The sequence below is a fragment of the Tenrec ecaudatus genome, chromosome 12 (genome assembly GCF_050624435.1).
Source record: "Tenrec ecaudatus isolate mTenEca1 chromosome 12, mTenEca1.hap1, whole genome shotgun sequence".
Classification (NCBI taxonomy): Eukaryota; Metazoa; Chordata; class Mammalia; order Afrosoricida; family Tenrecidae; genus Tenrec; species Tenrec ecaudatus.
In genome coordinates, this window is record NC_134541.1 from 37,290,653 (window position 1) to 37,361,931 (window position 71,279).

The 71,279-nt window shown below is 45.9% G+C and overlaps 2 protein-coding genes across 2 annotated transcripts; one reads left to right on the forward strand and one right to left on the reverse strand.

Annotated features, from left to right (window-relative positions):
• Positions 1–5,374: 5,374 nt before the first annotated feature.
• On the forward strand, positions 5,375–29,236 carry CRLS1 (cardiolipin synthase 1). The gene is made up of 7 exons (XM_075563982.1): positions 5,375–5,845; positions 10,132–10,269; positions 15,864–15,993; positions 19,930–20,015; positions 23,343–23,411; positions 25,682–25,773; positions 28,220–29,236. Exons 1-7 carry the CDS (start codon positions 5,540–5,542, stop codon positions 28,305–28,307), a joined length of 909 nt encoding a protein of 302 aa, XP_075420097.1. The 5' UTR covers positions 5,375–5,539; the 3' UTR covers positions 28,308–29,236.
• A 4,647-nt stretch (positions 29,237–33,883) lies between these two features.
• On the reverse strand, positions 33,884–45,721 carry LRRN4 (leucine rich repeat neuronal 4). The gene is made up of 4 exons (XM_075527826.1): positions 45,014–45,721; positions 41,921–42,125; positions 37,225–37,362; positions 33,884–35,783 (listed from the first exon to the last, which is right to left on the reverse strand). Exons 1-4 carry the CDS (start codon positions 45,684–45,686, stop codon positions 34,553–34,555), a joined length of 2,247 nt encoding a protein of 748 aa, XP_075383941.1. The 5' UTR covers positions 45,687–45,721; the 3' UTR covers positions 33,884–34,552.
• Between the last annotated feature and the right edge of the window lie 25,558 nt (positions 45,722–71,279).

The following is a 71,279-nucleotide window of genomic DNA, read 5'->3' on the forward strand; positions in this document are numbered from 1 at the left end:
CATCATCTAACTAATTCCACCAGCTTTCAATTTGTTCTTTACATGACAAGCCAGAGCACCCGGCCTTGTATCCCCTTACTCTGGGCATCAGTGCATCCGAGTTCATGCACTGCACAACCTGGTTTAACTGGACAAAATGAGTAATGCTTTGCCAGCTGGGTTTCATGGAGGCCTAGTTTGTAAAACTGTGAACAGCAAAATCCCTTTGTTTTTTCTTGAGGAATGCGAGATAGACACTGGAAATTAATAGCTGGAGAAAGCCACTGTAAGCCATTGCATTCAAAAGCAAGCACTGTTCAACAGTGCTAATGTGTTTTAAGACCTTTATAAGCAAAGTTCGTATATTTTCCCTCCATTTGTAGTTACTGTTAGCTGCCCTAGAGTTGGTCCCTGACTAAATGTGAACCAATGTATTACGGCAAAAATGCCCAGTCTGAAAGGCGATAGATACCCAGGCATGTCTTTTTACTCCTCGTCTATAAACTGCTGAATCCCACGCAGCAGCATAGCAACATGCATGTTTCCAATGACATGGGCAATGCTCACACATCAGGTGCATTGGTCAGAAATTGAAGTCAGGTTTCCCACAAGGCAAAAATTTCACCAACAGCCACCACGGCTTGTCCTTTCTCTCTAATTCTAACAATTTCATTGACAAACATGCCATACAATTAAATGGTTTAAGTAGATTAAAAAGACTTGTACAATCACCACAGTGTTTGAGAACTTTCTTTTTTCTAATCTTGTGCTCATTTTTGTGAATCCCCCATTTTCTTCTTTCATGTGAACTTGGCTGAAACCTCAGAGGACTGCTTTTTATTAACGCTGAGTCATAAAGAGGCTTGATGGCAGAAGGGTTTTTGTTTTCTGTTTGTTTGAAGACAAGCCTTTAAGACCCCAGACGTTATTCTTTCAGGTAGCTGGGCGCCATCTGCTTTCTTCATCACACTTTGCTATCACACCCATGTCTCCAGTGATCCCTTCTTCAGGGCAAGCATAGAGTAAGTAGGGTGCTACCTCACAAGAACCAATTGTTCTTAGATTATACCTTCCTTAATTTTATAGGAACCTTATTGGTAGTGTTTAGTGGTCAAGGGCTCAGCTACTGAGTCGCCTGTGTGAACTCACCTGCAGCTGCAAGAGATAGAGACAGTGATAGTCTTCTTCCATACAGATTACAGCCCTGGAAACCCTGCGGGGATTGTGTGTCCTGTAGGATGGCTAGGAGTTGGAATTAACTCCACAGCAACTGGTTGGGTTTGTTTGTATTCCTACTCGTAGGTGCTGTTGAGTTGATTTTGACTCAACTGATTACATGTAACAAAGAACTGGCCTCCACAACTGAATGGGTCTTAGGAGCAGTTGTGTAATTGAGGGGGAAATTAAAGAATCAGACAAGTCATGTAAGGGCTCACCTCTGGTTCCCTGGAGACAGGACCGAGGAGAGAGGGAGAGAAGGCAAATGCATTCTCTCACAGGCTTATGTAATCTCGGCCAGGCAGCCACATCATATCCATACCACAGGAAGGGAATGCTGTAGAGGTAAACAAGTGCCAGGAAGGTAGTTGAGAAACAAGAAGGGTGGGCTCTAGAGTTAAATGATGGCTTCACCTTTATCATCTCTGAGCTGGCCTGACCTTAGGTGTCCCTGAGCGCTTCTCCAGCGGAGCAATCTATGGTCCTTATCAGAAGAAGCAGGCTGTACTTGAGTGGTCTGCGCATTCTGGATGGCAGACAACCTTCAAGCCTTTACTAGCAACCAGGTGCTTGCAAGCCAGCAGCATCTTAAAAGTGGCATTATTGCAGCGGACATTGTGGGGAATGACTTTAATTAAGAGCATGCGACTGGGATTTATCTCCAACTCATGAATGTGAAGGCCTCCCTCCACCAGAGTCTGCCTCCAGACTCCTTAAAGAGGAGCATAGACTCTTCACGGTTCTCAGTTTCCCACAATTGGGTTTTCTCGGTTGTCATCTTTACCTGAGCATGATGCCAAGTCATTCTTCACCAATCTTTCCGTTATTAAAGCTGTTTAAAATCAACTAACGTTCTCAGGATTTGGCGGTGAGGAATAAATTATCTTGTACTCATATTGGAAAGTTCCTCTCAGGGAAATTACTAAAGATCACAATATTAATTCAATTTTTCCCCTGCTGTTGGATGAGATGGTTTATTATCTTTCAAAAACTCAGTTACGCATTCTATATTGTAACAATTGAGAGGATTTTGTTTTGTTTTTTGGTCACGGTTGCCTAAGTTTCCTATAGGAACAAACCATATAAAATTTCCTGACTGAAAAGTTAGTTCATAAATTCTAGTAACATACAATGCCTTTTTCAAGAAGGAATGAAGAAAACATTGGCACCAAAAGTTGTCATAAAGCCAGCTAATTTAGATCTTTGTATAACTTAAAGAGTCAATCAGCGAAGCTGGGCAGAGCTCCTCTCTACAAGTCCAAGGGTGTTGATGAGCCTTGGCCCTGCCACTGAGGCAACACGTTTGAATCCAAATCCGGCCATTTCATTCTTTTCTACTGAAGTCCTTGGTTGTGCCGTTTCTACAGTGGCTCACACCTGTGTCTCCACTCGGGTTACTGGTTATTCAAAACACTTTTTGTCCTTGTTTAATGCCAATAGTTACAGTTACAGTCCCCTCTTACAACTCTCCTTGAATCCCGGAGAAAAAGGTGTGCTTTCCTGGTTGCTCTAACTTCCATTCCTTAGTTTTTACATAAGACTCATTTGAGAGGCAACTGTCTACGTAAGCCTCATCATTTTTCAGGTCTATGAAATAGAGGTTCAAGTTTATTTTGTCCCAGACAGAACAACTTAATACAAGTAACACGAATCCTATTTTTGCAAAATACTCCTATTTTGCAAAAATACCCCAAAATTCCATTATCTTTTACGTCCATTTTTCCATGAACTTACTGACTTTCACTCCTTGTATGTTTCTCAGAAACCCAAACTCACAGCCATGGAGTCAATGCTGACTCGGAGACCTGGGATAGGTCTCAGAGACTGTAACTGTTTACAGGAGTGGCTGGTGGAGTGGCTGGTGATTTCAAACTGCCGACCAGGGGGTTCACAGCCCAACTCCTAACCACCACCACCAGGACTCCTCTCTCTAGACTCTCAATTTATCCAAACAAAGTATTAATAATTTATTTGAGATGGGGTTTCTTTTCGAAAAACTGACGCTTCTAAAAGCACTGACAATTGAGAAACATGATGACTGTTTTGTAAAGTTAAACTTTTATTTTAGCAAATTGGTAAGCTATGTTGTTACTGACAGTAGCCAAACTATGAGCACTTTGCAATTCACTGAACTTGACTCGGGGACTCTCTAGCTTTAAAATGGCAAGACGATACTACCCTCTAGGTAGGGGTAGAATTTTTATTTACAAATTCCTCCTCAAGGGTTAAGGCCTAAAAAATTAGGAGCTACAGGCATACTTCCATTGCCATTGCACAACAAAGATTAGCCATTGCTCTTAACATTTCTTCATTCAAAATTCTAGTCTCCCACTGCCAGCTGTCTAATTATTCAAGATCAATGATTTACAGCCCTTTCTCTTTTCATGTTTCTTTGCTCTGTGTGGAATCTGAATAGAAAACTATTTAGATGAAGTATAGAAGTTGGGATAAGGTGCCTGACCAGGATATTTTTCCTTAAAAAAAAAAAACAAAAAACATTTTGCTGGGAGCTTTCACTGTTCAATCACTCAAGTAGTGTACAATTGCTACCACATCCGTTTCAAAACATTCTCTTTCTTCTTCAACTTGATATCAGCTTCCCTTTATCCCCTCCCTCCCTCACCATACCCCCCCTTTCTTTTTTGCCCTGTCTTACACAGTCCTATCCATCCATGCACATACAATTCTGTCATTCTCCCCTTGAGAGGGGTTACACAGTCTTCAATGCTCTCAGCTCCCATCCCCGTCTTCCCTTCTCTTCCTGTACCCTCAGGGAACCAATAAGCAATTGTGAAGAAAGCCAATGGTGCCAACTATTAAACAATACAGGAGTGCATTATGGCAAAACCCCAATAATATATATTCAGGGGGTTGGTAGGGTGTGGGAGTGGGGATAAAATGGAGCTGATATCAAGGAGTTCAAGAAAGAAAATATTGAAAATGACGATGGTGACAATTGTACATCTATCCTTGATCTAATGCAATGGTTCCCAACTTTCCTAATGCTGTAGCTATTTTGATGGCTACTTCACAACTGTAATTTTGCTACTGTTATGAATCGGGCAACCCCCGTGGTGAAAGGGTCATTTGACCTCACAGGTTGAAAACCGCTGATTTAATGGAGCTATGGATTATAATTAAATATGTAAGAGCTCCTAATAAAATGTTTAAAAAAATATAGCCTCTGGGGTCTTAAAGGCTTGCAGTTAGACAAGCAGCCATCTATCAGGGAAGCAACCAAGTCCATGTGGGAGAAGCGCACCAGCCTGTGTGATAATGAGGTGTCGACAGAAAGAGATATCAGTAGTTCAAAAAGACGCAACCAAATCAATGGGTGTGGATGCAGTGGAAACCCAAAATCTACCTGTCAGAAAATTGGACAGTGCCTCACAGAAGGGCCACACGGAGTGACAAATCCAGGGAGCTGAATAGCACTGATGAACCACATAACTATCTCCTACTTCTTTACTCCCCTTACCAGTATGACTTTAATTATTTTATTCATTATGCATGTTAGATATTTTGCTTTTTAAAAATAACAATTTTGGTAAAATGAGTGATGAGGTAAAATGTTGTATGGCTGGTGATTTTCAAACTCCAGACCTTGCAGGTAACGATTAACCCATTACGCCAGCAGAGCTTCCTGGGGAGAGTAAAGGTGATAGTAAAACTCATTTTAGAATTAGTGGGAGAATTAAGTGTGAAGCACTTAGCCACCCTGGTTACAGTAACTACTCGGGTCAGGCAAATGAATGACTGCATTATCGAACTTTGCTAATACTCATTTTCGACCTTTGCAGCCCAGTTAATGATCACTGCAGAGAGCTAGCTTTTTTTATTTCCTCTGTACCCGATACTTTGCTAATAGGATTTACGTCGTCCAGGAAGGCTCTGGGGGCTCCGCATACCCCTCAGAGGAGGCCTTTGTACCCGGGATCTCGGGGTTTCTGACCGGGCCCGAGGTGGCTCCGGCCTTCTCGCAAGGCCAGAAGCCGCGCGGCTGGCGGAGAGAAATCAGCCCCAGCCGCCAGCCGCCAAGTCCCGGCCTCTGGTCTCTCGAGTGTGGCCGCCTTCCTGCCAGTACACCAGCGCACCTCCCCTGGCTACCCCAGTGCCGGAAAGCCCGGCCACGGCGGTGTCGCAAAAGCGTCGCAAAGCGTCCGTCCTTGGCGGCTCCGGGCCACCTGTATAAGCGGAGCGTGCCGGGGTTTGAAAACTAGTATGGAGGCAGGGGTTGCCCGGGTTCCGTGGGCTCGCCGGGACTTGATGGAGAGGCGGCTGGCGGGTGCCCCGGACTGCTGAGCTCTCGCCTCCAGAGCCCCCGCGGCGCGGCCGCCGGGCCATGCTGCCCTCGCGCGTGGTGCGCGGCTCGTGGGGGGCCCTGCGCGGCGCCGCCTGGGCGCGGGGGGCGCGGCCGGGCGAGGGGCGCTCCCGCCGGGCTCCGCTCCCGCTGGCGCCCTGCTGCCTGCGCTTCCTGGCGGAGCGCCGGTGGCTGCGGCCGGCCGCGCTCGGCCTGCGGGTGTCCGGGGCGCGCCCGCGGGCCCACTGCTCGGGCGCGGGGAAGGCGGCCCCCGGATCTGCAGCCGGAGGGAGCGCTGCCGCCCAGGCCCCGGCCGGCCGCTGGGGCCCGGCGAGCGCCGCCAGCCTGGTACGTACGGAGGAGGAGGAGGCGCCCGGGCCGGGGTCTTGCCAATCGTGGGCGCCGGCCGGCTGAGGACTCGGGAGCCACTTCTCTGGAGCGTACTTACGGCACGATCCGAATGGTCGGGATGAATGTCAGGGGCACGGGACCCAGGCCCGCCATCGGTTTGGTCCCGTTAGCTTCGGCGGCAGTCCGGCTCCCCTTTTATCCACGCCCACTGGAAAAACGGCCGCCGCTTCTTGTCTGTCCGTCAAAAGCTTGGAGTTTTCGGAAGCGAATCCCCAGTGTTGAGGGCAAGACTGGGAGCATCTTCAGAAAGATATGTAATCCTTTCGGTTTGGTTCACTCTCAGTTTTAGTAACCGTACTGCAATGTAGCGTAGTTACATCATTTAAATTGTCGCTTATAGACCTGTTAGGCTCTTACTGTGGAGAAATGTGAAAACTCGGTTCTTGAGGTAAGGAACCCACTGGATTGGTTCTTTTCCCCTCCAATTGCCTCCCTGTTACCTGTGACTACTGCCCAAGCAGAAGACCCGGAGCATGAGTGTGAGAGCTCTTGATGTCATGTTAGCAAGACTCATGCAATTATTACATCTTCAATTGTTATGTCTTCAGTGGGCCCCTGTCCTGCCTTCATCAGATGTACAGCATGGGTTGAGGGGGCCACATCCTGGCTGGGGTCCTAGCTCCCTTTGAATGCTGGATGTTTTGAAGTTACCATATCCTGACGGAAGCCCTTGCCGGAACACCAGTAGTTGGTCGAGTATGCCACAGGTTATCTGGTTGGGTAATCGGAGATTAGCTCTCTTAATTTTACTTTTGAAACGGTTGCAGATTTTATGCTTAGAAACCAACGGGGTGGTTTTAATTGGAAGCTCTTAGGTCGAGCTCAGAAGAACCCCTTTCACTGGTCCGGGAGCATTCTGTCTCTCTTAAATCATCCCAAAGGTCTCTTTGCAACTTTGTTTTGAATTTTACTCCAAGAGTAGCTCTGATAGTAACGAATTGTCCCCAAGGGCAACTGGTTTATTCTGACTTTGTGCTTTGGTAACATTTTTGTTCTCTTATTCAAGAACTACCTTTGTTTTCTCTCTGAGTTGCAGTGACTTTGGACCAGTATTTGGTTTATTTTGTGTCACGGGATAATCAACAGACTTTTCTTTGCTTACTCCCCCCCATCCCCCTCTGAACTCTGGAAACACTCTGACCTTTGAGCTTGAGTTTGGGATATCTTCCAAGAATATTTCCGTTTAATTGTAGGTATAATGAATGTGTTGTGCTTTCAGTAACACCCTGGAGCACCACTTCATGATTGGTGATTGTTCCTTGGGAAGTGGTACATTTTTCTGTAGTCCCAGTTACTCCTTCAGCAAGTTCGATGTTTCAGGGCAAGTTGTGTTTATGACACAGACACTTCCTGTGTTTACAGAACACCTTTGCTTTACCGGATGAATCTTTACAGTTCTTGAAAGGTGATGTAGGATAGCAATGGAAACTTACCAAAATTACGGTTAAGACAAGTTAATTACTGATGAAGACTGGGTAAGTAGAGGTAGTTCTCTTGAGGATAAAGCCCATTGGGTGGGATTGACAATCTTGACTGAGTGGAGAAAAGACAAATCCAGGCTTTAGGTAAAGGCATTTTGGGTGTTCACTTTCTGCCCAGTGGTGTAGCATCGCAGGTTTCTAGGCGGAGGCTTCTTAAAGAGAAAATGGTCTCACAAAACAGTCCGTTTTCAGGGAAGGGATGTTCTTCAGAGCAGCTGCCAAACAGCCTTGGGTGCGCCAGCTTGAAGGGCTGGCCTCCAAATTAAGTTTCCAGGAATTGTAGAGGCTCCCACCAGGGAATGTGAAAATCCTGGCTTACCAGCAGCTGGCAGGGGGCGGGGCTGGGGGTGTCTTCACATTATTTCCATGTCGTGTGTGTGTGTGTGTGTGTGTGTTTGCGGGTGGGGTGACTTTGGACCAGTGTTTGATTTATTCTGTGCCTTAACATTATTTCTTAGGGGCTTGTTATGAATAGGCCAGAGATAAAGCTTTTAATATTTTAAAAGATAGGCAGCTGAGAACAAGGCAATAGTTCCATGTCTCATAAGAACAGACTTATCAAGCTTCTATTTCCCAAGTTTCACAATCCCCATTTCTCCGTTTTCTTATAGCAATTCTCCAATTTAGTGACAGGTTATAGAATTAAAGCTACCCACCCCTGTCATAGCTGCATGCACTGTGTGTAAAAAACCAAACCCACTGCCACTATGTCAATTCTGACTCACGGTGAGCACATAGGATAGAGTAGAACTGCTCCACTGGATGTCCTAGACTAAGTCTCCATGGGTGCAGACAGCCTCATCGTTACCCCCAGAGTGGCTGGTGGCTAACCGCCCCACCTGTTGTACCACCGGGGCTCTTGACTCCATGCAGCATTTCTCCGATGGGTGTGTGTAGGACGTGAGGGAAGAAGATCTTCACAATAAGCCTTTTCAGCCCAAATGCCTGGGGTTTTTAATTTAGCTATTTCCTGACAATCTGAAGTGTCATATTTCCCGGAAGTTTCTTTGAAAAACTAAATGTCTTCAGAACTTTGCTGAATGGTCATGTATTAAAGGCCTAGCATGCTAGAGTAGGTAATACGTGATTCTTTTGTTTCTTCGCTCTTGAGGCACAAAGAAAAAAGCAAGCCTCACCATAGTAGACACTTGATCTTAGGAACGTAAGCTGAGTACATGAAACACCTTCCTCTTTCCTCTTGAAGCAAGATTTGAAAGAAATGTCTGTAAAAAAATGTTGCAAGGATTTTTTTTTTTTGGTCACAGATAAGACGCTTTTTTCTTCCCCAAACTTTTTACTGTGAATTAAGTGGGACTTCACATATCAGATCCTTATATTTACAGTCAACAACTCAAATAACTTCTCACGCCTCCCTGTGGCTGGCCCCAGGCCAACATCCCTTCCCCCTTCTTGTCATATGTTGACTTCCCCCTTCATCCAAGTTAACACCTGTCTAACCTTTAGCCTACTACTTCCCTTCCTTCCCACCCCTCCACTCCCACCCTTAACTTTCAAAGTTGTTTCTTTTGGTATGAAACCCCCCCCCCCTTTTTTTTTTTAACTAACAGTGCTCTCATACAAATTTGACCTTTTTTGTTTGACTAATTTCGCTCATCACAATGTCTTTCAAATCCATCCTTGTTAGGGGTGCTTCACAGATTCTCTGTTATCTTTCAGGCTGCACAGTGTCCCATTGTGCATATATACCAGAGTTTTTGTTATCCATTCTTCCACTCACGAGCATTTGGCTTGTTTCGAGCTACTATGAATAGGCCAGAGATAAGACTTTTAATAACCTTAAAATATAAGCAAATAAGAAAAAGGCAATAATGTCCTGATACTTGTTTCATTTTGAAAGAAAAAGAAAAGTCCATTCCTGTGAGCAATGAAACAGATCCTGTCTGATATGGTGGGCCTGTCCATACCAGCTCTAGCAGCGCAATATCTTATAATCCACCCTATGACATGATAACCATTCAGCTCCTTCACGGAGGACGGCTCTCAGTGGCATAAGATGTTCTACAAAGAACTGGGTCTCAGTTCCTTCCATTTAGCTTTTTAAAACTGGATACTGGATGCGGTTAACTACCTATGAAGCCGTACGCATAATTTCAATTAAATTTGAAGTTAAACTTCAGTGTTGATGTCCCCGGAAGGTATTCTCCTTGTTCACTCATAAATGTCAGTGGTAATGGACCAAGTCCACCTGACATCAGTGCTTGGTACTGATCAGCAGCACTGCCTCGGAGTCCACCAGGGAGCCTTGCAACCACACCTGCAGAGCAACAGAAGTAAGTCTTCTTCTAACTTGACAAGTTTTCCATACCTCTTCACACATCCTTTGGCTGTGATCTACACTTGCTCCTGGCATAGTCAAGGCACAGGAGCCTTGATGTCAAGCAACACAATGTGATACATGATTGGAGATTTGTTTCATAAAATGCCTTATCCTTTATTTCTGTACTAATGTTCCTGAGCTCCTCCTCGTCCTTCCTCCTCCTCTTCCTTAGACTCCTCCCTATAGAGATGCAGTCTTCTGTGGGGGACGCTGATGGTGGCGACCCCGTAGATAACCTCTCAGCAAGATGGAAGGGGGTGGGGCATGCTGTGCCACCCATGGTAGGGAGTTTTAAAAGCTCGTTTTAAGAAATAACTTAAATTCTTAAGCCAATTAAGTGTGCTTTTCCAGTGTGCATAGTTAACTAAAGTATTTAATTTAAACTTTGTTATTTTATGTTTCAGTATGAAAACCCCTGGACAATCCCAAATATGTTGTCAATGACAAGAATTGGCTTAGCCCCAGTTTTGGGCTATTTGATTATTGAAGAAGATTTTAATGTTGCATTAGGAGTTTTTGCATTAGCTGGGCTAACTGATTTGGTAAGTTGTAAAACACACACACTCTGTTTGTTCTCCCTTCAAATTCCAGAGTCTCTCTGACGACACTGGAATAGCATGGCCTTAGTCTGTCCCTTGTGTAAGGACTAGTCTTTAACATGTATGTAGGACTCTCGGTATGCCATCAAAGGGGAAAGTGATGCTTATCAAGAGTAGGAGCCCTGGGGGTGATGGGGATGAAGTGTTAGGCCACTAAACAAAAGGTCAACAATTCAAAGCCACTTGGTTTTCTACTCCCATCTATAGTGGGGGGTTATAGTTGGGTCATTGTGATCGCTTCCCCTTTCTCCCCCCACCTTCTCCTTCCCCTCCTGGTATGGCTACTCTCAATAATGGTCCCAAGAAGTTTATCTATCCTGTATTCCCTGTGTTTCCAGTTCTTATCTGTATCCATGTACATGCTCTGGTCTAACCAGATTTATAAGGCAGAATTAGGGTCATGATAGTGGGCGGGAGGAAGCATTAAAGAGCCAGAGGAAAGCTGTATGTTTCATTTGTGCTACACTGTACCCTGACTGGCCCGTCTTCCCATGACCCTTCTGTAAGGGGATGTCCAATTGCTTACAGATTGGCTTTGGGCCTCCACTCTGCACTCCCCCTACCCGCCCCACCCATTCACATTATGATTTTTTGCTCTGGGCCTTTGATGCCATGATACCTGATCCCATCGGGTGGTGGACAACAGACCAGAGGGAGGGGGAGACATCAGATAGTACAAGACATGAAAAAATAATAATTTGTACATTGTCAAGGGTTCATGAGGGAGGGAAGGGGGGGGGGAGATGAGCTGATACCAAGGGTTCAAATAGAAAAGGCTTTGAAAACGATGATGGCAACATATGTACAAATGCACTTGAGACGAAGTATGTATGTATGGATTGTGTTAAGAGTTATACACGCCCCCAATAAAATGATTTTAAAAACAGTTATTCTCAGAAACCCATAGGGGCAGGTCCCAACTGTCTGTAGTGATGCTCGAGTCAGAATTACCTTGATGGCAGTGAGTTTTTGAATGAGAGGAACCAGATGGGGCTTTTTACTCTTGGTTTTAAACTTCTATGCAAAATGAAAAACAAACAAACTATGAAATCCTCAGAGGGCTAGTTTAAACATAGAAAACTAAAGAGGGAAGTTGTGCCGCTGTTTTCTGTTTGTGCTTTGGGGTGCAGAGAACTATTCCAGTCTGTAGTGACAAAAGGGAAAGAGTGGGCCAGTTGTGACCCTGTGGAGTTGGATTATGACCAGGAGTTTGTGGGGGCCAAACAGGCTAGCATATAGCCCCGAGCTACCCATCCATTACCTTCCTTGTCCCTGTTTCAAACCCTTCAGCCACCCTGCTGTGACCGTGTGTGGAGATAGCTATTGGGCATCCTTCCTGGCTGTACTGCGCCAGCAGTTGGACAAAGGCGTAGAGAGCCCCAGGGGACCACTGTCCGTCTTGGGGAGACGAGAATTAATCTGGCACATCGCACATTGGAATGAAGCTGCATTATGAATTGAGGACGACTCGATCCTTGTGTATTATTTGTATTTGTCATTTGCCTTATTTCATCAGAGGGGTGGAGTTGGCTCCCCAAACTGCACAGCCTACAAAGACAGACTTAAGGAAAGTGGCGCCAAGGGAACAGATGCACACTCTGACCAAAGTTAGTGTGCAGGAACATCTGCCGTGTAGTAGTCTTGTACAAGGCTGATCCGAGGCGCATGTGAGCGCCCAGACGGGACAGAATGCTTTGACTCCCCATCAAAAGGTGTTTGTTTAAGTAGATTAGCTGAAAATGTAGTGAGAACAGAGAGACACACTTCCCATTAGAAAGCTAGATAATGCTTTTGTGTGTAATAGCACCTGTTTTCTTGGGCATTCATAGAAACAGAATCCCAGTAGAATCCTTGAGCAAAGTAGAATTAACTGAAGTGTGTGGCGGGTCAGCAGGAGGACATTGGCATTAATGATATCGCATCGGACTCGGATGTGTCACCACCTCATCCATTCGCATAATCCCTCTCTTGTCCTCCCTTATCTCTGAAGCCTGCAGGCCTGTGCTCATTATTAATATGATTTGTAAGTCTGTCAAAGGCCATTATGCTGATAACGATTTAATTTTTTAACGAGGTCTTTTCCAGTTGTGAACTCATTGTCTCTCTTAATTGCCATTTACTCCAAAACCAAACTGGGGCCATGGAGTCCGTGCTCACTCACAGCGACCCTGGGTTTCTGAGCTGACCCTGTTGCCGAGAGTAGAAAGCCTGGCCTTCCTCTGGTGTTTTCACCGCGGGCCCTTTGGAGCTCAGCCCAGTTGCCACGTAAGATTGCGGTAGTCACCGAAGTGAGGCCATTTCGTCTCCATTTATTTTACACTTTCCGAATTATATTGACTATATGTGACTCACAAATGTGTTTGACCTTTCATTCCATGGAAGCTTCGATGTCTGGATTGGTCAGAGCTTAGGGGAGCGGCGTGATCTGATGTGTCTTGTCAGAAAGGCGGGCATGGAGGCTGACTGCAGGGGATCTAGTTTTGACTGCGGTGGTTGGATGGAGTTGGAGGGTTGGGGATACACGGGGTTGACAAGTGGATGACGACATAGAGAGCATGTAAAGGGAGTCATGACTCCTAGACCGTTTTCTTTTCAATAACCAGGTGCTTGGAGATAACACTTTTTCTGATGGAAAATATGTGAATTAAGGTGTAGTAGGTTACACTCTGGATGCTAACCTCCAGGTCAGCAGTTAGAACCCACTAACCACCCCTCAGGAGAAAGCTGAGACAGCTGCTCTCATAACGCCAAAGGAGCCGCTGAACCTTGTTCTGGCGGGCCGGTCTGCCTTGGACTTGACTCCGGTGACGGTTTTATCACGTGGGCAGTTGAGTCAGTTGGATTTGGAGGAATATTCGTGACCAGCAGGTTTGAGAGCTAGCAGTCAAGTCCATGTGAGAAATCATGTAGGCCGGGGTGAAGGAAGAGAAAGATTGGTTTGCCGGGCATCCCCCCAGTGAGTAGACCAGGGGAGGAGCGAGTAAGGGATTGAGAAGGAAGACCCAGTGAGGGGGCAGAAGATGAGGCCCTGCGCTGCCCCAGGAGCTTGGTGAAGCCAGTGATGTCGTGTGGAGATTACGTGAGGTGGCAGGAAAGAATGCCTTGGTGACCGTGAGGAGCACGGCTGCCCGAGGAGTGGGGCCCTCTTAAGTCTGCGTACGGTGACCGAAACAGTAAACTGCTGAGGACGTCTTGCTCGGTGGGGGAATAGAGAAGCAGGGGAAGAGGAGGGGTCAGATTTGAATGGCGCGACATACCGGGAGTTTGTTGTTGGTGGAAGTGACCAAGTAGAAGGGGGAGGACTGGCGAGGGCAGAGGGAGGCCAGGCACAGGCGGCATGAATGGCTTGCAAGCAGGTTGTGGGATTACGAGGAAGTTTAAGAAAAGGTCATTTTATTTTTCAAGGAAACCAGAGACATGATACTTCATACAATTTAAAAACTTGTTCGTCAAAAGAATTTACAAAAAAAGTTTGAAAAGACAAGCTCCTGACTGGGAGCATGTCTTCAGAAGTCATCTATCTGCCACAAGTAATAACTGAAATATATGTAAAATCTTGACAACAGTAAGACAAATACCTCAGTGATAACATGGGCACAGAACTTGAATAGACATTTCACCAAAGGACCTTCACATGGCACCACCAAGTGCATGACAGATGCACAGCACCATTAGGAAAAGATGCCATTCTGTTCCCACTGAGGTAAACCAAAACCCAAACCTACTGCCATGAGCCCATGCCCACTGAGACTCGCTGCCCTCTGTGTTTCCAAGACTAACTCTTTTCAAGAGTCAAAAGCCCTAGCTGACTCTGCGGGCGTGAAAGGTGGGTTCAAACTGCTGACCTTGCAGTTAGCAGTCCAAGTGTAGCCACTGCGGCACTAGGGCTCCTTCCCACTAGGGTGGTCTAAGACAGTGGTTCTCAACCTGTGGGTTGTGACCCCTTTGGGGGTCGAATAGCCTTTTCACAGGGGTCGCCCAATTCATAACAGTAGCAAAATGACAGTGATGAAGTAGCAACAAAAATAATTGTATGGAAAAAAATTTTTTAAGAAAAAATCATTTTATGGTTGGGGGTCACCACAACATGAGGAAATGTCTTAAAGGGTTGCAGCATTAGGAAGGTTGAGAACCACTGGTCTAAGATTAAAAAAACAACAACCACAAAACACAAAAACTAGATGATAACCAATCTTGGGTAATTGGAACCTTTATCCAAATGCTGGGGAAAATGTAAAATGGTTCAGCTGTTGTGGAAAACAGTATGGTGGCTCTGGAGAAAGCAAAAAACTAGCGTGCGCCCCCCGTAGGTGCACTCCAGGGTATGCAGCCAAAGACTGGAACGCCGAGGCTGAAGCATGCACCTTTACAGGAGTGTTCGCTGCGGCCCTATTGTCGATAGCCAGAAAGTGGGGAACGAAATGCCCATTAGTGGATGCATGGATGAAGAAAACGTACCTGCACCATGTAGATTCCGACTCAGAGCAACACAACAGGGCAAAGTAAACCCTGCTCCTGTGGGTGTCCGAGGCTAAGTCGTAGGCCAGAAGTGTGCAGTGGAGTTAGAACTCTGTAACTTCAGATCCAAATCTAACCTGTGTATATTTATATGATTATATGTGCATCTGTGTTTTATATCTACATATTTATTCCCATGTCTATGTCCTTTATAGTTTTATCTATGTTCTTGCTGTGTAAACCATTGTGAAATAATGGAAGCAGATTGAAGAGTATGTATGAAATGATACAACTGTACATCTTAGGCAGCTACAGAGTACATAGAGCATATGTCTGCTCAGCTTTCAGACAAGTCTTACTACAAGTAGACCTCAATGGTATTGAGGGCTACTTGAGGGTTAAGACCACCACAATAAAGTGAATAACGTGGTAAAACAAGTCACGTGAATTTTTGGCTTCCCTAATGCATATGTGTTATATTTACATTATACTGTAGTCCATTAGAAGCCCTGCTGCCATAGTGAGTTATGTGTTGGGCTGCTAACCTTGAGGTTAGCAGTTTGAAACCACCAATTGCTCCTTGCGGTAAAGATTAGCAGTCTTGGAAACCCATGGTTCTACCCTGTCCTGTAGGGTCGATGGTAGACATGAGTTAGAATGAACTCAATGGAGTTCATTAAGTGTGCCATAGCATTATGAAAAAGTTTGAAATAATTGTAAGAATTATACAATTGTGACACACACAAATCACCTACTTTTAGAAAACTGGCCCTGATAGACTTGCTTCATAGCAGGGTTGCCACCAACCTTTCATTGGTGAAACACACAGTTTCTGTAAAGGGCAATAAATGTTCTTGTGTAGAATTGTAAAAATACTTACATAACATAATATGTTTAAGACTAACAAAGTTGCTATTTGAAAAGCTAAATGTTTTCCAGTGGGGCAATGGGACTATTTGGGGGTAAGAGATTATATTAGCATTTTATGAAAACATATTGATCGGGTAGCTCTGAAGCATCCAGACAATCTATTCCGTACCTATTATGACATTTCTTTTTTGAAAACCTTCTATTTTCAGTTGGATGGATTTATTGCTCGAAACTGGGCCAATCAGAAATCAGCTTTGGGAAGTGCTCTTGATCCACTTGCTGACAAAATCCTTATCAGTATCTTATATGTTAGCTTGACCTATGCAGACCTGATTCCAGGTAAGAGCATCATCACGTTAGCACCTTGGCATGTCTCTTAGCAGAAGCACAATTTCTTACCCCTAAAACTGTATATTTTTCAGTTTTCAACTGGTAACTCAATTTTAAGCGATTGAACTGTTGACTTGTCAAGCTGTTGGCTTTAGAACTTACGATACTAATAGAATCTGTGTTGTCTTAGTAAGGTAGTCTAAAATTAAAATGAAAGAGCTCATGATGTTAGTTCACCAAATTAAGAGAGTTTCACCGTGAAGGTCTTTGCAAGTCAGAGCGGCTTCGTAGCGGTGCAGAAGAGGTTCAGGATCCAAAGGCAGGCAGATAGCCCAGCCTCTGTCAAGCTTAGTTTTCCATGGGTTTCTTATATCTCTGAAGGTGTATCTGGGTTGACCTCACATACTGTGCCTTTTCTTAAGCAATTTAAAGTTTTACTAGTATTATAATCTTTATTATGTACAGTTTAATTGTGATCCATGAGTGCTCTGAAAATCTAAAAATACCTGTACATTCTCACATCATTACTTAGCTATCATGCAGTTTCCAAGCCAAAAGTATAACTTGTACATTATCTGACTATTCTTTTCACGGCTTTGTATAATTGTGTACTTTGTTATGTGTTTGTTCTTAGCTCAGCTGTATTTCTTAATCAGTTTCCTTCCTCCGTTCAGATGGAACAGTTGCTAAGCTTCAGAAGTGGCATTTAAGTACAAAGACACGACGGTGGTCACCGTGGCCGTCAGCAGCTTTTTACTGCGTTTGATAGGAAGTGCCGTGGTCTTTCCGTAGGATAGTCTTCTCAAGCTGATGTTTCTATTTTTTCCTTTGTCCTATCCTTTTTACATTAAAATATCAAATTTGACAAATAAATTGTTCAGTTTATTTAAGTCTTGGACTCTTGAAAGTCAGAATTGAAATGTGGTGGGGCAGGGAAAGAAGTGCAGGAGCAGAGATAGATACGCTCATGCTAATGAACATAGTTTGGAAAAAGACGCTAAAGAGCATTCTCCTGACATGGGGTCCGGCATCTGTGTGTGTTCTTTCTGTTGGCTGCAGCCTGCAATTGGTACCTTATTCCAATCCAGGTATGTCTACACTGGGCTCTGTGTCCTGTTGCAGATTCCATGGAGTTGCCTTCTATGCTCATCCTATCTTTGTCTTAAACTGACCGTGCTGGGCCATGCTGGCTAGTAGGAGCCCGTCGCTCCCTCCCTTCTCCTTCACTGTTTTCAGTCTAGCCTTTAGTCTTGTTGGCTTATCTTCTGTCCGTCTGTCATTTAGTCTCATGCCTTGACTCTGGAGCATAGGTTCTACAGCTTATTTGGCCTATTGCTCCCTTTTCAAAAAAAAGTTACTCAGTAGAACAACCCCCCCCCCTAAATTAAAAACTTCCATGCTGTAGCTCATAATCTGGGACCAAATATGTGCTTTTGCAGACCCTCCCCCCCTCCCCCGTATCATTCTAGTACCACCAGTGGGCAGTATTGTCCACTCTGGAGAAACAAAGGTGTCTGAGCTGCCGTTTGGGTTGGAAATATGGATATTGAATTTTATCATACTTTTTTCATGTATTATGATCATATGGCTTCCCCCCAGTAATTTGTTAATGCGTACTGAATTTCTAATGTGAAACCAACCTGAAATTTTTTGCATAAATCCAACTTGGTCATACTGTGTTACGAGGTTATTGCTGGATTTGGTTTACTAATAGTTTGCTGAAGATTTCCTATCTAGATTAATGAAATTAGCTTGCAGTTTTTTCTCCCAATATGCTTGTTATGTTTTAGTTTCAAATTTATGCTAATCTCATAAACTGAAAAACTAACCAATGAAAAAAGCAATCTCAACGCCATTGCGTCGATTACAGTTCATAGGACTGTACGTCTTTATGGGACTAACTAGCCTCATGGAATGAGCTACGGCTTGTGCCCTTGTTTTGCTATCCTCTTGGATGATGTCTTCATGAAGCTGAATGATCTTTAAATGCCTGGTTAAATTTGTTAAAATCTTTGATGCTGTTTTGAGGGTTTTTTCCGACACTGGTGGGGTTTTTAAATAACCCCAAAACCCAAACTCCCTGCCGTCATGTCTGTTCTTACTCACTGCAGTCCCATAGGCTGGGGCTCACTGCCCCAGGGGTGGGAAGTGGGGGGAGGGAGCTCTAAGACTGTTGCCTAGGATGGGGCCCGCTGAGACTGTTACATAATCTGCTTTAGCTTGCCTGCTTTCTGTATTTGCAAAATGGAAATAGTGATGGTCCCTATTTAATGAGCTTGATATTCCTTAAGTGACATAACTTATATTTAAAAAACTTAAAGTAGTGCCAGGTGGCCAATAAAACGTCATTTGGGCAGCTGTTTGACAGTCAGAACTAGAAGTCTTTGCTCTGTCCTGCATTGCCTCGTCTTCTTGTCTGCTCAAACCCCTCATACAGGTTGATATGGTTTTGCTTTCCTTTTTTTTTACTGTGGTGAGAAAATGCAATACTAAGTGTTCGTTTTCGTACAAAATCATGTTTGGGGAGTTTTTGTTATTGTGTGCGAACTCACAGCAACCCTAAATGACAGTAGAACTGCTACAATTCATAGGGGAGCAGATGGTCAGGCTGTCTCTTTCTCGGAATGACTGGTGGCTTGGAACCTGCAGTCTCTCCAGGGTCAAGTGCTTAACATTGACCCACCAAAGTTCCTTTAAAGAGGTTTATTGTGCAATCTCCATGGGTTTGCGCCATTCTAAAATGCGATTGCATAGCGTTTTCCAGCTAACTACCGCCGTGGGGAAGATTTGTCTTAAATGAGCCCTAGAAATCCTGGCTGGTGTCTGTTGTATTGTTTGGCTCCTGTTGCCCTGTCTTCTCTGTGCTCTGGGTGCTGTGAGCAGAGTGAATGTGCCCATGGCCAACGTTTTCTGTTAGCATAGTGTTCTTATTGAGGTCAAGGGTCAACACTGAAATCAAAGCTGTGAGCAGCAGGACTTTAAATGTCAGCTCTCTCATGGATTAAATCGTGGGATTTCTGTTCAAGTTGATGGACTGCAGGATGTCGTCAGTGGCGAGCTGCAGCCGTGGAAGAGCAGTGTGAAAGCTGGGAGGAGAGATACACAGCCTTTTCTCTGTAGCTGTAGAAGCCATTTAACACCCAGTGGAGAATCCCTACCCCAGCCCCCATACACACACTTTTTTAATAAAGGTGATCCCCGATAAAAGTGACACATAGTCATCGTAAAGCGTGCGGTGCCAAGGCATGTCAAAGGAAGAGCAGTCCCTCACTGGGGGAGTAGGAGTCCTTGGGCACCCATCTGAAAATCTGCTAGCCGCAGAGCCATACCGTGAAAGCTGAGATCACGCTGAGTGCCTGTTGGATTTAAGTGCATTGCATGAATGGGGCAGGGGAAACCGCACTGGCCCTGGGTAGGAATTGGCAGGACAAAAGGGAAAATATGTTATTTCTCTGCAAGTGATACATATGAGGTATTCTACTCTTTAGAGAATTAGCCTAGAGTGTAGAATCCAGCAGTCAGCTCCTGAGACTCCGGAATGTTTCAGGTCTCTAACATTGTAATCCCTTTACCTTTCCTTTCCATGTAATTCTCCTTAAGGCCACACAGTAGCGCAGGAGACAGTGCGGGGTGAGTATCAACACTGACAAACTACAGAGGACAGCGTAAGGCCAGAGGCAGGGAAGAGTCCGCATGTGAAAAGCAGACTTAGGATCCCCAGTACTTTACACCACCACCACTGTCTTTTAGGGAAGGTTAAAGAAGGCAAAATCAGCGCCTCACTGTGTTGATCCTAAACCATTCTGTTTATTGTCAATTTCCCTTTGGTGGAACACCAGTTTGTAAGAAGGCTTAACTCAAAATAAGGCTTTACTGTATTCATAAATGTCTGTTAACAGTAATTTTCCAAATCCCAATCAAAACTGTTTTCTACTTGATTTCCAGTTTCACTCACTTACATGATAATCTCGAGAGACATGCTGTTGATTGCTGCCGTTTTTTATGTCAGATACCGAACCCTTCCAACACCGGTGAGTTTGTTCCCCCTAAAAGCCCGTTTGTTAGGAGTACTTATAACTTAAGGTTGAAAAGGGGGCAGGGTGGTGGTGGTGTAAAATTTGCTCTATTGTTTTTATAGCCTCACTTACCAGCAGGGTTCAGAATGAAGCATAATTTTCTTCTTGCTAGTTGAATTGACCACTGAGGAAAGTGGCTGAGTAAGCACATAAACAATCAGTTTAAAGGATATGTTTTTATTCCAAGTCACTGTCGTGTTTGCTTATGCACGAGAGCAGGACCGGCTAGCCTGTCCCTTGCAGCAAACTCTAGGAGAAGTTCATCGGTAAAAACTGCTCCTTCAAAGATGGCTTGTCCAGAGCTGGTTTTAGAAGTCAGAGTTCCCTGGTCCTGGGACAGTTTGTTTCCATATTTGGTCACTGCCTCTAAGATAGCTGAACACATAAGCATAACATAATAACCTTACACCTAGCTCCCCACATTAGTGAAACTAGAGCCATATTTTAATTATGGTGGGTTTTTTTGTCTGTAAAAAAATAGTGATGAGTGTTTAATGTATTTATTTTAGGAAAAAGATGTACCCAAACAAAATTATGACAGTATTGCTAGAAACGTTTTTAGGAACTGAGAAATAAGACAGGTCAAGATGTTAGGTTGTGGGTTAGGTGTTAAAGTGTTAACCACAAGGTTGGCAGTTCAAATCTGGCAGCCACTCTGTGGCAGAAAGAGGAGGCTGTCTGCGCCCTGAAAGACTGATAGTCTCAGAAACCCTATATAGAGACACTGTAATCAACTCGATGGCTGTTGGTTGGTTTTTGCATTATACATTTTTAAAGATCTATTTTCAATAGCCATGAAAGAAATGGTTTTTATAATGATGTATATAATTTACCAAGAATGCAAATATTTCTCATATAGTGTAATAAAAGAAGGTGCATATCAAGGATACGTCTGGTTGAGGGATTCTTAAACTTTCTCCACCGGGGACCCCTTTTGACCAAGAAATTTTCAACATGGGCAGGCGCTGCCAGAAACGCCTTCGATTCGTTGTGGTTCGTTTGTGAGTTAATTTGGGCTGTTGGAGGTTCAGAAACCAAGTTTGCCGAGACCCTCGCAATCAGGCGTGCGGCGGCAGGAGCCTGTGCGGTGTGGTGCGTGCTCAGTTGGGCTGCAATTTGAAACCACCACCTGCACCGCGGAGAAAGATGAGGCTTCTCCTCCTGTAAAGATGACAATCTCAGAAACCCACAGGGGCGATTCTATTCTGTGTTGTGGTCCCTATAAGCTAGAATCAACTCAGTGGTAGTGAGGTAAGCTATATGGGTTGGGACCCACAGTTTAAGAACCTTTGGTCTAGTCCAGTGTTTCACAATACCACTCTCAGAGGGGTGCTGGAAGTACGAGGGGTGGGTGTCACTTTTTCTTGGACTGTGGGCAATAGTATGAAAGGCTTTAATAGCCAGAGGAACACTGAGTAGTTCTTTTTCTGCAAAAGGGTGGTGGGTCAAATAAGTAGGGGAGCCCAAGTGGTCAGTTTCCATTCATGCTGAAGTTGTTAGGCGATATCAAGTTGATTCCAACCTATAGCAAGCCTTTATACACAACAGACGGAAACGCTGCCCGCTCCGGCGTCATCCTCACAGTTGTCCCTGTGCTTGACTCCATTGTCGCAGCCACTGGCGGCCAGGACGGCAGGATCAGTCCTAGGAAAAGGACAGATCCTTCCTGACCACATGTTCAAAGTGTGCAAGACGAAGTGTTAGCGTCCATGCCTCTAAGAGCGCTCTGGCCTTCCTGTCTGTCTTTCATAACAAACGAGGCAATTGAAAATACCTTGACTTGGGTCACGTGCACTTCACTCCTCAAAGTAGCCTTCCTGCTTTTCAACCCTCTAAAGAGGCCTTGGGCAGCACATTCACCTAGTGGGCCTCCTCTTTTGATCTCATGGCTGCTGCTTCCATGAGCATTGATTGTGGACCCAAGCAAGACAAAATCCTTGACAACTTCAATTTTTTCTCCATTTATCATGATGTTGCGAATTGGTCCAGTTGCGAGGATTTTGGTCATCCTTACATTGAATGTAATCCATACCAAATGTTGCAATCCTTGATCTCTTCAGCAAGTTCTTTAAGTTAAGCCTTCCTCCAGTCCTAATGCTGCATTCTTCTTCCTATAACTTCATTCAGATGGAATAAGTATGGTGGGGAGGATACAACCATCATGGCCACCGTTCCTGATTTTAAACCTTGCAGTTTGCCCTTGTTCTGCTCACACCACTGCCTTATGGTCCATGCACACGTTTCTCATGAGCACAGCGAGGTGCTCTGGGGTGCTCATTCTTCCTTCAGGCTCTCCGTGGTTTGCGCCACACCGGCGAATGCTTTGGCAGAGTCGGTAAAGCACAAGTCAACATCTTTCTGCTACTCTCTGCTCGGAGCCCGAGTTCATCGGGCACCAGCAGCATCCCTTGTTCTGGATCCTCTTCTTGATCTGACCTGCGCCTCGGGCAGCTCCCTGCCAGTATACTGCTGCAGCTGTTGTTGAGTGGTCCCCACCAGCATTTTATTTACATGTGATATTAATGATATTCTACAATTTGGGCCTTCTACTGGGTCACCTGTTGTTGGAATGGGTACAAATATAGATCTCTTGTCATTAAAGAGAAGACCGCATATGAGCAATTTTTTGTCTGTTCCAAAGTCAGCCCCTGCTCTGGTTTTAGCTGCTGCTACTGAGCTTCTCTGGCATCTCTTTCCACAGATGTAGTCAATTTGACTTCTGTGTTTTCCATCTGGAGAAGTCCACGCGTATAGTCATCATTTAGGTTGTTGGAAAAGGCATTTGCTATGAACAAATCATCCTTGGGCTTATAAAATTCTGTCATGCGATGTCCAGCTTCATTTCTTTCACGAAGGCCATATATTCCAACTGCTGCACCTTCCTCTTTGATTCTCACTTTGGCATTCCACTCGCCAATAGTTGTCAGTGCTTCTTGATTGCATGTTTGACCAATTTCAGACTGAAGACTTTGGTAGATTTTTCCAACTTCTTAATCAACTAGCTCAGGCTGTTGGTGCATACATTTGAAAAATAATTGTATTGATTAGATTTCCTTGAAGGTGGATAGATATAATCTTATCACAGAGTGCATTGTACTTCAAAGTAGATCTTGAAATGTCCTTTTTGATGATGGATGTAGCCCCATTCCTCATGATTGTGTCATTAGTATAAAACTGGTATTATATAGATAATACTCTGTTACTTACATATAGTAGCAAAAATGCTTGTTTTAAACTTGAACAGGATATATATATGTATATAATTTTTTTCCCCTTTGCCAGAGAACACTTGCTAAGTATTTTAATCCTTGCTATGCCACCGCCAGGTTAAAACCAACATTCATCAGCAAGGTAAGAGACACCAAATGTCCTTTTAAGCTGTGTGTGTGTGTGTGTGTGTGTGTGTGTGTGTGACAGAAAGAGAGAGAGAGGTTGACGAGTACAGTCACGCTGTCAGCTTTAGCACAAGCATTTTGGATCTTCAGTGTGTGTGTTGTCTTTTGCATTGGTGGTTTGAGAGTTTAATTGTCTGAATGATGTAGGTCAGAGGGCCTCTGATTAGAGAGGCTGAAGAGAGTTGAAATGTAATTGTTTCTTGACTGAGATGCAGAAGGTGAAGTGAAGCTTTCCTCCTTTTTCATTACCCTCTCTCTTTCAGGGTAGGAGCCCTGTTGGCATAGTGCAGGGGTTCCCAACCTTCCTAATGCTGCGACCCTTTAATACCGTTCCGCATGTTGTGGTGACCCCCAACCATAAAATGATTTTTGTTGCTACTTCATAATTGTAATTTTGTTACTGTTATGAATCGGGCAACCCCTAAGAAAGGGTCGTTTGACACCCCCCCCAAGGGGTCGCGACCCAGAGGTTGAGAATTGCTGGCATAGTGGGCTTCGTGTTGGGCTGCTAACTACCACAAGGGCAGCCGTTTGAACCCACCAGGTGCTCTGTGGGCAAAGATGAGGCTTCTGCGCCCATGATCTCTCACAGCCTCAGGAACCCGAGGGTGTGGTTCTAGTCTGTCCTCAGGATTGCTGTGAGTTGAAGTTGACTGCACTCAAAGGCAGTGTTTGGTTTTTATTTCGGGTTCTCTTTAAGGAAGCACTGTTCTTGTATAGTGCGCTCCTTCCATTTTCCAGAGGTTGTTGCAGTTGAAAAAGGATGGAAGGAATTTTTATTTGCCAGCAAAGTGTTGTTGCTCTTGGCATGCCATTCTGTGTTCCCGAGACCTCGTCAGGACAGAAACTCTGCCTGTCTTCACACGTACCCACACCGGCCGCTGTGGCGGCAGTTACAAGTCCTGAGGACTTGTATTTTCCTTTTTTCTTCTTTTACAGTTTTATTGGCACATAACCACATATCATGCAATCCAACCATTCAGTAATTTCAAGAATAATTGTACAATCATTGTTACTACAATCAATTTTAGAACATTTTCTTTCTCCCCACTCCCCCATGGTTAAATTACTTAAAAAGATAGTTTTGTTGGGGCCTTGTCCAATTCTTATTACCGTCCATATATCCATCTATTGTGTCGAGCACGTTTTTGTACATTTGTTGCCATCATTATTTTCAAAACATTTTCTTTCTACTTGAGCCCTTGGTACCTGCTTCTCATTTTCCCCCTCCCTCCCTCATGAACCCTTGATAATTTATACATTGTTATTATTTTTTCATGTCTTACACTGACCAATGTCTCCCTGTACCCACTTTTTCATTTGCTCCAACTGTTGTTGTCCCATGCCTGTGACAGAGGTTTCATTGGCTGGGGATGCAGATTACCTATGGACGGAGGGTGACTGTTTTATTTAATAGTGAGCTGGCTTGAGGTGGGCTGTTAATCTACATACATGTTTTTGATTTTGGCTTCTAATGATTTGTTATACAGCAATTTGAGTGTAGCACTACATGGTGCAGGGACCAGATCATTTGCTTTCATTGAGGAAATAGAACCATCATTTGGCTGCAGACCAGAGCTACTGTGCTGAATACCCCACCCAGTGTTTCATCTGCACAGCCCCCAGAAAGCCCTTCTCTGATGGGGGCTTCAGGGTTCCGATTCTGTTTTCTTCACATGCTGCCTTTAAGCCAGGGACCCCTTCTCATTCCCTGCAGCGAGATGAGATGAGTGGATTTCCATTTTCAATCAAATAGGGTTTGCCAAGTGGGCAGTGGTGCAGGGCACAGAGGATGAGGTGCCTGGAATTCTGGGCTCCAGGTTTGGTTCTGTGAACTACTGGGACCGGAAGCAAGTAACTTGTTCCTTGTCGCCCCCTGTAGAGGCAGCGTCGCTCTGTTCCTGCCCACAGGGCTGGTTTAGTGTGTGGCTGAAAGCAGGCAGCGGATTTGGCAGCACTGGGTTGCCTTGCAGATTCCTACCGCCGTGGTAGCCACGCTGTGCACAGCAGCTGTGCAGTCAGCAGTGGGCGGGGTTGCCCTTGTCCGTCTTCTGACCTGGGATGCCAGCTTCTCTGCTGAGCTTCGGGAGTTAAAATCCAGCGTCAAGCATGCTGAGGGCACAGCCCTTTCCGGCATGATGAGCTGTCTACTCTTGTCTGAAGCCTGAAGCGGGATCTGGTTGGCAGGATTTCAAAAATAACCGCCCCCCCCCTCCTTTTTTAAAGGTAAACACAGCAGTCCAGTTGATCCTGGTAGCAGCTTCGCTAGCAGCTCCGGTTTTCAATTACGCTGACAGCGTCTATCTTCAGATGCTGTGGTAAGTAAACTAAATGTAGACGCACTGTCTGGTAGACGCCAGCAAAGCGGTCTGTTCTAGCAGGCTGAGGGTTCCTTTGGAGCACTTAATGGCTGTTGAGCACTGACAGGATAAAGCTGTAGGCTGTACTTTATAATTGATAGCATTCTTAAGAAACTTGCTATTCGTCTGGAGGCTTAAAGGCTTGAAGATAAACAAGCAGCTATCTCACTGAGAAGCAACAAAACTCAAATGGGAGAAGCACACCAGCCTGTGTGGTCAAGAGGAGTTGATGGGATCAGGTATCAGGCATTAAAGACCCAGAACAAACAATCATATGGATTCGAACGAAGGGGAGGGCAGAGTGGACCCAAAGCCCATCTGTAGACAATTGGGTATCCCCTCACAGAAGGGATGGGCCAGTCAGGGTGCAGTGTAGCACTGATGAAACATACAACTTTTCTCTAGTTCTTTAATGCATCTTCCCTCCCCCCGACCCCCACCCCCACTATCATGACCCCAGTTCTACTTTACAAATCTGACTAGACCAGAGCATGTAGACTGGTACAGATAAGAGCTGGAAACACAGGGAATCCAGGATACATAAACTCCTCAGGACCAATAATGTGAATAGCGATATCAGGAGGTTAAGGGGAAGGTGGGGGGAGAAAGGGGAAACCAATCACAATGATTGACATATAATCAACGCACACACACACGGGGCAAACAACAGAAAAGTGGGTGAAGGGAGACAGCAGTAGGTGTAAGAAATGAAAAAAATCATAATTTATTAATTATCAAGGGTTCAGGAAGGAGGGAGGGAGAAAAAGAACTGATACCAAGGGCTCAAGTAGAAAGAAAATGTTTTGAAAATGATGATGGCAACAAATGTACTAATGTGCTTGACACAGTGGGTGCATGCATGGATTGTGATGAGAACTGTGAGAGCCCCCAATAAAATAATTAAAATAAAAAAGAACCTTTTAAGCCTGGGACATACAAATCATATTCAGTAGCTTTTACTAGGAATACAGATGACCTGTTGAGGTTTCCAAGAAGGGAAAGATACTTCGCAGTAGAAAGAAGAGTGAAAGCTCCGGGTAGGGAAGAGTGCTTCTGCTTTGGTGCCTGGCTGGATTTCATGTTGGGGGTACTAAGGGAAAGTCCACAAAGGATCTTTTAAAATTACACACACACTAAGCTTAAAAACAAATCCTTTTTTTAAATTGTGGAATTTCAAAGGAAATCAAGAGGGTTAGTTAATCTGATAATTTGCTTTAGGGAAATCAGTAAGCAAAGTACTGAAATAGATTTCAGCCTACTCTGATATCCATAACCCTGGGGGTTTCCAAAACTGGCAAGAACGAGAGCTGCTGCGTTCCTGCAGTTTGGAGCCATGGGAAGAGGGGTAGGGGGCCCTGGACTCGAGCCTACGCCAGGCTCGTGCGGGTCTGTTGCTCTGAGCAAGTTCTCTGCTCTCCAGTTCCCTCTGGAAGAGGAGGCTGTGTGAGAATCAGACCAGAACATCAGACAGAATGTCTCATCTGAATGACAGGTGCTAGGACTTTCATTCTTTTGTAAATTAAAAGATCACTTTATCGAGGGCTCTTACAACTCTTATTACAGTCTGCACATCAAGTGCATCAGGCATATTTGGACATACGTTGCCATACTTCTTTCCTAGATGTTTACTTTCTATTGAACCCTTGCTATCAGTTACTTCCTGCCTCCCCTCGTGGCCCCTTGATAGATTATAAATTATTATTTTCATATCTCACACCACCTGCTGTCTCCCTTCCCACATGGATTCTGTTGTTCTTCCTGGAGCGGGGTGTGTGCCAATCATTGTGATCGGTTCCCACTTCCTCCTCTTTTCTACCCTGCTTCCTCCTGTCCTTTTGATATTGCTGTTCCCATTCCTGTTGCTGGATTCCACGTGTCATGAGCTTTATCTCGTATCTGTACCTGAGTACCTGCTCCGATCCCGTCCAGAGTGAGAAGCAGCCCTGGGGTCATGACAGTGGCAGGTGAGAAAGCCTCAAGGGATTAGAGGGATACTGTGTTATCCATCGGTGCTCTCTCTACTGCACCCTGGTTGACTCACCCCCTCCCTGTGACCCCCTCGGTAGACCCCATTGTCTACAGATGGGCTTTGAGTCTCTGCTCTGATCCCCCTCGTTTTCAACACCTTGGGTTTTTTAGTTTGTTATGAATCTTTTTTTTTAAGGGACCATAGGCTAGATTTTTCTTGATAGTAGTAATTCAAATGACATTTTAAAATTAGCATACCTAGATTCTTGTAGATAAAAGAAAAATCTACGTGGCTCTTTTTACTCTGTACACACTCCTTTAAATGAGGGCGCCTTAATGGCTTTTGCCCCTTGGGAAGGAGTACCTTAATTCTTCTTCATGAATCTGGTCCCACTGCTTCGATTTGCTGACTCATCTTTCTTTGCTCCTGCACAAGGTGTTTCACGGCTCTCACCACGGCTGCCTCCGCATACAGTTACTATCATTATGGTCGGAAAACAGTGCAGGTGATAAAAGGCAGATGAAAGCCATTCATTATCACTAGCAAGGAAGCGATGGACACGTCGTTGGTGCCAGGGCCACTCGGAAATGTGAAGGAGTTTTTCCATGTTGGTGTTCAGCTTGAAAAAGGACTTGTCAGAACAAACCATGTTTTTCAAATTGAAGTCGTGTGCATTGAAAGTAAGCTTGATCATGGGCATATGCGGAATTTCCAGTGTATTTTTAAATACAAATAAAACTATCATTTAGAATTGTTTGTTTCCATCTTAGGTTTCTTGATTAATTTGTAAGATGCCAATTATTCCAATGATTGTCAATCACATATTAAGATATTTAAAAACTAACCAGACCAGAGCATGGAAGCTGGAGCTGCTATTTCTCTACACAGAACTTAGTAACTCATAGAACACTCAGGAAGCTCGGGGTTCAAATGCAGATCCTGTGCAACTTGGCTCCATCATTGAGTATATTGACAGAATAAAGATTGCCTGGCTGCGAATGAAATAAAAGTTGTCAAGAGATTTAAAATGCATGAAGTTGTGGAAAAAATAATAAATGAGTTCAAACTAAATGTGAGGAGCTTCAAAATGTTCATGGAAAAATGTCGTTTTCCTTGAATTCCATTTTTCCTTGAGTTTTTTTGAAGCCCCTGTCTTGTAGAGGCATTTCTGCTCAGTAGAGACTTCCAATTTCTCAGGTGCTTAATAGTGTCTGTATCAGGCTCACAAGTAACCAAGGTAGTTAGAGGCAGGAACGTGTCCGTTACCCCTTCCATCCGGGAGTCAATGATTTGTGTCACACTCCCCACGTGTGTCTCTCTCATAGCAATGTTTGTACGATATTTGGAACTCATATTCATGTGATATGTAAATAATACGAAACTGTATTTTTCAACGATTTTTTAAACTTTGGGGTATCTTTTGTTTTTGTTAAACTATTAAAGTCGTAAAAGAACTGGAAGTCGCAGTGATTTTCTTGATGCTAAGCGATTGACCAACCGTTCTGGTTGTGTCCACACATGTCCCGAAGGAGCTCACCACTGGTCTGGATCACTCAGGTTCATGGGATGACACTAGCTGGATCCCCCAGGAGAGGGGTCGCTTTTCAGAGAAAAGCTCTGGTTCCCTTCGGACTGGTTTCTTTTTCTTTCACTCTGTCTGGGTAAAGTACAGCTGTGTGATTGGAGCACACACGGAGACGGGCAGGCTGCCGAAGGGATCTCAGACACTAACTTTTGTTTCATAGACTCGACATGATTGCATGTTTGCTGGGGTACCCTGGAGAGGAAAAGGGGTACAGAGTGTTGGTTTTAATATTATTGATGTTTACCCCACAGCCAACAGCCTCGTTCTCACTTCTGTCATCACAAATATTAGTGAGGGTGGGCGTGTGTGGGGGGGTGGTGGTGTTATCTTTCTTTTACAGATGAGGAAACGGAACCTTTGAGGATTCACTTCGGGACCGTGTCTAGCCCACCATGAATCACCCACACGTGTGCTGCATCACCACCACTGAGCTGACACTCCTATTAAAGAGGTTTTGAGATGTTTTTTATAGTAAGTGGAAGCCAGGTGAGTTAACGGATTTTTACAGAAAGAATCTGTGCTATGAAGTCATGCCATGTGGTACACAGGGACTCCTCTGCCCACGAGGCCAGCGCTCACGCACTGGAAAGGGCTTTTCATAGACAGTCTCACAAGCTGGCCATGACGCTTCATTCTGGACCAAAGCAGAATATTTCATGACCTACAGACAGACTGCTATTTCTGATGGCAACCAGGGACTTGGGTCGTCTGTCTTCTCTGACTCCTGGACCTTTGATGCTAAGAATCCTTTCATGGTGCTGAGGTCAGGAGACCCCTTTGAGGTTTGTACTTTTCAAGTGATTTCAAAGTCCCCAACTCTTGGCATCTGCACCGAATTCATCAGTCAGTATGAAGCAGCAGGTGGTAGGCGTGACATTGCCATTGTGTGGAAACACAGCTCTCTAGTTAGCTCATACCGGTGGCCTTGTATTCATCTACCACGGGCAGTCTATTTTTAGATACAAGCTAAATGTCAAAGAACATTCACTTTTGATATCTAAGGATTTTTCCTGTAGGACACCACATCTTCAATGAGTAAACTTGATCATTCAACAGTAAACTCACCCCGCTTAAGTGATGTTGTGTGTGTGTGTGTGTGTGAGAGAGAGAGAGAGAGAGAGAGAGTGTTATCGAGGGAGACTGACTAGAAACAAGAGAAGCAGTGCCATAAACAAGGTAAATGCTGCTTTCAACTCCCAGGGCCAGTGTCTGCTTGTGATTTTTGCAAATTTTTAAGCTTGGAGAGATTTTAAGCAGGAATGAATGGGGTGCCCCCCCCCCCAATCATGTTTGAAGAGAGAAGAACTGAAAGCAGGAGCTCTGTTAGACAGGAAGTCGTTATAAGCAAACCTTGGGGTTGGAGGCCTTGGAGCCTGCGTTTCCCTGCCTCTGGGTTCCCTACCAGCAACAGAGCTGCCCTTGACTCAGAACATTACTGATCCCGCAACCAGTGACCTTGCCACCGGATCTGAGTGAGAAAGAAGAGAAGGGTGGCATGTTGCCAGCCATTCTTAACCCCTCTGGTACCTGGAAGGCCTCAGAGCCTGCAGGCAGAGTCGGAGGTGGTGGAAGTGCTCTGTAGACCTCCCATGAGACACGGTGCGCACACCACAACGATGGGAAAAGGCAGAGCTTTTAAAAGCAATAAGATCATTGCAGGAACAAACACTTTGACCTTCATTACACTTGGTTATGGTGTGGTACAAAGGCTGTGTAAGGAGCCCTGGTGGTGTAGTGGTTAGGCACTCAGCTGCTCACTGAAAGACACTTCCCCTCCCCTCACCACCCCCCCTCCTCCAACACTGCTCTTTAGGAGAAAGAGGTGAAAGCCTGCTTCCGTACATATCACAGCTTTGGTACCTCATGGGGGCTGTACTGCTCCGCCCTATTGGGTCTCTGAGTTAATTTGTCTGACAGCAGTAATTTGTAATGGGTTGATATAACTTGGAGTAGTTTATGGGGATCAGACCAATGATCTTTTTATTAAGGTTTGAATCAAACCCTCACCTTAACCTTTGTCTGAATGTCTTTCTCAGTTTTTGGAAACTGATTATAAAGCATGAACATTCTATTGATGGCAAAATGATTGGAACTGTATTAAACCAGAAAGCAAACCCACTGCCATTGAGTCAGTTCTGATTTATGGTGACCCTTTGTAAGAGTTTTCCAGGTTGTGACTCTTGATGGGAGCAGATAGCCCTCTCCTGTGGATGAGCTCTTGGTGGGTTTAAACCTCTGACCTTGTGGTTAGCTGTCCAGCACTTACCTGACTATGCTACTAGGGTATTTATGCATATACACCGAGAGTGGCTCTCCTGAAGCAGCTGGGCAGGGGCTTGCTGCTTTGACTAGAGCGCTCTCCGTCCATCAAGTTCCTCTGGTAGAACGCACCAGAAATTTGTCATCGCCACCACCTTACCCAAATCGCTATCAGTGGTGAAAATCCCCAAGCATCTCAAGAATGCTGACTTCAAGAAGCAGTTGGCAGCTTCGGAAGCCCAGACACCAAGATGGTGAGATCTTGACATGAAAAAGAAATACGAGATGGCGCAGATCCGTGCGCAAGGCTGACCAAAAAGCCGTAGACTCGCTAATTTTGGCAAAATTCAAAGATGTTCCTCAACTCCATGGCTACTTGCATGTTACCTTCTCGCTCATCAATGGAATATTTGTTCTCAGAAATTGGTGTCTTAGATTTCTTGCAAAGAACCTAATTAAATAAGTGATCCAAAAAAAGAAAAAGTAAACTATATAGAAAGACATCTGACAGGCACACACATAGGAGCAGAGAGAGGCTTTGCCCACTAGAGGGCTACCATCACTACCACCAGCGGAGCAGTTTGAGCCTATCTGCTGCTGTGCAGCAGAACCATGAGGCTGCCTGTTCCCATTCAGACTGACAGCCTCGGAAACCCCAGGGAGCAATTGTTATGTCCTATAGGGTCACCAGGAGTCAGCTGACTCAATGGCGATGGGTTTAGTTTGATCTAGAACGGGTCAGCACAGGAAAGGGAAGAGCCAGTCTTGTCCCTCACAGCAATTTAAAAATCATTTGAGAACCATAAATGTATTTTTTTAAAAGATATATATATATGTATATATGTGTGTGTATGTATATGTGTATATATATATATATACCATATTGAATGAAAGGGGAAGAGCAGAGTGGAGACCCAAGGCTCAAGTGTCGGCCACTGGAGATCCCCTCATAGAGGGGTTTAGGAGAGGAAATGGGTCAGTCAGGGTGTGAGGTAGTACCGATGAAGAACACAGCTTTCCCCCAGATCCTGGATACTTCCCCCAACTACCATGATCCGAATTCTACCTTGCAGGACTGGATAGGGCAGAGGTTGTACACTGGTGCATATGGGGGCTGGAGGCACAGGGAATCCAGGGTGGATGATACCTTCAGGACCAAGGGTGTGAGGGGGCATACTGGGAGAGTGGAGGGTGAGAAGTTTGGAAAGGGGGAACTGATTACAAGGATCCACATGTGACCTCCCAGGGAGATGGACGGCAGAGAAGGGAGGGAAGGGAGACTCCAGATAGGGTAAGATATGACAAAATAACAATGTATAAATTACCAAGGGCACATGAGGGAGGGGGGAGCGGGGAGGGAGGGGAAAAAAGAGTACCTGATGCAAAGGGTTTAAGTGGAGAGCAAATGCTTTGAGAATGATTGGGGCAGGGAATGTGCGGATGTGCTTTATACAATTGATGTATGTGTATGTATGGATTGTGATAAGCGTTGTATGAGCCCCTAATAAAATGTAAAAAAAGAAAAGAAAATGATTAGGGCAAAGAATGTACAGATGTGCTTTATACAACTGGTGTATGTGTATGTATGGATTGTGATAAGAGTTGTATGAGCCCGTAATAAAATGTTTAAAATAAATAAATAAAACCACCCCCCCAAAAAACGTATTTTTTACAAATAGAATCATAACCCAAATAATATTCTTTAAAAATGGCCAGTGTTGCTTCAGATCCACGTGTACGTACTGAAAGTCTAACCACATATGGCTTGAGAGCCACCATTTGCTAACCCCTGCCTATAGCACCTTAGTACTTTAGTTTGCCGATCTCTGCTCTCTCATTAAAAAAAAAAATTCTTCCATGTGGGCTTATTATATTTCCTAAGAAAGATGAGTTCATATTTCTTTGTCCATCTAAACTGAAATGTAACTGACTAAGGAGGACAAGATTTTCCCATTTCACAAAGGAAGTTCCCCAGATTGTGGGGTTTCTTTTGTTTGTTTTTTCCTGTGGCAACTAGTTTTTGGTTTGGGGTTTTTTTTTTAGACAAAATGATTTTTGTCATTGGTATTAAGCAAGACAATGCCATCAAATACTTAATCACAGATAAGTAAAACTTATTTTAGAAAATATATTTTCATTATCATGTGATAGATACATCACATGATAAATCGATTGTTTTTTAAAAATCATTTTATTGGGGGCCTTTACAGCTCTTAAAACAATCCATACATCCATGTGGCAAGCACATTTGTACATATGTTGCCATCATCCTTTTCAAAACATTTTCTTTCCAGACTGGTTTTAGCTGCAAAACTGGAAATACCTTTTTATTTTGGGGGACATATCCTGAGATGCAGTGTGTAACTTGACAGAAGCTACACCCACCCCAGTGTAAGGAACCCCCAGGGGTGAATCTCTTGGGTAACACATTCATGGGCCTAAACCAGAGCTGCCCTCCATGTGGGGGGAAACGTCCTGGGAAGATCTGAGGACGCCATGTCCTCCACAGCAGAAGAGGCTGGACTGTGCTTCCGTGGGTTTACCCCTTCTTACTTCCACGCACACCTGTGTTCCATTGGGTACCACGGGCCACTCCTTTCTGAAAACCCCTCTGAGACAGTGGGTGGCCTGGGAGGCAGCGGGAGTGGGCCACCCTAGTCCTTCACGTTTCCAGACAAGCAGTGATGCTGAGCAGTGGAAGGTTCCCTGGACTCAGAAACGGATGGCCAGTCTGCTGCGCCCTCAGGCTGCTGGCTGCCCAGGGCATAGAGGTCTTCAGAACCCGCGGGGGACGTTGTGAGCACCAAGCTTGCCCTTAGTGCACACAGGCAGTGGGGCAGTTCCTTCCATCTGAGAGTCCACTAAGGCGGTCCCCGTTGGAGGCCTGAGTCCGAATCCACTGCGGCCCCGGGGCTCTTGGAAGACTAGAGCGGGTAGTTGAAGGCTGGATTCTTGTAGGCCACGAGGTGCGTGGAGGGATGCTCCGGCCCGGGTGCCCGGATCCGGCAGCAGAGACAGGCAGCCAGCAGCAGGGTGCTGATAAGCAGCAGGCCGCTGGCGCTGCCCAGGGCCACCAGCAGCAGCAAGCTGCTGGGCCTGCTGGTGAAGGTCGTGCACGGCTGCCTCCAGACAGAGCCGCGCAGCGGGCTCAGGCCTGCCGTGTTGGCCGCCAGGACACACACGCGGTACGTGGTGGCCGGTGCCAGGCCGGACAGAAGGTACTGCCGGGCCGCAGCGTGGACCTGCCCCACTGTCAGCGTGGCCTCCGGCTGGCCCTTGGGGTGGTAGCGGAGCTCGTACTTGTGCACCACGGAGTTGGGGGCACACCACTGGACGATCGCGGACGTGTCGGTCACCTCGGACACCCCCAGGAGCCGGGGAGGGTCTGGGATGACGTGGTCGCTGCTGAGCCCCGGACACCGGCACCGTGAGCGCCTTTGCAGCTCGGCGCAGGGGATCTGGAGGTGCTTGCAGGGATGATAGTCACAGTCGTCGATGTCCTGGTGAAGAGGCTCAGACACCCTCCCACCCTCCTCCTCCACCTCCTCCTCGCTATAGTCGTCCATCAGTATGATGGGGATGTCGCCCTCGGTGGGGCTCGGCTTCGGGGCTTGGGGCGTGCCCGGCTTGGGCTGAGGCTGGCTCACTGAGTTTCCTGTCGTGGGGAGGGGATCCCGTTGGGTGCTGGTGAAAGAGGTCGGGACAGCTGAGAGGTGAGGCCGACTGACGGGCCGCCCCCCTGGGTGTGCAGTCCAGGCTGTGCTGGAAGCCCTGGGCGGGCCACTGGCATTTCCATAACCAGTTGTGGAGATGATGGCCGAGTGGCCATCCTCCTCTGGGGTACTGCTTTGGGCCCCTGTGGCTGGCGACAAGATCTCCATGGGAAGGGTGGTGACATCGGTGGCGTTCTGTTGGCCTTCCCCAAGCTGGGACCAGAGGCTGGTGCCTGGTGTGGTGGGGGGCGCCGGAGGAGAGGCCAGCATCCCACTCTGGGTTGATGGGATGTGGGTGGAATTCTCAGAGGCGGGCGGTATTGAAGCAACAGGGGTGGTGGTTTGGTCAGGCTGGCACACACCAGGCAGCTGGGAGAGAGCCAGGGAGGCTGGGAAGACCGCCCCAGAGCCTGCCGCTGGTGCACACACAGTGTCTGCTGCCCTGGAAGGGAGGCAAACCTGTTAGAAGGCATTTGGGCTGCTTGTCCTGGGCTTGGATTCCTGGACCCCTGTGTCCCTTTTCTTTAAGTCTTATCAACATGCACCTGCCAGGTACCACATGCTACACACACTAAAGGCATCACCCCAGCGACCCTCACGCTCATTCCCCATCATTAAGTCCACTGGGCAGAGCAGGAAACGGAGCTCAGATAGAGGGCCTAACTGCTGTAAGTTCTGACGTTTGGTGGTGACCAAATGTCAGCCTACATCAGGGGTACTGAACGTCCAGTCTACGGAATATATAAGGGCCATGAAGCCATCCCTACCATCTAACATCAAATAGCTCACAGAGGAGAAGCCATCTCAGCTCACTGCCATGGAGCCAGTGTCGACTCATAGTGACCCTGCAGGACAGCGTAGATCTGCCCCTGTGAGTCTGCGAGACTGTAATTCTTCATGGAAGAAAGCCCGCCTTTCTCCTGAGGAGCAGCTGGTGGTTTCAAACTGCAGACTTTGTGGATCTCAGCCCCCTGGCCACCACGGGGGCAGTGAATGAAATACCTGACCAGTATGGTTTGTGAAGGGTGTTCTAAATATCTAAATGATCCTTAGCAGAAAAAAGGTTCCCCACCCTGGCCTAAACCCAAGCCAAGGAATACCAAGAAATGCCTGGGGCTACAGAAGCTGAGCGATGCCAGGAAGGCCCTTGCCCTAGCTGCGAGAGGGAGGGAGAAGTAAGGACATAGAGCACTGCTCTTTAAAACTACCTGCGCTCGGAAGCTGAGACTGTGTCTACTGTCAGGCTGCTGGCCAATGGAATGAATGTGTCCACTTCCCAGCCTAGCCCATCCATGGACAACCTCCCAGTGTGTTGTACTTGCCTGTTCCTATCTCCGGCAAGGGACACTGCGTTTTCAGTTACAATTGCTGGGTCTTCTCATGCTGAGTCTATTCTGATCCTAACTTCCCCCCCCGGCCCCCACTCCCCACTGCATGCTGAGTCGAACTCTTCCACAGGGATTCAGGTTGTGACTTTTCAGAGGCTGATCACCAGGTCTGTGAGGATGAGGTGTCGGGGAGGAGGAGGGCATTTCAACTGCCACTCTTGTGGCTGGTAGTCGAGTGGGTAATAACTTGTGCCATGCAAGTCACTCCATTTTGTTACAGAGATATAGATTTCCATAGAAAAAGTAAGTGGGTTTTTTTTTTTTGGTTGTTGTTGTTTATAGAGTAAAAACCAAAAAACAACAGAAACAACCCCCTGCTCTTGGCCCCTTCTCGCTGGCTAGAATGGAGGTGGAGCCACTGCCACCTGGGTCCCCAGTGTAACTACATGGGGAAGGGCAGCCCCACCCAACGTGGCCTAACCAGCCACATGGGAGTCACAGCACTTGAGCTTCTGAAGTCACAGTGTCACGGTCATTGCTTTGGAAATGTGTTACCTGTTTAAGACAATTCTCCGTGCATCCGCGAGGAGCCAGGTCAACTCACAGCTACAAGCGAGGGGGTTGCCGATGAGGTTAATGGACACCTCCTGGGAGAAACTCAGAGTCCAAGGAGGGAAGGAACTCAAGTTGCAGCTGAAACACATACACACCAACAAAAACAATCTGGTTAGCCTGTTGTGCTTTGGGTCTGGATTACCATTCATCTCTGACAGATCAGGTGAGCATACAGTACGACATTCAGGGAAAACATGGCATTGAATGACAATGGAATTTCCCCCTGGAGCTTTTGGAAGCTCTTTATATACAGGGACATCGTGTGAGCCAGATCTCGACAAGACCGCCTTGTGCTTCGGAGGCTCTCGAGCTTTCTGCCTTCCACAGGGGGCAGTCTTACCACTTTCGTGTCTCTCGTTCTTAGTGGAGAAGGGTGGGTTTTCCACCTCGGACAGGTCTGCCTTGCACAGGGCCAGGTCTTGCTGTCTAGATGATCTCTCTCTGCCTGGAGAAGCCTCCCTGCTCCAGTCTGGAGGGAGGAGCTGACCATGACCTCCACTTGCCTTATAACAGCACATGCTGTGAGCCTCGGTTACTGGTCACAGTGTAATGGGAGAGAGAATTGCTGCTGCCTTTACCGGACTCGCAGGTCCCTGAAAGCAGGGTGCATGTTGTTGCCAACACCGTCAGCAACACCATCACCATCACCATCATAACCACCACTGGCATCACCAATACCACCATTATCACCAACACCATCCCCATTGTCACAACCATCACCACAACCACAAGCACCACCATCATCTTTACTAAAGCCTTGTATTGGGTGAAGATCTCTCTGTGTCATCTCCCCTTTGGGATATATGTGTGTAATAGATTGGGATATACCTTATGGGTCTAATGGATTGAGATATACCTTATGTGTCTAATGGATTGAGATATACATCGTGTGCTTGTTGAATGCAGGAATGAAGGAGCAAATGGGTCTCTTTGCTTCTGAATCACTGTTGATTCTCTTAGAAAAAAAAAACAACACCATTTTTCGTAGTTGCACAGCGATAACAATACCTGCTCTTAGATTTTCCAGGGATTTTCTACTAATAAGATTATTTTCATCTAACAACACATGGATGAGTAAGCAGATGCCATTTTTACCATTTTACACATGGCCACACCCACAGGAATAGCTGTTGAGCAACAGGATGTTTAAGAAGAAACTATTTCAATGCTTTTATTACATTATCTACCTCATGGATCTCTGAGGGGCAGCCATTATTACCACTCTTTTTTTTTTTTTTTAAAGAAAAATAAAAGCCTTCTAGTTGGTTGGCGAGGAGCCCTGGGAGTGCTGTCAGGTAGGTATTGGGTTGCCAACCACAAAATTGGGGGTTCAAACCAACCAACCACTCCTTGGAAGACCCTCGAGCCTGTCTGCTCCCATTAAAGGTTTGCAGCCTCCCATTAAAGGAGAGTCCATGTGAGTTGGAATTGACCAGATGGCAGTGGCTTCAGTTTTTTGGTTAGTGAGTTGGAAGCACAAAATCTCACAGCAGGAGTGAGACTCCAAGGAGATGCCATTTCTAATATTTTGCCATGGCCACAATCAGAAATAGCTGTTCTCTAATGGATATTAAAAATAACAAAAGCCAAACTTACAGCCATTGAGTTGAGTTCCACTCATAGGGACCTTGTAGGACAGGGTAGAACTGGATCTGAAATTTTCTGAGACTGTAACTCTTTACTGGAGTAGATTCTTTCAGTCTTGGGTTCAACAGAGACTACACATGGCCGAGACACACACATGAAGTGCAAAACCCGACCCACTGACGCTGAGTGTGTTCCAACTCGGCAGGCTCATGGGACAGTGTAGAATGCCGCACAGGGTCCTGAAGCTGTCAGTCTATGGCAGCAGACTGCCTCACTTTTATCCCACAGAGCAAGCAAGTGAGTGCAAACGATGGATTTTCAGTGAATAGTCCAAAGTTTAACCCACCGAGAGCAGAGCTCCACTTCCCCTAAAGTGAGGCACTTGACCACCTGTGTAGGACAAGCAGAGCCCAAACAATGGGCTATGCAAACCCATCACCCGTGTCTAAGCAGTCTGAGGAGTTGGAAGGTGGGGAGCGGGGCTTTGAAGGTGGCTTTGGTGGAACTCCATTCACAAGGGAGGAGGATGCAATGGCTTCCGTAAGGCAGTGGTTCTCAACCTGTGGGTCGTGACCCCTTTGGGGGGGGTCAAATGACCCTTTCATGGGGGTCTCCTGATTCATAACAGTAGCAAATTTACAGTTATGATGAAACAATGAAAATAATTTTATGGCTGGGGGGGGGGTCACCACTACATGAGGAACTGTATGGAAGGGTTCAGGCATTAGGAAGGTTGAGAACCACTGCCTTGAGGCAAATGGAGCTTCCTCTCTGGAAACTTAAGTCACTTCAGCTTCCAGGCTACCTCTGGGAAAATATCCCCCGGAACTCAGGGGATGCGAGGCCTTTGACTCACGTGAAAGAAATCTAAAGAGAAAAAGTTGTGGCACCAGGCAGACAAAAGAGAAGGGGCTGCGGTGGATGTGACTGTAGGTCAAGGTGCCTGAGTGTGGGTCCTGAGAAAGGGAGGTGACCAGGGATCATCTAGAAAGAGACACAACCCCTCATTAGGAGTGGTCAGTCTTGGGAGGAGGGTAGGTGTGGGTTGCTTTGGATATTTGCCACCTCAGAGGACACCAAACCCAATCTCAACTGCTAGTGGAACCCTGAATACCCATTCACTACTCCCGAGACCTTCTCAAAGCCTGGTGTGCTTCCACTTGCCTAATAGGTGCGGAAAGAGTGGGGGAGGGGTCCCTAAAGAAAGAACTTGATCCTTTCATCAGCTCTTGCCAGCTAGTTTTCCCAGCCTAGGCTTGGTCAGGGGGAAATTTCGATTTGAGTTTTAATATTGTGCTACAATCTAGACAGGATTGAGTTGCATGGTTCTGAGGCCACATGGATTAGCTGGAACTTACCCACAATACCATCTAAGGCAGTGGTTCTCAACCTTGCTAATGCTGCCCGGGACCCTATCATACAGTTCCTCATGTTTGTGGTGACCCCGCAACCATAAAATGATTTTCGTTGCTACTTCATAACTGTCATTTTGCAACTGTTAGGAATCAGGTGACCCCTGTGAAAGGGTTGTTTGACGCCCAAAGGGGTCGTGACCCATAGGTTGCGAACAACTGATCTAAAGGATGAAAAAGAACAATACCCCAGAAAGAATCTGAAGGCATAGGGGGTGACCCCAAACCAAGATCTTGTTTGTTCTATAAAATAGTTACACATCTGAGGGTCATTAGAAAACTACTGCTACAAAATCATCGTTACCTTCATTAAACACAAAATATCAACATATCCTCCATCCGTGGATGTGTCTACACATTTCTGAAAGCAGTATTTCTATCACTCTAATTCTTCACCAAAGGATTCTGCACTCTTTGATTTACATGATGCCGATATGGCAGTTTGGGAATCCTCAAGGGACTCAAATTGTGTTCTTTTTCAATGTTCTTTGAATTTGGGGAACAAAAAGAAGCCTGAGTGGGTGAAGATCAGGGCTGGAAGGTAGATGAGGTTAAGTGTTCCTAATGAAACTCTTATAGGACTGCCTGTGGTAGTTACATAATCTGGTGTCAATTTGAGAGGATTAAGAGTGAAGAATGAAAGGGTGGAGGTTAGCCTGTCAATCGGATGGCAGCTTGATGACCTCATTTGGAGACACTAAACAGATAAATTGCTCACTTGAAGTGGGACACACGCTGACTCCCTGTGAGACTCTACTGACAAAACTCATTCCCTGGGGATACTGCAGCTGACAAGACACATGGAACTACACTAGAGCCCTGAGCTGGAGGAGTCACGTGGAGATCCTACCAGTGCTGAGATGCTTACAATGCCACTGGGTCCACAAGACTTCCCATTCACTTCCCTGTGATCATTCTGCATTCCACGTCATTGCATGTGTTTTGTGAGTCTGAAGAGGACTTTATAGTTTGGTATCAGACATATGGGCTAATATCAGGCTTACGGACTTGATCTGGACTGGGCTGGGATGTTTTTTCAATATTTAACTGCTTTTGTATATAAAGTTCTTTCTTATACACATGAGTATCTATGAATTTACTTCTCTAGTCTACCCAGACTAACACACTGCCCTTACTCCTCTTGAAGAATGAGCAGGTGTTTTGCCATATTGGAAAAAAAATCCCTTGGCACAACTTCCCTGGCCTTTTCCTCACCAATGCAGCTGCTTTCACTTTTTAAAAATCTCTTCCATGATAAGCCCTCATGATAATTCTGGGCTTTCAAGAAGATCCACCAACATCACATCCTCAAAATCCCAAGCAATAGTCAACAGTCCCCATAACTTTCTGAGCTGACCTCTCTGCCTTGAATTTAACTGGCCAATAGGAGCCCCTTTTGTTTTGATTGGACTTTTCTTTCTTTTTTGAAGGCATTATAAGGAGACTAAGACAGTGGGTTGCTGAGAGAACTTGTTTGCAGTCGTCTACTGATTGCAGAGATACGTCTCAGCACGGTCTGTTTGGAGCGCACACGTTTATGTATGAACTGGGATCCTGGCAGCAATGCTTTTTACGCTGACGTGAAAATTCAACACAGTGCTACGGGCAAATTTCAGGCACGTCTCAGAAACACTTACTTTTGCAAGAGAAGAGTTTGAAGGCGAGGCGTGTCTTCGAAGATGTGCGTGTGGACAGAGCTGAGGGATGAGGAGTCTTGACAGTCCAGCTGTTGCAGATTGGGGGTCATCTTAAAAATGTTCCCATGCAGGCTTGTCAGACGAGGCATCTTCCTCAGGTAGAGCGAGGTGAGTTTCGGCAGGTCTCTGATCCATTCCGACTGAACTGAAACACAGAGGGCACCCCACCCACTCCTTCAGGAGGCTAGAGTCCAGGAGGGATGACGGAAACAACCGAGTAGAGAAGGTCAACCGAGTAGAGAAGGTCACGGGCAGCATGAAGGTTAATAACAGGCTTGGGAGTTTAGGAAGGGTAGACTATTTCAGCCAGAAGAAACTACAATGTTTCTTCCCACCATTTCATAGATGAGACGACCAAGGCCAGAGAAGAGAAGGATTTGTCCAAGACACCGTAGCTGGAAAGGGATAGAGGCAGGACTCAAACTTATGATACTTGTCTTCAAATATGCCACTGGCCACCCCCCCCACAAAAATCACAAATATAACTCCAGCTTCACTCTTTTGACTACCAGGAGTGGGACTAATCTCATAAGAATGCAAATAAGGTGGTACCTACAAACAAGTGTGTAGGTGTTAACCAACTTAGGGAGATTCAACTCTACTCAGAGGTGCCTTGGAAGAAAGGCTTGGCAATCTACTTCCAGATAGCCACTCACCAAAAACTCTATGGAGCACCGTTCTTCCATGACACACCTAGGGTCTCTATGAGCCAGGGTTGACTTGATGTCAACTGTGTGTGTGTGAGTGTGTGTGTGTGTCTTTAAGTAAGGAGATGAGAAAGAACAAGGCGGATGGGGTCCAGAAACCTGACTATGTTATGCTCTTTAAAAAATGGAGAGCCTGCCTGTCCCCCTCTGTTTTCTCAGCGTTGTTTTTCCTTTATCTGTGGTAGAGGAGATGCTTACAGACAGATGGAGTGTTATCAGATATAACGAAGTAAAACCAACCTTGCAAATCAGAGCCCCAACACACAGGAGCACCAGCATTCCTGCCTCTTGCCTGCACTCTGGATGACTCTTTATCCAAAGTGACAGGTGACAGGAGCCATTCTGGCCAACTAAGTGGACAAATCGATGAACTCAGTCCAGAGCATCAGTTGCTTGCTACTCAGTGCACGTTTGGCACTAAATCCATCCATTAACCAACCCCGGACAATTCATTCACGGCTCCACTTATCTGGCTGTGCTGGGCTGTCTCAGAGCAGAATGACTGAAAGCTGGGTCTGGGGAGCCTGGGTTTGAATGCGGAGACACCACTGGATGAGCCACATCATTTGAACTTTCTGGGCTTTGGTTCCCTCAAATGTAAAACCGAGATAACAACAGTTTACATCCCTCATGGATGTCGTTGAAAAGGAATTCCAGAACACTCCATTGTGCTCGTGCAGTCCCTGCACATCGCCCAGAAGGCGGTCATTTGATCAAAAGAAAAGAATACTATGTGGTTTAAAAGCAGGAAAGGTGTGGATAAGGGGTATGCTCTTTTCATCTGCTTGGTGTGCAAATCAACCGAGGAGCTGGACTCTGTGCAGAAGAATGTGGCATTCGAAGATGTGAACGATTCATTAACCTGGCTTCATGAGACAAGGACACTTGAAGCCAAGACTGAGGACGACACAAAACGACAGCCGCCGGTATGGATTATACATAAAGAAAACAAGTCTCACAATTTGACCAAGATACAACCTTCTGGTGAATGGAGAAGAGATGGAGTTGTCAAGAACTTCATTCTACTTGGATCCGCAATCAATGCCCATGGAGCCAGAGGTGAAGAAGTCAAACAGTGCACTTCACTGGGCAAATCTACTGCAAAAACCCTCATTACAGTGTCAAAGAGCAAAGAAAATCACGAAGATGTGCCTGACCCAACCCAACCTATGGTAGTTTTAATCACTTCATATGCATTTGAAATGGGACAAGGCAAAGGATGACTCAGGAAGAAGTAATGCCCTTGAATCATGGTTCTGGTGAAACACATCAGACGAAGGCACCATTGTGTGCTGGAAGAAATCTTGGCCTGAATGCTGTTTACAAGCAAGGATGACTAGCCCCTGCTTCACGCAGGTCACACCAGTCATCAGTAGTAGTCCCTGTGGAAAGACATTATGTTCGGTCAAGTAGAGGGCTAGCCCAAAGGAGGAAGACCCACAACAAAATGAATTAACACAGCAGCTGCAACAATGGATTGCGACAGAACAATGGAGCAATGGCCCAGGATCAGGCATTGTTTCCTTCCGCCGTCCCTTAGAGTCCAGAGGCATATAACCTCGATGACATTAACAAGCTCCTGTGTGGCTGAGATGGTTAAGGTTTATTGTGCCAACCTGGCCCATAAACACATGAGGGATTGATTGAAGGGCTGAGAGATAAATGGCTTGGTGAGCCTCGCCTTTCTAGTTCTTGGGTCTCTTGCTCTCTGATGGTCAGAACAGGGTGCAGCTGCCTTAGCCAGTTCCCTGCTTCAGCTGGCAGGCTCGCTTCCTGCGAGACATCCCTGAGGAGAAGCCACATGGACCTACCCTGCTGCAGCCCTGGATGCTGGAGCAGCCGTGCAGAGACCCCTGCCAGCGCTGAGATGCTTACACCGCCACTGGATTCAAAGATTTTCTACCCACTGACCTGTGATCGTCCTGCAATTGGCGTCATTGTACGTGCTTTGTGAGTTTGAGGAGGACTTTGCAGATCGGTGTTGGACATATGGGCTAAATCGGACTTATGGGCTTGGACAGCACTGGGTTGGGATGCTTTCTGAATGTACACTTACCCTATATATATAAAACTCTCTCTTAAACATATATGAGTTTCTGTGGATTTGTTTCCCGAGTTTACCCAGACAAACACAGTGGCATTTCCAACAAGACCTAGTTTGACTCCGAAAACCCAGTCGGTGTTATGGTTGAAACCTATTGGGCACTAGACGCCGGAGTTACCCCAGACCCCCCAGCCCTGCCTCTCCCCTCCCCTCCCCACCCAGCTCAGCCCAGGCCCAGCTCTGGTTCAGATCCGCAGGGACTCCCCGCTGGGCTGGACTCACCGTGCGTCAGGTATGTGCCACTGAGGTCCAGGACCTCCAGCATCTCCAGGGCCCGGCCGTCCGCCCCCACGAACGCCGCCGGCGCGATGGCTTCCTGGTCGCCCTCACCCAGCGCGGTGGACGAGAGGTTGAGGGAGCGGAGAGCTGGGAAGCAGGAGAAGGCACCGGGCGGGAGCTTCCGCAGCGGGTTCCCCGCGAGGTGCAGCGCACGGAGCTGGCTGGGCGCGGGGCCAGCGGGGCAGCGCGGCAGCACGGTCAGGCGATTGTAGCTCAGGTCCAGCTCGCGCAGGCCCGCGGGCCCGCCGGCGCCCCAGCGCAGCTCGGCGATGCGGTTGTGGCGCAGCACCAGCCGCTGCAGCCGCGGCAGCGCGCCCAGCTCGGGCCCGCTCAGCGCGCTCAGCAGGTTGTGGCTGCCGTCGAGGCTGCGCAGCGCGCGGGGCAGGCAGCCCGGCAGGCGCTCCAGGCTGCGGTTCCGCAGCGCCACGGAGGTGGCCTCGCCGTCGGGGATCCCCGCGCAGGGCGAGTCCGTGGCGTGGTCGTGGTCGCCCCCGCCGGCGGTCCAGGGGCCCTGCTGAGTGAGCTGGAAGAGCGGGACCCTCCCCGGGGGCGGCCCAGCCTGGCCCCGGAGCAGCGCCGGCAGCAGCAGCAGGGGCAGCAGCAGGCTCCAGCCCATGGCGGGTGACTGGAGAAAGAACAGCCAAATGGCCCTTGAATTCCTACGGAAAGGAAAGGGACTGTGCCTCACCCTCTAGACACTCCCTCTGGGCCAGGTACGTCCCCCAGGGTCAGCCGGTGTCCAGCGACCCCGCCCTGACTGGCTCTCCTTAGCGCATCCAGGCTTGCTGAGTCAGAGCACCTACCTGGAGACCTCGAGTGTCAGGTGGGACAAGCGCAGGCCCTTTCGCACCCTGAAAGGGTGCACCAGGTGCACCACACCCCAAGCAAACCCACCGCCTTTGGGTTGATGCTACTGACTCAGAGCGACCGTATGGACAGGGTGGGGCTGCTCCGGGAGTTTCCGAGGCTGTCAAGTTTACGGGAGTAGAAAGCCCTATTTCTCCTGCGGCGCGCTGGGCAGTTTCGAACTGCTCACCGAGCGTATTGCAGCCGAAACGCCTAACCACGACATCACCAGGGATCCTCCTCCAGTGCTCCGGGGTCCTCATAAGCTTTTATTCCTAAGGAACCAATGCAGGCGCCTCTGAGGGGGAAGAGCTGCTTCGAGATAAACGCGGGACTTATGCTAGATTTTGTCCGTTTGGGTGAAACTCCAGTTGCCACCTGGTCTCCAGATCACATTTAATATCAGTTCTGGAGGCCGTTTCTTAGAAATACGCTCAGGGTTGCCTGCAGGAGAGGGAAAGAGCCCTCCCCCCTCCCCGACAGCTTTGATGGTAGGAGGCTGGAATTCAGTGATTCCTGGCTCCACATGGGTTCTAAGGACAGTCATGGGGCTGCTCCCAGGGCCAGCCTGGAGATGACTAAGCAGTGGAGGGATGACGAAGCAGTGTCGGCCATCCCCAGAGCAGCCCGGACAGCAGGCTGGGGAGAGCAGGCTGCGGTGGCTGGTGTGTGACAGCAAAGCAGTTACTAAGCAGGCTCACACCTGCTACACCAAGCTGCAGCCTTGCCTCCCCAGCCCTCTCTTCGGATTGCTTAAGAGCCCAGACTCCAGGGCAAGGGCCTCACCTTTATTCGCTGGGGGAAAGGGCCTCCCCTTTATTCGCTGGGGACGAAGGCAGTGAGAAGTTTCCAAAAACTGAGAGCAGGAGTTCAGGTGTCCAGCAGTGTGACTTACTCACATGGAAGCTGTGTTCTTGCAGGACGGCACCCCCAGATTGCAGGAACCCATCGCTTCACCAGCAGTTCAGCTATGTGGGATGCCAGAGGAGGAGGCCCAAGGAGGAGGCCCACTCCCCAGCTGCCCCTCCTCCCCTCCTCCCCTCCCCAGAAGTCTCAGCGTCTGCAGATCTTTATTTTAACCAAGACCCCTCTGTCTTTAGCCACCACCCTGATAGCCTGTCCTTGGGGTGGGGGAGAGGGGGAGAGGAGAGAGGGAGAGAGAGAGAGAGCACGGAGCCCTGTCCCTTCCAGGCAGGGCGTCTCCTTCCAGCCCTTCCCCATCTCCTTCTCTCCTTGCACTACCTTCTCCAAACCCCGAGAGAGAGGAGTCCGCTCTCTGGGGCCAAACTGCGCATGAGAGTTAACGGGGTGCTGCCAGACCCAGCAGTGTTCTCACCTCTCAGGAATCTCGCCTGGCTGGCCAGGTGTTTCCGGGTTCAGGAGATGCTGGGGGGATGAATGGTGACGGGGTCAGGGAGTGAGGCACCCCTCCCAGGGAGCTGTGGCTGCCTGGAAGGAGGAGTGGGGGGTTGGCTTCGAGGGCTCTGGAGCAGGATCAGGCACAAACCAGTTCCCAGGAGGAGTTTTTCTGGTTCCTCTGGAATGTAGCTTGGTGATCTTGGGGGTACTTGTCTCTCCTAAGAGGTCAGACTGGAGAGGACAGAAAGAAAGCCCCTGCCTCAGCTCTCCTGGAAAATGTACCGAGGGTATAAGCTGAGCTTCCAGCACCAGCACCCATCTCTGAGGAATTCCCAGAGTAGAGGTGGGTACTGCTGTTGAAGCGCTTTTAATCTGCACCCCATCCCCACCGCCTTTGCCCAGCCCCACTGGAAGATCTGAGAGTCCAGCCGCTAGGGGTTAATTGCTCAAGCTTTGTTGAGGAGGATCCTGAGACCAGAACTTCGTGTTTCTTCCCTCCTGTCAGTCTTTATCCTGCAATCTTGAGGAAGCCCAGGGCACCTGCCATTGGCTTAAGTAGAGTTCCGAGGGCCTTGGAGGACATCCACCAGTGACCTCACTAGGGAGGATCGTCCCCTGTGGTAACTCGTGGTGTCACTTCTTTCCCCTCCACACTCACGGTGGCTTTTTGTATTAGACTCTGTCAACTCCTCGGTAATAATGCCCCTTCCCAATCTGAATCACCGCACAGGAAGGTGATGAAGAGAGTTCTGAATCGCTTATGTGGACTGTTTTCTAAGTTATGTGAGCACGGATAACAGAATGGTTTTTGTAAAGTCTTTCAACACTGAACGACAACCTTACTCATTACAGGATTAGAAACTGGGCAGAAGCCTTTTTGGACTTCTCTTTAATTACTACTTCCTTCTCAGGAAATGTACGTTCACAAATACCGATCACCACAATCTTGCAATGCCACATCAGAACATTTGACAAAATCAGTGGTGATGGATGTGCTGAGGGACAGACAGCAAGCAAAACAACGGCTGGTGCTTGTGATGAAACCATGGTGACTCCGGTGAGTCAAAACAGCATGGTAGTTGGACAACAGTGGCAGCCCTGACCAGAGCACTTTAGATGATCCAGAGCTTTAGCTTGGTCACTGTGAGCTGGTAGAGGGGCAGCGAAAGGAGCAAGGCCTGCAACAAGATGGATTGACACAGCATGCGACAGTGGGCTCAAACGTAGGAACAACTACGAGGAGGATGCAAGACTGGGCGGTGTTTTGTTCTATTGTGCATCGAGCCACTGTGAGTCAGAACTGACTCATGTGCACCTACGGCAGCAGCAACAGTAAGTTGGGCTTATGAAAAATGTGTTTTAAATATATTAAGAGGAGTTGGGGGGAAATAATAAATTTTTGCTGAGCCACATTTTTATAGACTTTTTAGGGTTACCTCCTCTACCAGTGCCACCCAGTGCAGTCTACATCCCTAACATACATCCGGGTGATATCCCTGCCCCTACCCAGTGTCCCAAATCTGTGCTGTGTTAGGCCGGGTTCACTAGAGAAACAAACTCAGAGGCACTCATACGAGGTGGGAACCCACCGAAACAACATTGTGCTGGGCGATCAGAGCTTTCATCGTATGCATTTTTTTTCCCCTGCTAGATGAGCATTGAGCAACTCACTCTGAGTTAGTGCACCCAGTGGTGTCACCTGGGAAGGTTCTCTCTGGTCACTGAATTTTTTCGTAAGAGCAGTTTTGCTTGAACCTCATTTTTTGTGATGGCTGATTTAAGAGAGAATAATGGGTGGCTGTGAAATTTTGTTTTCTGCTCAGTAAAAATGCTGCAGAAACTCTTGTGGTGTCGAACACAGCTTACAAGGACAGCGCTCTGGGAAAAACTCAAGTGTACTCAGTTTTCTCATTTCAAAAAAGGTAAAATGTAGATTGGTGACAAACCTCGTTCTGGGTAACTATCAACTTCCTGAATGGATGAAAATATTGACTCATAGTGCATTTGGAGTTCATTCCACCAGGTCAGACTGTTAAGCAAGCTTTCTATTTAGAGGTTCTGAAAAGATTGCCTAACAGTGTGCAACAAAAAGGGCCTGATGTGTGGCAGACAGGGGACTGGTTCTTCCACCACAACTATGCACCTGCTCACGTAGCCCTCTCAGTGGCAAGACCAGCATGCCTCTCTTGCTCCATGTACCTACTCACCTGACCTTGCTCTGTGTGACTTCTTTTTTTTTCTTCGAATGAAGAGGAATGAAAGGACAGAGATTTGATGAGGCAGAAGAGGTGTAAAAAAATGAGAGCAGCTGTCAGCCATCCAAACAGATGACTTTAGAAAATGTTCCCAAGAATGGAATTACAGATTTGACGAATGGATTAAGTATAATGGAGAGTATTTTGAAGGTGATACGGTTGTTTTGTAAAAAAATTTTTTTAAATACATGGCTTTGAAGGACAAAATGTTCTGTTATATTTTGGAGGGGGTACCCCCTCATATATGTGTAAGAGAGAGCTTTGTATATCAAGAAGTAATTATATATCAGGAGAACATCTCAGCCCAGTCCAGATCAAAGTCCGTAAGTCTGACATTACTCTATGAATCCAATTCTAGTGCACAAATCCCTTTCAGACTCACACAGCCACATGCAATGATGTTGCATGCAGGAAAATCACAGGCCAGTTAGTGCAAAGTCTTGCGGAAGCAATGGTGATGGATCACATCTCTATAGCTCTTGAAGCTCTCAACGTGACTGCAGTAGATCTATGAGTGCCTTAACAGATGAACATGAAGGCAGGGAGAGAGTTTCCTGCCTCCAGGGTGAAAGAGAGTGGGACGTTGGTCTCAGACAGGCGTTTATCTTGGTTGCCCTCCAATCAAGCTGTGACCTGATTGACAAGCTAAACTCCGCCTACATGTTCCCACGGGGGCCATGTTGGCACAGAGAAACCTAACTATCACACTTATTCATCTAAGGATCCACTGGGCAACTTGCTGTTCAGAGCCTGCCGGCTCCTGGCTAGTGAGTCTGGGGCCAGGGGAGCCACCATTCCAGCCAGGCACAAAAGGGAGAGATGCTGTGCCTATGTGACACAGGAGGCAAAGTGGGAGGCAACAGCCGAGTGAGAAGGTGAGGGGTGTTAAGTGACTTAGAGGGACCAGGGTGTGGGCAGTAGGCAGCCATTGCTTGCTTCATAGGCAACCGAATGAAAATATCAGGCTTCCCTCAGAGTATAATCAGCCAAGTCCACTGCAGTGGAGTGATGGATTGCCCTGGGGTCTGCGGGGGCCAGGGAGCTGGATTCACAGAGGCTGGTGTGGGGCTTATAAAGGAGGCCATCTTGGGATGCTCTTCTTCACAACAGTGGGAAAGGGGTCTGGAGAGGCTGTGGCGGGGGGAACCATTTTGAATTCCTCTCCCTGTGCTTGCCAGGAGTTCCAGGCCTCCAGAGCCAGGTTTTGTTTTGTTTTTTTTGTCATGTTAGCTTGCTGACTAGTTTATCAGTGGTGGCGGAGAGAACCTGGCGTGGCCAGGCGGCCTGAGGTGTCACTGGACTGAGGTGTCACTGGACTGAGGTGCCACTGTGCGCATGCTCACCTCAAGCTGACACAGTTGGGCTTCTGAGCTGGCGAGGCCAGTGGGGACTCCGCATAGAGGGCTTTGCTTAACTGCGCTGCCCAGGCGACTGGTTAACCTTGCTCCAATGAAAATATTCTGCTTGGCGCCACCACCTCCTTCTAGTTTTAAACGGTGAGCTTTTTACTATGGTCAGAGCCTAACACCAGACCTCTATCTCCCTGACCCCTCCTCAGATACAGACTGTGATGCCCGTGTTACCGAGAAGGGAGCTGGGCGGCGACAGGTTGACTAGAAGTCTCGGTGTGGTTCTGACGGGAATGGACCTCAAATACTTAGTCTAGCTGACTTGATCACTGCCTGCAATTACCTTCTGTAAGCCCCAGGATTTCATATTCTAATATTCTCTCTAAGCACAAGAGAACCTCTCCTTAATATTTAGACAGACTGAGGTCATGCCAGAAGCCAGGACAGCTGGGTAATTTTATTTCCAGAATAAGCAGAGCTGACTTCTTGGGCCACAGTGTGTCCAGGATGAGGAAAACTCTGGGGCAGGACATTCAGGCTATGTTTTAGGTGACCCTAGCTCGTTTTGTTGTTCCTCTTCCAGTCCCACCTCTTCTTCGAGCTCCTCCTAGAAGTCAGGGGGAAATGAGTGGATGCTAACTTTCTGCGACCAAGTCCTGGGACCAATAAGGGCACTGGGCTCAAGCTATCATGGCGTACAAAATTCCCTGGGACATCCTGCCCTCCATCACTTTACCCAACCTCTTCCCTCTGTCCAGGTGCACGCCCCTTGTTCTTCTTCCTCTTCCTCTTTGCTAACTTCTGGGCTTGTTTGGGTTTCCTCAAAAAGAGGAGTGCAGGTGGCTCATCTGGGAGGTGATATAAAGAATTAGGGTGAGAAGTAAGGCTTGGAAGGGAAGACAGGGAAGGGGTGTGTTAAGGAGTAGGCAACTCTGTGGGCAACTGGGACTCAATCCTTTTGGGGTCCTCTGAGAGAGACGGTGTCGAGTAGAGCTCAGAATCTACATCACACGTCAGTCGTGGAGGGTGCTGATAGCAACCCCTACCGAACCCTTCATGATTAGAGAGCCAGGCCCTCCATCATCTTCTGGGATTGGAGTCTGGAACAAAGGTCAGATGAAGGAATCAAAGTGTGATTAATACATGGTGAATCATGTGCCCTCCAAGGTGTCTGGGAGTAAAAGGGGTAAGAGTCAAAATGGGAGGAATGAAATGATCCTGCCTGCGATTGGCAACACATGTTCTCAAACATCCAGCATGGCGAAGAGCTAGCATGAAAGTTGAGATAGAGTATCGCTCGTGGTGTGGGCGAGGGCAGGAGTGGAAGCAGAGCATTGAGTCACCAAGAAGTTTTTAACCCAGCTTCCCCAAGATGCTCATCGATCACTGTGCACAGATCTCTCTTGGAAGATCTCAAGGTTAATGCATTAGTGAAACCATGACCACCAGGCAGGGAGGGGGAGACAATTTGACCATACTTCGCTTTTGGATTTCGATGAAAACCAAAGTCTTGGTCTTAGGAGGGACTATAGACTATATGCCTACATGTTCCTATGGGAGCCATGTTGGTACAGAGAAGCCTAAATATCACACTTATTCATCTAAGGATCCACTGGGCAACTTGCTGTTCAGAGCCCACCGGCTCCTGGCTGGTGAGTCTGGGGCCAGGGGAGCCACCATTCCAGCCAGCTCATAGTCGAGGGAGAGAAGTCGGCCCCAGGGAAGGAGATTGGTGTGTCGGAGGTCCTCTGAGGACAGGTGACCTCATTGGCCTGTTCTGGGCTCTGGGCTTATTTGCACGGCTCTCCTTCACCTCTGTGTTAGCCATGTGGGTCTCTTCCCACAGGTCTGGCCAAGTAAATACACCTGGAGAGAGTTAGGCCACCAGGCAGCTTCCAAGGATTCTGACCCCTGCTCACCTCATCTCTCCTCCAGGAATAAATATCCGTGATACAGGTTTCCCCTGAGACCCAGAAACGGTGCCTTCCAAGCAGTCCTGTCTGGCTCTGTTCATAACTCTCGCAGCCTGGAGATGGGGGTCTGGCACAGGTGACAACTCTTGCCCTCCAGATGCCAGCTGACTCTATTGAGGGGTTTCTGCTCCTCCCAAATCCTGCAGTCAGAATGCACACGTTTGAAGGGTGAACTCTTCTGACACCACATGATAAACTGAAGGAATGGGCAGGCGGGTGTGGGAGGAGACGGTACCAGGTTGTAAAGTCTCCAGAAAGAGCCAGCTCCCAAAGTATGGTATGCAGAAGAGAGGTTTTCAAGAGGCCATTAGCTGACTGGGCTCTGCTGACGTGGGCAGACTGCCTGTGAGGAAATGATCTTGAGGAAATAAAATAATCATGGTTGGAAACTCATATCTATTTTAGTATTGGGTGTCATTCATTAGCAGCCAGATTTCAGCATTTTTAAAGTGTACAGTAAAAATAATACAAAACCATTTGAGGTCCTTTAGAAATCTGTAGTGAAAATAAAGAGATTCAAATTGATACGAGTGGTCAGACATATGGCCCTAGGAAGCAGAGCAAGACAAGTAGACAGGCTGAGTCTATAAACTGCATTCTGGAATTTAATATAGCACACTAGAGTGCAACCATCCAACCAACCAACCAACCAACCAACCATCCAACCAATCAAACCAACCAACCATCCACCCAACCAAACCAACCAACCAACCACCCAACCATCCAACCAACCATCTAACCAAACAACCAAGCTGAACTCAGCTTCCTTGTCTGGATTCTGCCTCATGCATTTGGAGGTGCTCCTGAGATAAATAGCTCACTGGAGACCAGACCCACACTAACTCACTGCTTCGTTTTCCTGCTAATGAGCTAGATGGAGCTACGCTGATTGACCCAGAGCCCTGGAGCTGGAGAAGCCACATGGAGACTCACATCAGTGTTGAGATGCTTTCACTGCCACTGAATTCACAAGACTTTCCACCCACTTGCCTGTGATCTTCCTGCATTCAGCATCATTGCATGTGTTGCGTGAGTCTGATGAAGAATTTATAGACTGGTATTGGACATATGGGCTAATATTGGACTTGGGCTGGGGCGTTTTCTTAATATACAATTACTCTTTAATATAAATCTCTTTCTTATGCACATATGAGTGTCTCTGGATTTGTTTCTCTACTAAGACAGTAGCCAAGCACTTCTTGAGCACGATGTCTGTGGTCTTCAACTGCTTTCTGTCTCATATTTTTCATCAGATTCAGCAATCCAGAAAATATTTACTGGGAACATGCTAGTATATGCGTTTGCTGCTCAGTATATAAAATTAAGACTGAGAGATGAGGGAGACATGACCCCTGACCTCAAAAGTAAATGAACAGGGAGGAGAGTGAAGAAGAGTAGCTTCATTTGAAAAGAGATCTGGGGATGAGCTGCAACTCTCATGCTATGGGTCAGGGGTCCTCAGACTTTTTAAACAGGGGGCCAGTTCACTGTCCCTCAGACCATTGGAGGGCCAGACTATAGTTAAAAAAAAAAACTATGAACAAATTCCTATGTATACTGCACATATCTTATTTTGAAGTAAAAAAACAAAATGGGGCAAAAACACCTGGCGGACCAGATAAATGTCCTTGGTGGGTCACATGTGGCCTGTGGGCTGTAGTGTGAGGACCCCTGCTATGGATCATTGGGATAATGTTCCAGGGAACAGCAGGTGTAAAGTCTCAGAGGCAGGAAAGGGCCTCTCATATAGAATAAAAGAAAACAGACCATGTGGCTGAAGGCCAGTGCATGAGGGGAGGGTAAGTTAAAGACTGTATTATTTGAGTGAAGCATGTGTTAAGCCAACATTTGTCATACTGTGGTGGCTTGTGTGCTGCTATGATACTGAGAAATATGTCCCCGGCATTTCAAGCACCAGCAGGGTCATCCAAGGTAAATGGGTTTCAGCAGAGCTTCCAAGAACAGATGATGAAGAAGAAATATACTGTTCAGTTCTGAGGAATTAACCACTGAAAACCCCATGAATAGCAGTGGACTCTTGCCAAATCCAGATGAGCCCTCAGGTGGAAAGAGACTCAAAATATGATTGAGGAAGAGCAGCCTTCTCAAAGTAGACTCAACCATAATGATGTGGATGGAGTAAAGCTTTGGGGACCTCCATTTACTGATGGGGCATGGCTCAAAATGGGGGGCGGGGGAAGAAAAACAATAAAACACTTGTAAATAGCTATTAACAATCAGAACTTGGAATGTTCTATGCATCTAGGAAAATTGGAAGTCATCAAAAATGAAATGGAATGCATAAAGTTTGATATCCTAGTCATTAGGGAACTGAAAGGACTAGAATCTGTCCAATTGAATCAGATACAGTCTTATGGTTTACTATGTTGGGAATGACAAATTCAAGAGGAACGGTTTTGCATTCAGCATCAAATAGGACATTTCAAGATCTATTTAGAAGTATAATGCTATCCGTGATAGTATACTATTTATCTACAAATAAGGAAATCCAGTAAATATAACTATTATTTGAATTTATGCACCGACAACTAAAGGTAGCGAAGAAGAAATTGAAGAATTCTACCAACTTCTTCTGTCTGAAATGAATCAAGCATGTAATCAGGATGCATTGATAATCACTGGCTATTGGAATGCAAAAGTTGGAAACAAAAAGGAAGGAAGTGTAGTTGGAAAATATAGCCGGGGTGATAGAAACGAAGCTGGAGATCACATGATAGAACTTGCAAGATCCGTGACTTCTTCGTCACAAATACCTTTTTCAACAGCGCAAATGGTGACTATCCATGTGAACTTCTCCAGATGGAATATACAGAAATCAAATCGACTACATCTGTGGAAAGAGATGGTGGAGAAGCTCAAGTTCAGCAGCCAAATCAAATTCAGGGGCTGACCATAGTACAGACCACCAAGTACTCCAGTGTAAGTCCAAGTTGATGTTGAAGAAAATTAAAACTAGATCACAAGTGCCAAAATATGACCTTGAGTATATCCCACCTGCGTTTTGGGAACATATCAAGAGTATATTTGATTCATTGAACACTAGTGGCAGAAGATCTGATGAGCTGTGGCAATATATCAAGAACATCATACATGAAGAAAGCAAAATGTAATTAAGAAGACAAGAAAGAAAGAAAGAAAGAAAGAAAGAAAGAAAAGATCGAAGTGGATGCCAAAGAGACTCTGAAACGTGTTCTTGATTTAGAGAAGCTAAAACAAATGGAAGAAGTGACGAAGTAACAGAGCTAAACAGAAAATGTCAAAGAGCAGCTGAAGAAGACAAAACATTAGAATGAAATTTTCAAAGACATGGTGTTAGAAAACCAAAATGGAAACATAAGCCTAGCACATCTTAAGATGAAAGAGCTGAAGAAAAAATTCAAACATCAAATTCAGTTATCAAAAGATTCCATGAACAAAATAGTAAACGAGGCAAGAAGGGTGAAAAGAACTGGTTGACATTCAAGCATTTCAAGAGATAGCATATGATCCAAATGATGACACTCAGGGATGAAGTCCAAGCTGCACAGGAGGCAGTAGCCTGAAACAAGGCTCCTCAAATTGATAGTACACCAAATGAAATATTTCAACAAGCGGACGAAACACTGGAAGCACTCACCTGTCTATACCAAGAAAGTTGAAAGACAGCTACTTGGCCAACTGACCGGAAGAAATCCGTATTTGAATCCATTCCAGAGAAAGGTGACTCAGCAGAATCCTCACATTATAGGACAATAATCATTAATGTTGCATGTTTTTGCTGAAGGTCATTCAACAACAGTTGCAGCAGTTGAGTGCCAGAGGTTGAGGGCAGATTCAGAAGAGGGCATGACACTAGGAATTTTACTGCTGTTATCAGGTGGATGTTGGCTCAAAGCAGAGCACACCAGAAAGATGTTTGCATGTGTTCTAGTGACAGTGCAAAGTCATTTGGCTGTGTGGATCATAACAAACTATGGATAACATTGAGAAGAGTGGGAATTCCAGAACACTTCATTGTGCGTATGTGGAACCCATATATGGATCCAGAGGCAGTTGTGTGAACAGAACAAGGGAATACTACATGGCTTAGAAGCAGGAAAGGTGCTATCCTGCACCCTGACTGGCTCATCTCTTCCTGTGACCCTCCTGTAAGGGGATGTCTATTTGTCTACAGATGGGCTTTGGGTCGCCACTCCATGCCCCCTCCCACTCACATTGGTATGATTCTGTTCTTTAATGCTTCCTTCTCTCCACTATCATGACCCCAATTCTACCTTACAAATCGGACTAGAGCAGAACATGTAAACTGCTTTAGATAAGAGCCTGAAACACAGGAAATCAAGGATAGATAAACCACTCAGGACCAGCAATGAGAATAGAGATACCAGGAGGATAAGGGAAAGGTGGGGGGGGGGGGGGAGAAAAGAGGAAAGGGGAAATAGATCACAAGGATCGACATATACCCCCTCATCCCAGAGGGATACGAACCACAGAAAAGTGGGTGAAGGGTGACAGAGGATGGTGTAAGATGTGAAAATAATAATCTATAATTTATAAAGGGTTCATGAGGGAGGGAGCGAGGGTGGGAAAGGGAGGGGGAAATGAGGTACTAATATCAAGGGCTCAAGTAGAAAATGCTTTGAAAATGATGATGGCAACATATGTACAAATGTGCTTGACACAATGGATGAATGCATGGATTGTGATAAGAGATGTAAGAGCCCCTAATAAAAGTATTTAATTTAAAAAAAGCAGGAAAGGCATGCAACAGGGTTGTATGCTCTCATCATGCTAAGAGTATGGATCACATGAAGAAGAAAGCAGCATCAGGATTGGAGGAAGGCTCATTAACAACCTGCTGCATGCAGATGACACAACCTTGCTTGCTGAAAGTGAGGAGGACTTGAACCACTGGCTGATGAAGATCATAGATTGCAGCCTTCATTGTGGATTACAGCACAATGTAAAGAAGACCCAAATCCTCACAACTGGACCATAGGTAACATCATGATAAATGGAGAAGAGATTGAAATTGTCATGGATTTAATCTTGCTTGGATCCACAACCAATGCTCATGGGAGTAGCAGTCAAGAGATCAAATGACCCAAGCCATGGCATTTTCATCGACCTCATATGCATGTGAAAGTTGGACACCAGCTAAGGAAGTCAACGAAGAATCCATCCGTTTGAATTGTGGTGCCGATGAAGAAGGGTGAAAGTCCCATGGACTGCCAAAAGAGCAAACAAATATATCTTGGAAGAAGTGCAGCCAGAATGCCTCTTGGAAGAAGGATGGTGAGACTTTGTCTCAGGTACTTTGGACCTGTTGTCAGGAGAGACCAGTTCCTGGGAGAGGACATCTTGATAGGTAAAGTAGAAGGGCAATGAAAAAGAGGAAGAAGACCTTCCGTGAGATGTGTTAATACTGTGGCTGCAACAATGTGCCCACCCATAATGAAAATTATGAGGATGGGGTGGACCGGGCAGTGTTGTGTTCTGTTGTGCGCAGGGTTCCTATGAGTTGGATCAACTCAGCAGCACCTAAAGAACAACACCAACAGCAACAACAACTTGTGTAAAAAGATCCCTCTTGTTGGTTGCTGGGTAGATAGTAGGCAAGAGGAGTCAGAGAGTTAAGCAGGTGTTGAAAGTGCCCAGGTAGGAGGCGGTGATGCTGGCTTGAGAATGGTAACAGTAAAGATGGAGACAAGTAAACATAATTGAAATAGGTTTTGGAAGTAGGATTGACAGAGTTTGTTAATGGGTTGGAAGTGAGGGTTTAGGGGAAGGAAGGCATTAAGGATGACTCCCAGACTTTTGGCTTGAGAATTGGGTGGATTGAGATGCCATTCGATAGGCTGGTGTCCAAGAGAGCAACAGATTTGGGGATATTAGTTTCAGTTTTGATCATGTTAAGTTTGAGATGTCTGTAGACCTTCAAAGGAGATATGGAGCAGAAAATTGGATGCTCAATTCTGAAATTTTGGAAGAGGTCAGAATTGGAGAGTTTTGTTTGGGATCCATCAGCATTTAGAAGCCACTAAAAGCCTAGGAGTTGGATAAGACCACCTAGGATGAGCATGTTGAGAGATGAGAGAAGGGGCTGAGAAGGGGCGGACGTTCGAGGTAGAACAGAGAAGGAAGAATCAGCAAAGGCGTCTGTGAAGGCGCAGCAAGAAAGGAAGGAGAAGACCTAGGGAAACTTAGTATCAGACCAAGACTTCACTGAAGACCAATCTTTCATAAAACCAATATTTCATGGACAACTAGGCTTTGAAAGACTTAATAAGGGAGGGACAGAGAACTGTCCCCTGGCATTAGCCTGGTGGCAGTCACTTATGATCTGAAAAATATTTAGTGGGGTGGTGGGGACAGGAGCAGAAGGGGAGTAAATGAAAAAGATAAGAAAGTATATGTTAATCTGCTTCGTTTAAAAATTATTAATATTATTATTTATAAATATATTTATCATATCAGTCCATAGTTCAATCACATCAAGCAGAATTATACAATTTGCTACCTTAATCAGTTTCCAAACATTCTTTTTTCTATATGGACTCCTTGACATCATTTTCTCTCCAGCCGCCCTCCACAACTTAACACCCCCCTCCCCCGCCCCCGGAACCCTTATTCGACTTGCTCTCTCTATAGGTTCATCAAAAAAGGGAAAAACATATACCAACTTCTAGGGAGTGACCTCCAACGACTTGACACCTCTGAGATACAGCCTACTATGGACACGCATCAGCCAGAACAATACAAACCGAAGACACAGACAATTTTGGAAACCAGAGTTAGTCCAGCGTGCATAGCAGGGGGATCTACTGACAAAGTTTCAACTGTTCAAGTCGGGCTTATGCCTTTGATCTATACTCATTTCTCCAAAGCACTTTGTTTCGTAACCACTTTCCTCCCATCCTGCAATTGTAGATAGAAGAAGTTTTCCAGAGACTTAATTCTGATGAAGTTTCACAAATGAATCTTCTTGGGCTCCCGTGGTCAACTGTAGCCTCTGTGCACCGGGTTCTCACAATTTAGCCTCTGATACTAGTCCTTCCTTCTTGTCAGGCATGACTGAGCTCTTAGAGTCGCCCAAGCCAAACCTCTTATCTATGTCAGAGGTTGGCAAAATTTTGAGATAGAAGAGCCAACTCTGTCCGACACAACAATTTAAAAGTTATTTGAGGACCATAAATATATTTTTACAAACTAAGGAAGTTACCATTTTCTGCACGATATCCTTTAAAACATTTCAATTTTACTTCAGGGCCACATATGTGTATCAAAAGAATAACTTATGACTCTTGAGCTGCCATTTGCAGACCCCTGATCTGTGTCTACTGACTTCCCTCCTTCTGTAACATATTTATGCAATAGTCAGTTTTCCATCCACCTGACTAGCCAAGCTAGAAATTGTAGAGGGATGTGGTTTATCTATCCTTGATTTCCTGTGTTTCAGGCTCTTATTTGTAGCAGGGATGTAGATGTAGTGCCTGGAAGGTGCAGTAGTCATCTTGCAAGCAGAAGGCAACGCACATTGAAATAACAGGAATCCCAAATACCCAACGAGCAGGAATGCACCGACGGTGTGGTGGTTGCATACTGGGCTGCTCATGGCAAAGTCAGCCGTTGGAAACCACCAGTGCACTCCTGCAGAGTGAAACCGTCTCCCAAACCGATAGGGACAGGTCTGCCCTGTCCTATAGGTTGCTGTCAGTCCGAATTGACTCAATCGTAGTGATTTTGGTTTTGGAGGTTTAGTGTAACAGACAGGTGTTGGGCCGTTCGAGCCCACCGGCCACTCTGGGGGAGAAAGATGAAGCGTTTTCCTTTTGCAAAGATTTGCAGTTTCAGAAGTCCACGGAAGTTGAAGCGGTCTTGCTCTGGAGAGTAAGACAGGGGATTATGTGCTTTGTTAAGGAACTCTGGTGATATTGTAAGGCAAGTGTGGAACTGCTAACCACAAGGTGAGCAGTTCAAGTCTACTAGGAGAGAGCTGAGCCTCTGCTCCCATAGAGATCTGTAGTCTGCGGAAACCCTATGTAGGGTTGCTGTGAATTGGAATTGATTTGGAATTGGGTATGTGCTTGATTATACAAGGGGACTTTAAAAAGTTCAAGGAGAGATTCCATTATCTTGAATTCCATTTTTCCACAAACGTTTTGAAGTCCCCTTGAATAGATGGATGCCATATGCATACAAGGGAGTACCCCCTAAAATTGTAAAATTGAGCTGGGAAGTGAGTAGCTGTCATAGTACTCATCTTTCCCATTACACAAGCATCAAGCCGCTCCGAGTTAGTGCACTCAGTGGCATCACCTAGAAAGGTTCTCTCTGGAAACAGTGAATTTTTTCGTAAAAGCAGTTTTGCGTGAACCTTGTTTTTTTGTGATGGCTGATTTAAGAGGATAACGTGCAGCTGTGAAATTTTGTTTCCTGCTCAGGAAAAATGCCACAGAAACAGCTGCGGAGACTGCCAACAAGACAGCAACCAGGAAAGAGAGAGACGGACCAGATCACAACCTAGGGTGACAAACCATGAAGGCAACATACTGGCATTAAGCAGCAAACTAACAGAGAGGTCTACGGAACCGGCCCCAAATCCCAGCTACATTGACCTCCTCCCCAGAAGAATACACTACAGAGACAGCCCTAAAGATACAGCTGGGGTGAGGGGTGGGTCTGCCTGGACCACGCAAGAGCTAACTAAGAGGGAAAGAGAGAGAGAGAGAGAGAGAGAGAGAGCAAAAGAGAGAGAGAGAGAGAGAGAGAGAGAGAGAGAGAGAGAGTGAGATTGCCACATCTTGGCCCACCAAGCCCTGAGAGCAACTGTCCTGTTCAGAGCAGCCAGTGCACAGAGAGGACCATTGGGCCAGCCTTAGCACAAGGCACAATGTTCCCTCACTGACCCATAGTGCTACGGGGGACAGCACTGGAGACACAGTGCTGGAATTGTGCCGTCTGACCGTCCCCGCCCCCTCCAGATTGGTGCAAAACAGGAAAGGAATGCGACAGAGCATCAAGGGGAGCAAAGTAACGAAGTCCCCAAGGAATCCCCAAAATAGACTTCATAGACAGGGCTTCGCGTCTCATCAGACTCCATTGGAAAACATTTGTAAGGGTCAGCAGACAGACCTGGAACTATTTATAGGCTTTAAAAATTTTCCATGTCTATCTACATAAGATAGGCAGGATAAACAATCCTGAGGAGAAAACACAGAATTGACGGTTCTGGGGGGACATGGAGAGGGGGAGGTGGGGGAAAGGAAGGGGAGAGCCAACAAACCCAGGACAAGGAAACAACAAGTGATCTAAAATCTATGGCGAGGAGGGCGTAGAATGCTTGATGGGGTTTGATCAAGTGCAATGTAGCTGAGAGGAAGTACTGAGAGCTGAATGAAGGTTGCATATGATAGTGGGACAGGAGGAAAGTAAAAGGAAAGAGAGGAAAGAACTAGGAGGCAAAAGACATTTATAGAGGTATCAATATAGGCATGTATATGTATAAAATATTAATATATAATGATAGGGATATAGGTCTATGTACATATATTTATATGTTGAGTATTAAGGTCCCAGATGGACATTGGGCCTCTACTCAAGTCCTCCCTAAGCGCAAGAACACTTTGTTCTAATAACCTGACATTCTGTGATGCTCACCATCCTGACATGATTGCTGAAGACAAAATGGGTACATTAGCAAATGTGGTGAAGAAAGCTGATGGTGCTGGATAAAGCATCTGGGTATTAAAGGCTTGATGATAAACAAGAGGCCATGTAGCTGTAAAGCAACAAAGCCCACATGGAAGAAGCACACCAGCCTGTGTGATCACAAGGTATCCACAGGATCAGGTATCAGGCATCAGAAGGCCCCAAACAATCATATTGATGCAAACAAGGGGGGTCGAAGTGGAGACCCAAAGCCTATCTGTAGATACTTGGACATCCCCTCACAGAAGGGCCACAAGAAAGGGATGAGCCAACCAGGGTGCAGTATAGCACCGATGAAACAGACAACATTCCTCTCGTTCTTTAAAGCCTTCCCCACCCCCACTATCACGACCCCAGTTCTATCTTACAAATCTGGCTAGATCAGAGCATGTACACTGGTACAGATAAGAGCTCAACACGTGAAATTCAAAACAGATAAACCCCTCAGGCACAGTAATGGGAGTAGCAATACCATGAGGGTAGGAGTGGAGGTGGGGGAGAAAGGGGGAGCTGATTGCAATGATCAATGTATAGCCCCCTAAGGGGGATGAACAACAGAAACATGGGTGAATGGAGACAGTAGATGGTGTAAGATATTGAAATAATAATCATTTATATTTTATCAAAGGTGGACGAGGGTGGAAGTGTGAGGGAGGGAGGGGGAAAAAAAGAGATGCTGAGTCCAGGGACTCAAGTAGAAAGAAAATATTTAGAAATGATGATGGCAACATATGTACAAATGTGCTTGATAAATTGATGTATGGATTGCTATGAATTGTAAGAGCCCCCAATAAAATGATTTATGTTTAAAAAAAAGAAAAAGAAACTTGTGATGAACACTGCCTACAAGGACAGCGCTATGGGAAAAACTCAAGTGCACAAGTGGTTTTCTCCTTTCAAAAAAGGTGAAATGTTGAGTGATGACAAACATCATTCTGGACATCAGTAAACTTTCTGAATGGATGAAAATGTCAACTCATAATGCATTTGGAGTTTGTTTCACCAAGTGAGACTGTTCATCAAGCTTTCTATTTAGAGATTCTGAAAAGATAGTGTAACAATGTGCAATAAAAAAAGCCTGGTTTGTGGCAGATGGGGGACTGGTTTTGCCACCATGACAATGTACTTGCCCACAAAGCCATCTCAGTCTGTCAGTTTTTGGCCAAAAACAGCATGCTTCTCTTCCCTACGCACCTTACTCAACTGACCTCGCTCCGGCGACTGTTTCTGCGAATGAAGAGGGACATGAAAAGACAGAGATTTGACAACATAGAAGAGGTGAAGGAAAAAAAGGAGGGAGGTGCTGTCAACCATCTAAGCAGACGAGTTTGAAAAATGTTTCCAAGAATGGAACCGCAGATTTGACAAATATATTAAATGTAATGGAGAATACTTTGAAGGTGATAAGGTTGTTTTGTTAAAAAAATTAAATACATAGTTTTGAAATTTTTTGTTTTTGAGGCGGGGGGTACTCCCTCATAAACTCCTTGTGTCTTTAACTAGCCTGTCATAACAAGCTCTGAACTGATCCTTCAGTTTCTGATGTTCCTCCTTCCAGAATTGTTTCTAAGAAGGAAACGGATCATAGTGTTTCAGAGATAGGAACTCCCACTGGCTCCCTTCCCACTGTAGACCTCTCTGCCAAGCTTAACATGATTTACTCCTTTATTTCTCCTTGGCAAACTTTCATTCGCCCTCTGTGAATGCCAAGTTTAAATGTTTCCTCTTCTGGGAACTCTTCTCCTTTTATTGTGAATTAGGTGGAAGTTCACTGCTCTGACCATCCCTTTTACATTCAGCAATTTATATACATTTTGTTCTACTTTATCCAGTGCAATCCCCTCCATGTATCGTTGCTTATCCCGCTTCTTCCTTGGTTCCCTGCTTCCATTCCTACTTCTTCTGACCCCCCTGTCCTTGAGGGAATGCGGCCCTTTGGATTTTAAATGACTGATTATTCTCACACAGGCGTGAGCTCAGAGCTGGACCTGCAGTGTGATTAAGTACCACAGTTTGGGGAGACCAACCCGTCTCCTGACCAAAAATCCAAACTCCAAACTCATTGCCATCAAGTCGGTGCCGACTCAGAGCGACCCTGTAGGACGGGGTAGAACTGCCCCTGGGGGTGTCCGAGACGGTGACTGTTTACAGGAGGAGAAAGGCCCGTCTTTCTCCCAGTGGCTGGTGGTTTGGATCTCGGCCTATGCGGGTCATAGCACAACACGTAACTATTATGCCACCACGGCGCCTTCTCTGAAAAACAAACCTTCCTTATTTTATCACTTTGAATTCTGTTCCATATCTTTCTCCCACTCTGTCTAAGGCAGTGGCTCCCAATCTTCCTAATGCTGTGACCCTTTCATACAGTTCCTCATGTGGTGGTGACCCTCCAACCATAAGATTATTTTCATTGCTACTTCATAACGGTCATTTTGCTACTGTTATGAATCGGGCGACCCCTGAGAAAGGGTCATTCGACCCCCAAAGGGGTCGTGACCCACAGGTGGAGAATTGTTGGCATAAGGCCTTCTAATGTGGTTCTTTTCAGAGCAGTTGGCAGTGGTAACTGGGCACCATCTAGTTCCTCGATCTCAGGGTAGTGGACACTGATGTCCATGTGGTCCATTGGTCCATGTGTCTTTCAATTATTGTCAATCTTCTTTCCTCTGGATGGAGAGAGACCAATAGTTTCCTCTTAGATGGCTGCTCGTGAGCTTTAAAGACCTCCGTTTCTACCAGCCAAAGTGGGATGTAGAACACTATCTTTGTGAACTGTATCACGCCAATTGACCTTGGGTCCTCTGAGACTCTGATCCTGAACCTAACGCTTAGCAAAGTCACTCCCACTATATTGAAATACTTTTCATAGCTTTGCCCCTAGTATGGCGTACCACAGTCCTAGGTAGAGTTTAAGGAAAGCATATATAAATATCCCTTGGCAAATCTGTATAGATATTCAATAGAATATTGCCATTATCCTTCCCAGAACTCTTCATCCTGCTATCGATCCATGCATCTACTTGTAGACAACTTGGATTGCAGGGTTGTTTAGATAACCATGTTTGCCTCTGTTGCCTTTTTTCAAAAATTAAAAGATCATTTTACTGGGAGCTCTTACAGCTACTATAACAATCCATACATCAATTGTATCTGTTGCCTTTAACTCTTACAAGCCTCCCTCTTATTGTAGTTGCCCTACCTCTTGTGCAAGTTAATACTTGTTTACCTTCTAGCCCGTGACTTTCTAAGGAAATGACACGGGAGCCACATCTGGCCTCCTGACTACACCAGGGAAAAGGAGAATTCAGTTCTTCATCCGCCCAAGCATGATTCCTATAAGACCAGGGTCAGATATGCCTCCATTCTCTAACTTCTTTTAACCTATTCTGATGCCAGTGTCCTTCCTGTGGCCCTCGACCCTGCTGGTAATCTATTGCAGTGGCCACACAGAATTCAGAGAATTCTCATTTCGTACAACTCATCACAACCCATAGATAATTCTCATTCTTATGGGTTTACTAAGGGAGTTTTATGGCTAACCACAGGTCAGAATCAGGCAGTGTTAGGATACAGTTGTGTTGTATACAGGAGTCCCCATTCTTAGCCATGCCAATAGGCTGGCCCTGAGGCTCTCAGCCTTGTGCCACCTTGGCCTCTGCCCCGATCCGGAGAAGAGTAAAATTCCTTTAGTGCTGATAGATGCACAAAGGGCACCCCAGTCTGCAGGTCAGCCTGTTGCCAGAGGCACTCACTGTACTTGTTTCATAGGTCAGGGAGTCAGGCTCTTTGCCTCTTGGCTCTGCCTCAGGGTGTCAGCGTGGCTCCCTGCTGTCTCATGGTCATGCTGTTCTGACCTCTGGTGCCGCCACCATTTCAATCAGGGATCTTGCATATGCTCCCCTGCTGACTGCGTTCTTGACGGGTTACAGGGTTCACTGTTCCTGCTGCTCAGGTGGCTCATTCTTTCATACTCAGTGGAATGACAACACTGATCAATATCAGAGCTACAAAAACTATGGCTAGATGAGCAATACTAAGTAATTTCACTTCACCATACTTGCTCTCCCTCCTTTCTCGCTGCCTTGGTAACCACCCAATAATGTTTCTTTGAATGAAAACCTTTTCTTAACTTTTTACAGCAGTGTTCTCCTCATACAATATTTGTCCTTATGTGATTGAATCATTTCCTTCAGCATAATATCCTCCAGGTTATGAGGGTTTCTTCAGATTCATCATTAGTCTTTGGTATTTACAGTCTTCCATTGTGTGCATGTACTAAAGTTTACTCATCCACTCTTTCATTGATGAGCACGTAGGCTGTTTCCATCTCTTTGACATTGTGAATAGTGCTACAATGAACATGCGCTGCATCTATTTGTGTTTTTAGGATGTGTACCAAGGAGTAGGATTACTGGGTCTGCTTCTAACTTTTTGACGAAGTGTCTTGCTTTCTCTAGTGGTTGTACTATTTTACAGTGTCATCAGCACTGGACGAGGGGTCTAGTCTCTCTGAACCTTCAGAAGCATTTTTTATTTTCTAAAACTTTGCTATTAATGTTGGAGTGAGGTGATCACCTCGTTGTTTTGATTTACATCTTACAAAAGCACTTCTTCATATGTTTATTGGTTGCCTGAATGTCTTCTTCAGTGAACAACTGTCTGCTCATGTCCTCTGCTTTTTAAAAGATTTTCATTGTTTATCTTTGTCTTGCTGAGATGAAAGTTTCCTATAAATTTTAGAGACTAGTACTTTGGTATGTCATTGTCAGTGTTTCCCAGTCTGTGGGTTGTCTTCTTAGCTCTTTGATGCAATTTTTAGTAGGTCCCAGTCATCTAGTGTGCCTTGTGCTGTTCGTACATTTTTCTTTATGCTGGGTAATATATTTATGCCTTGTGGTAGACTCCTAAGTTTGTCTCTCCTTTTTTTTTAATGATGATATTTCTAGATTTACATTCAGACCTTTCTTCTATCTTGAGTTTGTTTTTGTGTGTTGTGTGAGATGAGTCCTTTTTTATTCTTCTGCAAATAGATGGACAATTTGACAGTGTCACTTGTTAAAACCATCTGCCCCATTAATGTGCTCAGGATGTTTGCCAAAAAATCCGCTGTCTGTTGGCAGATGTATACACTTCTGAGTTCTCTTTCATTGGTTTATCTGTTATTTACCAGTACCAGGTTATTTTGAATACGATGGTTGTGCAGTAGGTTTTAAGATGAGAAGTAATGAAACTCCTTCTTTGTTTTTCTTTAGTAGTGCTTTGCTTATGTAAGGTATGTTATGCTTCCATACAAAGTTTGTGGTTAGTTTTTCCATGTCTTCAAACAATGATATTAGAATCTGGATCCAGATTGCATTATATCTATAGTTTGCTTTGAGTAGTGTTGACATTTGCACAATGTTAAGTCTTCCTATCCATGAACATGGTACTGTTGTTGTTAGGTGTCATTGAGTAGGTTCCGACCCACAGTGACCTTTTGTACACGACAGAACGAAACACTGCCTGGTCCTGCACCATCCTCACACTTGCTCCTGTGCCTGAGCCCATTGTTGCAGCCACTGTGTCCATCCAGCTCCTTCAGGGCCTTCCTCTTCTTGGCTGCCCTTCTACTTTGCCAAACATGATGTCCTTCTCCAGCAACTGGTTTTTCCCGACAACACGTCCAAAGCATGTAATACAAAGTCTCACCATCCTCGCCTCTAAGGAGCATTCTGGTGGCACTTCTTCCAAGACAGATCGGTTGGTCCTTTTAGTAGTTGATGGTACTTTTAATATTGTTCTCCAGCACCACAATACAAATGCAATAATTCCTTATTCAATATCCAACTTTCATATGCATATGAGGCAGTGGCAAATATTATGGCTTGGGTCAAGTGCACATTAGTCCTCAAAATAACATCCTTGCTTTTCATTACTCTGAAGGGGTCTTGTGCAGCAGATTTACCTAATGCAATACATCTTTTGAGCTCTTGACTGCTGCTTCCATGAGCATTGATTGTGGTTCCAAGCAACATGAAATCCTTGACAACTTCAACCTTTTCTCAGTTTATCAGGATAGTACCTATCGGTTGAGTTGTGAGGATTTGGGTCTTCTTTACATGGAGTTGTGATCCACACTGAAGGCTGCAATCCTTGATCTTCATCAGCAAGTGTTTCAAGCCCTCCTCTCTTTCAGCAAGCAAGGTTGTGTCATCTGCGTATCACAGTTAGTTAATAAACTTTCCTCCAACCCTGATACCACGTTCTTCTTCATAATAATCCGGCGTCTCTGATTCTGCTCAGCATATAGATTGTATAAGTATGGCGAGGGGAATACAATCCTGATGCACCCTTTCCTGATTTCAAACCATGTAGTATTTCCTTTCCCTTAGCACAACGGCCTCTTGATCCATGTACAAGTTCTGCACAAGCCCAATGAAATGTTCTTGAGTTTCCTCTCTTCTTAAGGTCATCCATAGTTTGCTATGATCCACATCGTTGAATGTCTTGGCATAGTCAATAAAACTTTGAGCCGAGATCCATCTAACATCAGCAGTGATATCACATTTTTTTCACGTCCTCCTCTGAATCAAACCTAAACCTCTGGTAGCTCCTTGTCAAATGTACTGCTGAAACCATTGTTGGATGATCTTCAGCAAAATTTTACTTTTATCTAGTATCAGTAATAATGTTCTATAGTTTGAGGATTCTGTTGGGTTACATTTCTTTGGAATGGACACAAATATGGATCTCTTCCGGTCAGTTGGTCAAGTACCTGTCTTCCAAATTTCCTGGCACAGATGAGTAAGTGCTTCTTATGCTTCATCAACTTGTCGAAACGTTTCAATTGATATTCCACTAATTCTTGGAGTCTCGTTTTTGGCGAATGCGTTCAGTGCAGCTTGAACTACTCCTTTAGGACCATTGGTTCTTGCTCATATGCTACTTCCTGAAAAGGTGGGATGTCCACTAGTTCTTTCTGGAACAGTGACTCTGTGGATTCCTTCCCTCTTCTTTTGATGCTTCCTGCAGCATTCAATGCTTTTCCCATAGGATCTTTCAATATTGCAACTCAAGCTTGAATTTTTTCTTTTTAAATAATTTTATTGGGGACTCATACAACTCTTATCACAATCCATCCATCCATTGTGTCAAGCACATTGGTGCATTTGTTGCCATCATCATTTTCAAAACCTTTTCTTTCTACTTGAGCCCTTAGTATCAGCTCCTGATTTTTCCCTTCCCTCCCCCCACCCTCCCTCGTGAAACCTTGATAATTATTATTTTTTCATGGCTTACACTGACTAATGTCTCCCTTCACCCACTTTTCTGTTGTCCATCCCCCTGGACAGGAGGGGGTATAGGTAGATCATTGTGATCAGTTCCCCATATCTTCTCCCACCTTCCCCTTCCCCTCCTGGTATTGCTAGTCTCATTATTGGTCCTGAGGGGTTTATCTGTCCTAGATTCCCTGTGGTTCCATCTCTTATCTGTGCCTGTGTACATGCTCTGGTCTATCCAGATTTGTAAGGTACAATTGGGGTCATGATAGTGGGGTGGAGGAAACATTCAAGAACTAGAGTAAAGTTGCATGTTTCATGGATGCTATACTGAACTCTGACTGGCCCTTCTCCTCCCTGCGACCCTTCTGTAAGAAGATGTCCAGTTGCCTACAGATGGGTTTGGGGTCTCCACTTCGCACCTCCCCCTCATTCACAATGATATGATTTTTTGTTCAGGGTCTTTGATGCCTGACACCTGATCCTATCGACACCTCTTGATCATACAGGCTGGTGCGCTTCTTTCATGTGGGCTTTGTTGCTTCCCTGCTAGAGGGCCACTTATCTTCAAGCCTTTAAGACCCCAGATACTATGTCTTTTGATAGCCGAGCACCATCAGCTTCACCACATTGTCTTCAGCGATCCTGTTGGGAAGGTGAGCATCATGGAATGCTAGGTTAATAGAATAAAATGTTCCTGTGTTGAGGGAGTACTTGAGTAGAGGCCCAATGTCCATCTGCTACCTTAATACTGAACATATAAATATATGTACATAAATCTATTTCCCCATCCTCATATATAAATATATTTACATATGTACATGCCTGTCTTCAGATCTTTATAAATGCCCTTTGCCTCCTAGTTCGTTCCTCTATTTCCTTTTACTTTCTTCTTGTCCCACTATCATGCTCAGCCTTCATTTCAGTAATTCCTCTTGGTTACATTGCCCTTGATTAAGCCCAACCAAGCCTCCTAAACCCTCCTTGCCATTGATTTTTAGATCACATGTTGTTACTTTGTCCCTGGGTTTGTTAACACCCACTTCCTTCCCCCCCTCCCCCTTTCCCATGTCCCCCAGAACTGTCAGTTCTGTTGTTTTCTCCTCCAGATTGTTTATCCCGACTATCTTATCTAGACAGACATGCAGAGAATAATATGCACAAAAGCAAGACAGAGCAAAACAAAGCAACAAAAGAAAAGAAATCAATGACAAAAAAAGAAAAGCCTATAAATAGTTCAAGGTATGTTTGTTGAGCTTTAGGAGTGTTTTTTGGTCGAGTCTGATGGGGCGCTGTGCCCTGGCCCTAAAGGCTGTTTTGGTATTCCCTGGGACTTCCTTGCTCTGCTCCCCTTGCTGTTCTGTCACATGCCCTTAGTGTTTCGCCTCAGTGTGGTGGGGTCAGCTCAGGCACAATTCCCGCACTGTGTCTCCAGAGTTGTCTCCATAGTGCTATGG

What these genes read in the sequence shown, in the direction of transcription:
- LRRN4 (XM_075527826.1), bottom strand. Translation starts at nt 45,686, where the DNA reads ATGGGCTGGAGCCTGCTGCTGCCCCTGCTGCTGCTGCCGGCGCTGCTC. An exon ending in TGGCACATACCTGACGCACG is followed by an intron (nt 42,126 to 45,013) that starts GTGAGTCCAGCC and finishes TCTGTGTTTCAG; the next exon opens with TTCAGTCGGAATGGATCAGA. An exon ending in CAAACTCTTCTCTTGCAAAA is followed by an intron (nt 37,363 to 41,920) that starts GTAAGTGTTTCT and finishes TATGTGTTTCAG; the next exon opens with CTGCAACTTGAGTTCCTTCC.
- CRLS1 (XM_075563982.1), top strand. Translation starts at nt 5,540, where the DNA reads ATGCTGCCCTCGCGCGTGGTGCGCGGCTCGTGGGGGGCCCTGCGCGGC. An exon ending in CGGCGAGCGCCGCCAGCCTG is followed by an intron (nt 5,846 to 10,131) that starts GTACGTACGGAG and finishes TTTATGTTTCAG; the next exon opens with TATGAAAACCCCTGGACAAT. An exon ending in GTCTATCTTCAGATGCTGTG is followed by an intron (nt 25,774 to 28,219) that starts GTAAGTAAACTA and finishes CTCCTGCACAAG; the next exon opens with GTGTTTCACGGCTCTCACCA.